This window comes from Oncorhynchus tshawytscha, linkage group LG15, assembly GCF_018296145.1.
Source record: "Oncorhynchus tshawytscha isolate Ot180627B linkage group LG15, Otsh_v2.0, whole genome shotgun sequence".
NCBI classification, from domain to species: domain Eukaryota; kingdom Metazoa; phylum Chordata; class Actinopteri; order Salmoniformes; family Salmonidae; genus Oncorhynchus; species Oncorhynchus tshawytscha.
Window position 1 is genome coordinate 21876403 of NC_056443.1, and position 70181 is coordinate 21946583.

The following is a 70181-nucleotide window of genomic DNA, read 5'->3' on the forward strand; positions in this document are numbered from 1 at the left end:
AATAGGGTGTTAAAGTTATTATGCATGAAACAACAAATTCATGGACTGTTGAAGCCAACCCAAATCAAATAGAAGAAAAATACTTCCCTTTAAAAGGAGACCAATGTTAATCCCATTTTTCTGTCAGTGAAAAATAATTTTGTAGGAGTTGAAATATATGTGTACAAGCTGCAAACAATGACAAATCAACCAATATGGCCATGTTTGGGTATAAACCCATAGTGTAAATGCGAGTCGGAAGCAGAGTGTTTTGCCCGGGGTGTTGAGTGCGTGTGTGTGTCCTTGTGCTTGTATTTGTTTTGATGGAGGCCAGAGCAATTGTGTCGTTATAAAAAAGGGAGAAAAAAAACGATGAAAGATAAACAACATTTAAGAAAACAGAGAAAAAGATGTAGCCTGGGTTTAAGATACTTCCAGGCATTGTGAGAGGAACGGAAGAGGGGGGCGGTTGAGGAAAAGTGAGAACATTACGAAACAGGTTCGCCAATGAGCGGAAGCCATTCAGTCTGTCCAGTTGGCAAGGCTCTGCTAGCTAATGGAGACTTCCCCTTGTTCACCCAATCTGTCAGTGTCCACTACTATGCCCATGTAAATGATAGGAGCTTTATCAAAACTTTAATTTGGAAGGTTGTGGTTATTGTAGTGTGTTATGGTTGTCGTTCTGATACTGTATGTACAGGACTAGAGACCGGTTGGGTGAAACATCACCTCCCGTACAGTAACATTGTGGTTATATAATCAAGGGCAAAGGTCAATAATCTTACCAAATAAAACAAGACATAGTTAAAGAGTACAATTTAAAGAACACTCTAAAATACTTAGCTTTTTTGATTATGCACATTTTTCAGAATGCATTTGACAATGAATTCTTTCATGTTTGACTATATTTCCTATTTTGTTTCTGGTTCTGAAGCACAAAAAATGCAATTCCGGGAAAGCTCTTGATTGGGCTGTCGCTTTGTTGCTTGGGGAACTACTTTACTACATACCTTAAAAGGTGTTGACAACAAGAGCCTGAAACAATACCACAGATTCATATAAACTGTTTCTTCCTGTGCTTGCCGAGCATTCTGGACATATAAGGGCAAGCTGTAACCACTATCCTGATAGAGAAGGTTAGGGGGGGGGGTGTAGGAATTTTGTCTCCCTTAGATGGTGGTAGGAATTAGAAAAAAATAACAGAAAACCGGTGCAATGATATGCAAAAGAGCAAAACATATTGAAATAGAGCTTCATTTGAAGCACTGTCTGGGGACATAGGCGAGTGGGCGAGACAGAGAGCGAGCGAGATACAGTGCCTTCGGAAAGTATTCAGACCCCTTGACTTTTTCCACATGTTTTTTTACCTTACAGCCTTATTCTAAAATGTATTAAATAGTTTTTCCCCCTCATCTATCTACGCACAATTCCTTTGACCCCATGGCTTGTTTTTTGCTCTGAAATGCACTTTCAACTGCGGGACATTATATAGACAGATGTGTGCCTTTCCAAATCATGTCCAATCAATTAAATGTACTATAGGTGGACACTAATCAAGTTGTAGAAACATCTCAAAGATGATCAATGGAAGCATGATGCACCTGAGCTCAATTTCGAGTCTGATAGCAAAGGGTCTGAATATTTATGTAAATAAGGTATTTCTGTTTTTGCTTTGCTTATAGGATATTGTGTGTAGATTGATGAGGAAAAACATATACTTAATAAATTTCTATCTATCTATCTATCTATCTATCTATCTATCTATCTATCTATCTATCTATCTATCTATCTATCTATCTATCTATCTGTCTGTCTGTCTGTCTGTCTGTCTGTCTGTCTGTCTGTCTGTCTGTCTGTCTGTCTGTCTGTCTGTCTGTCTGTCTGCTGTCTGTCTGTCTGTCTGTTTTTGCAAAGGCTTCTTTGTAACATGAAGAATATTGTTTGTCAATTGCAAATTCCTAGAAGCCTATCAGGTGCAGATGTAAGGCTAAGAATTTAATTCAGATTCTAAGAATCTGAATTGACTCATGTTTTTTTTAAGTCGTTTTTTTTAGTAAGAGGGGGATGTCTTAAAGCAGGATCAGCTAACAAAATGGGCATTTCCAAATCTGTCTGACATGGGCTATGCATTGGGTTATAACTGATCAAAGACTGTGCCTGTGCCATGCAGTCTCTGCCATTACAGCGTCTGTAACAGCATGAGCAGTGCAGTTGAGGTAATCTCCATTTTGAAGTAGTACATTTTCATCTTCACAACTGGCTGATCCCTCTGTAATGTACAACATGCAGCACGTCATACCCCATCCTCCTACTTCAGGCATGTGCTCATGGTCCACCACGTTTTTTTATTTACATTTTTTATTCATAATAAATTAATACATTCATGGTTCACCACGAAGTTCACGTCGCACATTTGAAAGGCTATGATGACGTAGCAAGCTGAAGGCCTGTGATAAAAGCAGGATCCATGAGAAAGTAGGTTACTAGACGAAAAAAATAAGTAGCTAACTGTAAAGAGCTACTTTTATTCTACGCCGAATAACTCAAAGTTTAATTTCGCGTGCTTGTGTTCAAGTGTAGGCTATCCTTCATGTGCAGCCCAAACAAACAACTTAACAAACATGTCATTACGGTAATTGTTGTAATTTACCTGCATTACCTCGCAAGTAGACAGACGTCAGTGTAACTGACCAATTTGATATCCCTAGCTAGGCGACATTGACGCTGCAGCAACCAAAATTGGATTAAAACTGAAAAAGTGAATCATTTTCTAGACATAATTAGTTAGCCTACTAACTAGCGTACACATGTTATTTGCCTCAGCGTAATTTGACAAAGCAATAGTTTCTACATTTGATCGTGTATAAAGTTGCGCTGCAAGTAGGCTATAAGATGTAACATTGTTTGTTTGTACGTGATCTAGCCTCATTGTCGCTTCACTGAAATATCTTTCGTTTGTACATGAGTATGAAGACGAGGAGACCGAATGCTTTGGGATTTTTAAGAGGTAGGACATCTTAATTCCAGCCTATTCGCCGTAGCCTACAATACCTACGTCCCAATCGCAGTAGTCGTGTTATTGTTTTAATTGCTGAAGTTTTGGTAGGCTGGAATTGCAACAATGTAAAGTTGCTATGGCTGCGACAATGTATCAACTCTAGCTCGCTCCAGCTCTCCAATTCAATTTACGTTTGACAGATAGCTCAAATCAAAAGTGTGGTTATCATGATTAGGCAACTGATATCAAGTTGGTTAGTGGTCTTGTGATCCACCGTAAGACTAAAACAAATGGATTTTAATCACAGAATGATAACGCCGCTGTGATAAATTATCCGGCCCAGCAATCCTCGGATTTGAGTGTGTGCTCAGCCGGATTTAGGTTTAAATCAGATCGGTGGGAGGAGGGACAGCTACTCCATAACATATAGACCATGACTCGAGCCATTAACGTGTAGTTAACATAATGCAAACTACGTTATACATTTTGATAGTTTATAAATATGAGGTGTAAGGTAGATTAATTATCACCATAGGTGCTGTCATGTTCAAAGTTTGGAGAAGAATGTATTGCATCCTAATAAGATTGTAGGCCTAATTACAGTCCCATCCTTACAGCTGTACCCTACCAGTCTGGTTTTATTTTTTCACTGCCTTGTGTAATGTGTATTTTGTTATGAACCAGGTCCAGGTGCCTAACCAGAGACATCATTGCACAACATTTCCTCTCTTGTTTTTGTTGTTACAACTTAATTTGGGATCATTTAGAGTTCAGTGTAAACGTCAGAGACAATAAATATTGTAGTGGATACAGACCCATGGGTAATAGTGGGACAAGCCATAGGTCTTGCACCTGTGGGGTTTGTGTGCGTTTTTGAGTTTGTGTTTTGGCGCACTCTGGAACAGAGTCGTATACTACATCGCTAAAACAATGTTTGCCAGCTACCTTTGATAAACAACCAGAAATTACTATAGATGTTCTGCTTCATTAAAAAAGTAAAATGGACCCCCCCAGGTGCAAATTTTGGCTTTTGCCCTAGCACTACACAGCTGATTCAAATAACCGACTCATCAAGCTGATTATTTGAATCAGCTGTATATTGCTAGGGTTAAAAGAAAAACGTGAACATTTCAAGTTTCTTTCCAAAGAATGCAGTGTTTTCTGAATATTTAGGCAAGTTAGCTGGCTAACTCATTGATCCTGCTTTGTAGTATACCCCTCTGGTGCCTGTGTTGGCTGGAATTCCCTTATGGTTGGGAATGCACTATCAAACTTTATTTGTCATATGTATAACGTTAACGTGAAATGCCTACTTATACAATCCCTTAACCAACAGTGCAGTTCAAGGAGAGTTAAGAAAATATTTACCAATTAAACTAAAGTAACATAATAACCAGTACTGAGTCAGTGTGTGGGGGTACAGGTTAGTTGAGGTAATCTGTACATGTAGGTAGGGGTGAAGTGACTATGCATACATAATAAACAGCGTGTATCAGCAGTGTACAAAACCAATGGGGGGGGGTCAATGTAATAGTCTGGTGGCCATTTGATTAATTGTTCAGCAGTCTTATGGCTTGGGGGTAGAAGCTGTTAAGGATCCCCTTTCGGTCCTAGACTTGGCGCTCTGGTACCGCTTGCTGTGCGCTAGCAGAGAAAACAGTCCGACTTGGGTGACTGGAGTCTCTGACAATTTTATGGGCTTTCCTTTGACACTGGCTATTATATAGGTCCTGGATGGCAGGAAGCTTGGCCACAGTGATGAACTGGGCCGTATGCACGACCCTCTGTAGCACTTTAGGGTCAGATGCCGAGCAGTTGCCATAGTTGCTTCTCAACTATAAGCCTATTGTTAAACCACGTATGTGAGTTGACATAGGAAATCCAGGTTGAAGCATCTCTGGGTTTACAGTGCTTACCTGTGACCTAAATATGCCAACAGAAAGTATGTTGGTGTGGCAGTTTAAAAAAATCTAATTGCCAAAATAGGACTTGCAGCTGTTTTCGTTTTAATATAAGAACCTGATTAATACCAACATGTAAGTGTTTTGTTATAGTTTTAAATAGTAACAGTTTAATCACGACAACCTTTTTTTAAGAACCCTGACATGTCTGGTCCTACCTGGCCGCCTCCAAAGACTCTGGATAGCCCAGTGAGACCGGTCCCTCGAATGTCCCAATCTGGACCAGCCGTGTACAGACAGCTGCCCATGAAGGTCTCCTCGGACACCCGGCCCAAGTATGTGGTCCATGACCAGAACAGAGGAGGAGGCGGAATGGCCACTAGGTACTTGGCTACAAGATCCACAGGTAAGAACATGGTGGTGGGCCTTACATTACACTGGGCTTGTCTTGTGTGAAACCTTGCTATTATGAATTTGTGCTGGACTATTGTGAAAATCAGAAGTCCGTTATTCTGTAGCTCAAGCCTTGGAGTAGAGCGTTGGTCCTGACACACTACTGAGTACATCAACACCTTTGGTGATTAGCACTTGACGTAAATAAACATCTTGATGTAAATAAATGTTTGTTGTGATTAATGTAAGTGTGTACCCTGTGGTTATTAAGTCTTGTTTGTAAATGTAAAGTGCACTGTTTTGTATGTGTTCTACAGCTGGGCCCATGCAGCACCACCACCAAGAGGACCCAGGGTTTCACCCTAAATCTAATGACCACTACTACCAACCACCTCCCCAAAGGCTCAAAGAAGACCAATCCTTGAACCCTCACATGGACCGCTACCAGCTGATGGTAGGTTGTAATTGCATCTGTAGCCTGGAATTCCCACTGATTATTGGTCCATTTCACCATGGTGTTTAGTGTACTTTCTAGGCAAAGATTTGTAGTAGTGTAATTTTGTTATGAAGCCAGAAATTGCTCTGTAATATTAAAATAAAAATGTATCGGGACAAAGGACAAACACGTGCACATTTCTACATTTGCTCTACCTATTCATCTCCTTCTGTTGTGACATTTTATAAAGGCGCCCATCTTTATTATGTGATCCTGCTCAATTTTCTAAAGCACCACTCCAACATCGATGCAGAGATTGACTCGCTCACCTGCATGCTGGCCGATCTGGACAGCCATCCACAAAACAGCGCACAGGTAGGCTACCTGACTGACTACATGGGACTGTTAGGAATGCTTTAAATATATATATATATATATATTTATGGTCCCGTTCCATTCTTTCGCAGCTGTACGACAACGTGCCTTACGACAAACACATCTCAGGGGACTGCTACAAACCCTCAGCCCAGCCAGGAGAACCCTCTCAGGGCAGGCAGTCCATGGGATTCTCCCCTCACCCCCAGTCCCAGTACCCTCCTGCACCCCCATACCCCAGTGATCCCCACCAGGGTCTCCAGTACTTCCCTCAGCCAGACTACACCGACGCCCAGGTATCCAAACGCTACCCCCAGCCTGTCCCTGCCCCCTACACTACCGCCTCCACTCCTACTGGCCCGAGGTTCAGTGTCCAGGTCAAAACAGCCCAGCCTGTCACCAACTCCCAGACTGGTAGGCAAGCCGAACAGGCTTACACCCCTCCCCCACACCGCCAGCACGCGTTGTGGCCCCCATCCCAGAATCAGACTGGCCCCCTGGGCTGGTACCCTCCACAACCCGATTCCCAAGCCCAGGAGCTGCACTCTGAGAAGGGTTACAAGGGGAGTGATGCAGGGTCTGGAGGGAGAGCTACCCAGTGCCCCATGTCCAATAGAGGCCCAGAGACTCACCAATCAGGGTCAGGCTCGGCACCAAGCTCCGCCAATCAGCCCAGTAAGGTGAGTGTCTGTGGAGTTCAAACATCTATGACTGTTTGTGGTGTCTTTTTTTTTTTTAAGGTAAACTATGGTCCTTTTTCAATATGTATCTTCAGTCTCTTGGTTTCACTGACCTAAATGGGAAAGTAAAGTCTCTATGTTGATCTTTATGGAAAAAGTTCATATTTGTCAAGCAGGGGACAGCAGTTCTGAGGCCAGAGGAGGAGTTGGACCAGCTCACTAAGGAGTTGGTGTATGACATGAATCATCCCCCTACAGAAGAATACTTTGGTACGTTCCACTTTCTAATAAAATTGTATGTCCTATGTTTTGACTGGACTGTTATTACATCTTAATTTTTCCTTGGGTGACACAGTTCCTTTCAATGCCACAATATGTCCCTCCCATTTTCCGCATCTCTTCTCCCCTTTCAATACAACCAGGTCGCTGTGCACGTTGCGGTGACAACGTCCTTGGCGACGGCAGTGGCTGTATTGCCATGGAGCAGGTGTTCCACGTGGAGTGTTTCACTTGCATCACCTGCCACACTCGTCTCCGGGGGCAACCGTTCTACGCCCTGGACAAGCAGAGCTACTGCGAGAGCTGTTACATTGTGAGTGGCTGTCACTGACTGTCCCCTTTGTATTGAGAAGGCTCTTCTCGCTCTCTTTTGTTCTAAGTTTCTTTTTAGCAGTATTCTCTCAATTCATCAGTTGATCTCGCCTTCTCTTTCACTCTTTCTCGGCGTTTATCTCCATAACTATCGGCTTCTCTCTCACACACACACACACACACACACACACACTATTCTGTCTGAACCTGTGCTGCCCCTCTCCCTCCCTCCTCAGAGTACCCTAGAGCGCTGCTCCAAGTGCTCCAAGCCCATCCTGGACCGTATCCTACGGGCCATGGGCAAGGCCTACCACCCGCGCTGCTTCAACTGTGTTGTGTGTGGCTGCTGCCTGGACGGTGTGCCCTTCACCGTGGACGCCACCTACCAGATCCACTGTATAGACGACTTCCACAGGTTAGAAACACGGACGCAAATTACGCTTTGAGTTGAAGTTTTAGGCATGCGTCTATTGGACAGATTATTATATCTGATTGTTAGTTTTCCACCCTCTGAACTCTGTTAGTGTTGACGCTGAAACTTCCAGCCTCCTGTCCCACACAGGAAGTTTGCCCCACGCTGCTCAGTGTGTGGCCAGGCCATCATGCCCGAGCCTGGCCAAGAGGAGACGGTCAGGATAGTGGCGCTGGACCGCAGCTTCCACGTCAACTGCTATGTGTGTGAGGTGAGTGGTCACTGTGTGTGTGCGTGTTAGTTATACATCTCATTCTAGTTGAGTGATGTTTACAGTTTGGCAGGCCATCACGTCAAAAGTTCACAGCCCAATCAGTTGAACCCAATCCAGTGTTCCTGCATTGACCCTGTGTGTGTGTTCTCTGTCCCCTCCAGGAGTGTGGTCTGCTCCTGTCGTCTGAGGGTGAGGGGCGAGGCTGTTACCCCTTGGACGGTCACATCCTGTGTAAGGGCTGCAGCGCCCGGCGCATCCAGGACCTCTCTGCTAAAATATCCACTGACTGCTAACCAACTATGGAAAATCACATCTTACCTTTTAACCTATGACCCCCTCAACCCTTTCATTACTTTCACCTGCTTTACGTAGAAGTTGCCGTAAGGACCAGATCTGGAATCAGTTCTACCCTTCTTTGACTCGTAATCTTAACCACAAGGGGGAAATGTTAACCTGACTTGAGATCAGTGTCGAAGGGCATCTTCATCCCCCTTCACTTTAATCCTCTCAGCCTTTCTTTATACTTCAGATGCCCAAAGCTGAGGAATCAGTAGTAGTTGGCCTACTATTGAACCTCAATCTGACAGTCTCCAATATGAAGTCATTATTTAATTTCCCTTGACCAGGTTTATTTGTACAGGTTCAAGACAGGGTATTGAAACATGGATTGACAATAAGTTCGATCCCCTTCCGTATCCTCTGCTTTACACTATCACCTATCCTCTACATTCTCTACCCCTACTCCCTTTCCACCACACCCTATCCCCTACCCCTCAGTCCCATAGCAGTACTGTATAGAGCCCCTGACCTGCAGGCAGCAGGGGCTGCACTACCCCAAACACTTGACTCCACCATTGCTCATCTCACACACTATCCTGCATGTTGCACACTATAGCTGTGTTTGAATACTCATACTAACCATACTATTTGTGACGTGAATTGTCTATATACTATGCTTATTGGTCATAGTATGTATATAGTTAGTATGCCAAACGTTCCTGTATGTGGTATCTTGCACCAAAATAAGAAGTAATCCAGTAACCGAAAGGTTGCTGGATTGAATCCCCGAGCTGACAATGTAAAAATCTGTCTTTCTGCCCCTGAACAAGGCAGGTAACCCATTTTTTCCCCTGTAGGCGGTCATTGTAAATAAGAATTTGTTCTTATCTGACTTGCCTAGTTAAATAAAAAGTCATTACAGCAGTATATTCAGGCGGTATGTTAGCTAGGCTACTTATACATTCGTTGCCTACTTATACATCAAACTTGCCAGTATCTTATCTATAGGCTATCTAACTACCCAACGTTTATTGACTTGATTATTCCCGTCATTCTTAGTTTAGCTAAATGGTATAGTCGTTGGACATTCGGACGCTTTCTTAAATTCTCTCGTCTGAGTGTACCAGAGCGCAGAATAATTAATTTACTAGCGCTCAACACCTGTTGAATATGGCCGGTGTCAGTAAACGTCGGCAAAAAAAAAAACGTACTTAAATTGTTGCCAGCAGCACAGTTAGTCACTAACGCTCTGGATAACATGAACACTGCATAATCAGATCTGCTAGTGCGAGTAAATGGTCAGTGATTTCATTTGTCTGGAAGTAGCCAACGTTAGCTTGGGGTCAGAACGCTGAAATAAACTTTACTCCTCATCCCGAGCGTCCAGTGTGCGCTCAGAGAGCGGAATGCTCTGAATTTACAAGCGCAGTCTGGCACTCCAGATTGAGTTTAAGAACACACCCGAAGTCGTAAAACGTCTTATCTAGTAATTTATGCAAACTAGCTAGTAAGAGGTTGTATATTAACATTCACAACTTCCGGTAGACAGGCGAAGCGCTAGTACCCTCAACTGTAAGGATCCCATTTCGTTCACAGTATACTGAAATGAACTAATCGTTTGTAGTACTCATTAAGTATGTACTATACAGTATGTTAGTATGGGTATTTCCAACATAGATCATGTCTCACACACACAATCCTGCATATGTTGCACACTTTCACACACACTCCTACCAGACACAGGTGGGACATGAAAGGAGCTCTATGGAAAATAATGATTGATATATATTGACGATGTGGTGGATGATAAGTATGAACATTAGGTGATATTGAGGAAGAGTAGGATAATGATGAGAAATACAATGTCTTCCTTGCTGTGGGGTAACTGACAAGTCCAGATAATGGAACATATATTTTTTATACCACTAAAGTCAATAACAGTGCTGAACTTCCTCATAAAGTGCACACATGTGAAGTATTTCTGTGACTGAGTTTATATTGCAGGTGGTTTTGGTTGTGGAGTGAATGTGTTTGGAGACCAAGTGGGTGGAGTTAGTGTGTTGTGCAGTGAATAAGAGTTTTTAGAAAGTAGACAAAGAAAGATTGGTTAGAGAGAACATGATCATTAATTTAACCTTTATTTAACTAGGCAAGTCAGTTAAGAACAAATTCTTATCTTCAATGACGGCCTAGGAACAGTGGGTTCGGGGATTTGAACTTGCAACCTTCCGGTTACTAGCCCAACGCTCTAACCACTAGGCTACCCTGCTGCCCATTAAAGTCGATGCTTTGATCTCATTGGATGTTAATAACGTATTTTTTTATTTTAAATGCAACTTTTTAAAATTAGGCCAATCAGTTCAGAACTAATTCTTATTTCCAATGACTGCCTACCCCAGGCGAACCGGACAACGCTGGGCCAATTGTGAGCCGCCCTATGGGACTCCCAATCATGGCCGGATGTGATACAGACTGGAATCAAACCAGGGACTGTAGTGATGCCTCATGCAGTGCCTTAGGCCGCTGCGCCACTCGGGAGCCCTTATGCACTGTAGCCCGTCATGTAATGGTATTTGGCACCACATGTCAGAACATAACATCAATATTGTATTCCCCAGGACAGCGTTTTGTATAATGATAATGGTGCTGCATTTCAGAGAATGTTACTTGTATACCAGTCCAAACCCCCTCTTTTAAAATGTGAATGTGCTTTTCAAATGTTTTTCCTTTTTTAATATTTGGGTTGATTTGATATGTTACAATGAAGATGAATAAGGTGCAATGAAGTATGCTTGCCATTGTCTTAGTTTTTCTCAGTTGCTTTGGTGCATTTTTCACATCATCCCTAACATGTGCAAAATAATAAGTGCAATTTTCAGAACAATTTGTACAAACTGCAATATACAATAGATGTTTCTAAAGCTAGTCAGTCACTAAAAATACTTAGTGCATCTCAAAAGTAAATATTCATGCCAATGATCATGAGAATGATCATCAGAATGTTGTCATTGAGTCATTGTTCACGAACAAGGTCGTCAAAATGTTTAGGCATATTGTCAATGTAACTGTACTTTGACAGTATTACCTGATGTAAACTTAGGCTATAGTTTGGATGACAGTTACTGTATTGAAAATGCACAAGGCTGCACTTCTATAGCATATCAATTTCAACAGTACTATTTACATATTACTGTATGTGGATTATTGATTGAAAGAGACTGGACAACCCAATGGGCACAAAGGAAAAACTAAATTAGAAAGAAACACAGGAAACCACCCCTAAGGCACATCTTTGCCTGCAGCACAGTTGTGCTGTCTCTACACATCCAGACGTTCCTGTCTGTCGGCCCACATATTCTCATTCACATCACACCGGATATTTTCCCTTCCAATGCAACGTGGAAAGAATCTTTTGGAATGCCTTATAGATCCTCTGCAGGCGTCTACTGTGATGTCCTCACATGCTGCATCCATTGCAGCCAGCAGAGTCATCTGTGTGTGTGGCTGACGATCGTACACCTTCCACCTCCATGCTGAAAAGAACTCCTCAATTGGGAGGAATTCCTCAAAGGTGGGAGGAATTCTATGAGCATCCTCGGGTGGGTCACAAACCATTGCCTTATGATGTTTGATCGATGGAAACTCACATTATCACAAATGACCACATACTTTGACAAATCCTATCTAAACAGACCCCTCATCATCAGGGATGAGAGCCCTGTAGAGAGTCTTTAAAAAGTTGAGTAGATGCTGGGTGTTGCATGGCCCTATAAGGGATATGGGTTAGGACACCATGCTCCGAAATAGCAGCACACATGGTGATATTTCCTCCCCGTTGGCCTGTCAAATCCACAGTAGCTCTGTGACGGATGATATTCCGACCCCGCCTTCTGCATTTGGTCAGGTTGAAGCCAGCCTCATCCACGTATACAAAGTTGTGAGAGGGTTCACTTGATTCCAACTCCATTATACACTATATCCCAGAACACACAGTTGAATTTGTTTTGGTAAGGAAGAGTGACAAAATGTACATATATTGCATGTTCCTTCGACAGCAATGAAATGTGTGCAGTTTATGCTTACTGTACTATGTATCACTATAAAAATGTTGCTGTAAAGTAGTTACATAGATATGTTTTACCTGTACGTACTGGTACCGTTGCTCCTTAACTCTGTCCTCATTCCTTTGGAATGTTACACGGTACAGCTGTTTCATACTCATCTGGTTTCTATGCAGCACCCTGTCGATGGTTGAGATGCTCACCGTATGGATGTTTTCAAAGACATCGGTGTCTTCTATAATGGTCCTTTGTATTTCCCTGAGTCTCATGGCATTGTTTGCTAGGACCATGGTGAAAATAGCCTCCTTCTGTTGAGGTGTGAAAAGGCGTCCTCTGCCACTGGTTTGAGGTAATCTTGCAGTCCTATGTGTGGGAAAATGCAGTGATGCATCGCACACTTTCACATAGACAAAAACTATGCGAACACACATTATACTGTAAAACATACAGGTGGGTGCATGTAAGGTGCAGTATGTATCTGTATAGAGTATATTTCTGTATGCTGTGAAATACAAGTGGACTACTGTAATATGAAGCATTGTAGGAAGTACAGAGTATACTGCTCATATACAGTAACAGTGCACTGTACATTGGTGGACAAACCTGTTCTCTCTTCGAAACGTTTGAACTATTGAGGACACTGTTGATCTCCCAATATTTGGCTGCACCCTTCGACCCGACACAGCCATTGTAAGGCTATGATTGACAACATGGTGTACAATAGTTGCCCTTATGTCATCAGATATGCGCCTATGTCCTCTTCTGCCTCTTCCTCTGTTTTGCCTTCCACCACGCATCCTTGCTCCTCTTCTTCCTCCTCTTGGCTGTCGACCCTGTTCATTTCCTGGTCCATCCATTATTGGAAAATTGCAACTGTGTTGTGGTCTGTCTATATATGCTTGCCAATTGATTCTTCATGAGATGCAGCTTTGAGCAATTTAGACAACTGGTTGATAGTTCAACCAACAATCACTTTACATTCCTTCATGAGTGAGGGTCAATTTCACCTGCACGATTCATCAATTCAAGTTTTTGTACAAAAGGTCTACTAGAAATGTGTAAAACTATGCTTGACAGTTTATGACAAATAGTTCAACAATTTTGCATGTAATGGCTTATGGAAGGAACTAATGCCTAGATGTTTTGAGGGGTAAGACTATTCAACAGAGAACCATCTACTATATTTTGATCAACATGACATGAGCAATTGATAATGTGGAAAAAAGCTGACACTTGTACATTATATATTACAATGTGTTCAAAGGAATAAGAAATTGTTTTAATGATGTGCACAAGTGACGAGATGATTTGGAATTTGTACAAGTAGTATCAAGAATTGCACTTTTTTGATCTAAGAAATGCACCAAACAGACTGAGAAACTGTAAAAACCTCTTAAGGCTCCAACCCTTTTTTTTCTTCCAATTTTCACCTAAAATGACATACCCAAATCTAACTGCCTGTAGCAAGGATATGCATATTCTTGCTACAACTTCAAAGTAAACACTTTGAAGTTGGTGGAATTGTGAAATTAATGCAGGAGAATATAACACATTAGATATGGTAAAAGATTATTTTAATAAACATGCAAGTCTTTATATATATTTTTGGTTCCATCTTTGAAATGCAAGAGAAAGCCCAAAAAGTATTATTCCAGTTTAGGCAACATTTAGATTTTGGCTACGAGATAGCAGGAATGTGTGTGCAAAGTTTTAGACTGATCCAATGAACCATTGCATTTCTGTATTTAAAAATAAAATACAAATTCAGGTCTGCCCAAATGTGCCTATTTGGTTTATTGATACATTTTCAGGTTCATAACTGTGCACTCTCCTCAAACAATAGCATGGTAGTCTTTCACTAATAGCAACTGTAAATTGGACAGTGCAGCTAGATTAACATGAAGTTAAGCTTTCTGCCTATATCAGATATGTCTATGTCCTGGGAAATGTTTTTGTTACTTACAACCTCATGCTAATCACATTAGCGCACGTTATCTCAACTGTCCTGTGGGGTGGGGGGGTCACCGATCCCGTGGAGGTTAATGAGAAACTGGGTTCTACATACTGGCCACTTGGGCTGAGAACAACCTCTTGTGTTCATTATGGGTTTTTGTTTAAGTTTAGCCTTAGGACTTTGATTTGTGTCCAATCCCTGCCCTCATAGCACCATCGACCATGTTTAAGTAACTCTGCGACATTGGAATTATTCACACATTGTGTTGATGTAATTTGTCCTTAAGATTCTCCGTCCCGTTGTCTTCATTTTGTAACGTAAAAACTGGTAGTATGATTTTACGGTTTTGAAGCTTCTCTTCCAACTACAGGACCCTTAAAATACCAATTGTTTCCTTTGTCCAGAATCATGTTTTGTTTCAGTATTTGATTCTTCTCAGAGTATAGGTCAATGAGCACAATGATATGAAGGTCCCTGTTTTGAGCCCTGTGAGTTGAATTTCCACTTTATTTATTTCAACTCCTGTTGTACTGCTATTGTCACCAAGTCTATGTTTATCTGTGATATTGAGATTAACGGTGTGTAATTGTTTTATGTTCCACAGCATCGTACAGATAAGTGCAGAATAATCTTATTTGTCCTTGAGCGGAATAGACTGAGCAGGTGTTTGTACAATTTGACTCGAGTTTGAAGTAGGTGTGTGTAAATGATTAGCTTTCTTCTCGAATGCCGATTGTAGTATGTGATCAATTCAATAAACCATCCTTTTTTTCCAGCATACTACGCCATGTGTACAGTTGAAGTCGGAAGTTTACATACACTTATGTTGAAGTCATTCATGCTAGTTTTTCAAACACTCCACAAATTTCTTGTTAATTAACAAACTATAGTTTTGGCAAGTCGGTTAGGACATCTACTTTGTACATGACACAAGTAATTTTTCCAACCATTGTTTACAGACAGATTATTTCACTTATAATTCACTGTATCACAATCCCAGTGGGTCAGAAGTTTACAAACACTAAGTTGACTGCCTTCAAACAGCTTGGAAAATTCCAGAAAATGATATCATGGCTTTAGAAGCTTCTAATAAGCTAATTGACAATATTTCAATCAATTGGAGGTGTATCTGTGGATGTATTTCAAGGCCTGCCTTCAAACTCAGTGCCTCTTTGCTTGACATGATGGGGAAATCAAAAGAAATCAGCCAAGACTTCAGAAAAACAACTGTAGACTTCCACAGGTCTGGTTCATCCTTGGGAGCAATTTCCAAAAGCCTGAGAATGTACCACATTCATCTGTACAAACAACAGCATGCAAGTATAAACACCATGGTACCACGCTGCCGTCATACCGCTCAGGAAGGAGACGCGTTCTGTCTCCTAGAGATGAACGTACGTTGGTGTGAAAAGTGCAAATCAATCCCAGAACAACAGCAAAGGACCTTGTGAAGATGCTGGAGGAAACTGGTACAAAAGTATATCCACAGTAAAACGAGTCCTGTATCAACATAACCTGAAAGGCTGCTCTGCAAGGAAGAAGCCATTGCTCCAAAACCACCATAGAAAAGCCAGACTACGCTTTGCAACTGCACATGGGGACAAAGATTGTACTTTTTGGAGAAATGTCCTCTGGTCTGATGAAACAAAGTTAGAACTGTTTGGCCATAATGACCATCTTTATGTTTGGAGGAAAAAGGGGGAGGCTTGCAAACCTAAGAACACCATCCCAACCGTGAAGCACGGGGGTGGCAGCATCATGTTGTGGGGGTGCTTTGCTGCAGGAGGGACTGGTACACTTCACAAAGTAGATGGCATCATGAGGATGGAAAATTATGTGGATATGTTGAAGCAACATCTCAAGACATCAGTCAGGAAGTTAAAGCTTGTCGCAAATGTGTCTTCCAAATGGTCAATGACCCCAAGCATACTTCCAAAGTTGTGGCAAAATGGATTAAGGACAGCAAAGTCAAGGTATTGGAGTGGCCATCACAAAGCCCTGACCTCAATCCTATAGAGAATTTGTGGGCAGAACTGAAAAAGTGTGTGTGAGCAAGGAGGCCTACAAACCTCACTCAGTTACACCAGCTCTGTCAGGAGGAATGAGCCGAAATGCACCCAACTTATTGTGGGAAGCTTGTGGAAGGCTACTTGAAATGTTTGACCCAAGTTAAACAATTTAAAGGCAATGCTACCAAATACTAATTGATTGTACTGTATGTAAACTTATGACCCACTGGGAATGTGATGAAAGATATAAAAGTTGAAATAAATCATTCTCTCTACTATTTTTCTGCATGTTTCACATTCTTAAAATAAAGTGGTGATCCTAACTGACCTAAGAAAGGGAATTTTTACTTAGATTAAATGTCAGGAGTTCTGAAAAACTGAATTTAAATGTATTTGGCCAAGGTGTATGTAAACATCCGATTTCAACTATATGTCTTTTGATAGACTGCTGTACTAGACCCCAACCTTAAACCTGTTCAGTATTATTTCACATGACAACCTATGAGAAAGCGACATACTTAGAACATTACAATACGTTTTTGATTTTTGATGTCAATCATACACCAACATTCCAGACCTTAATCAATGCAAAAAATTAAGTAGCTATCATTTTTACAGTACATGTGTGACATTGTAAGAAATAGGTCTTTAAATGATCCAACAGGAAGAAGAGGGGCTGCTTGGTGATGGTGAGGAGCCGGGCTAACATGATGTGAAGGTCTTCCAATAGAAGTTCCGGGCATCCTGCCTTGCGTTCCCGTTGGTTGAGGGGTAGCTGGCGCACCACCTCCGACCTCACCCCGAGTGCCTCCTCCAGGTCCGGAAGTACATCGTACTACCCCGCGGCTGTGGTCATCAGGTCCAACATCTTCAGCAGGAGGTTGTGGGAGAGGTCCTGTAGAGTACAGTACAATACCACAAAATACAACTACAGAAACCACTACCTGACTGGCACCATGGATATGGCCATGTATATTTGATCTTCTTTGTTGCTAGACTCCATAACATGATGGTTTTCTTGGGACCACTTATTCTGTCAGTTACTCAAGGACCAAAACATTATCAGAAGCTTCATGAAATCATTTAACAAGTACAAGTTATGGTCATTTAATCTGACCAGTCCTCTTGAAATGGTATCACTTTTGAGTTGACAATATTACAGAATATCTTTCAAGAATGAATAAAAACACTATGCACAGTTACCCTGTTTATACCTGGTTCAAACATGCGTCCTTTTTTGTTGTGGGACAAGCCATAGATCTCGCACCTGTGGTATCGTGCACGTGTTTTGTTCTTTGAGTGTGTGTGTTGGTGCACTCTGTGGAACATAGTGGTATACTACATAGCTGGATCAATGAGTTAGCCAGCCAAATGTAATGAACATCCAGAAATAACTTGATTTTCTGGTTCATTAAGGGAGTTAAACTTTGATGTGTTTTTTTCTGTTGCTGAGTCAATTAGACCAGGGTTTCCCAAACATGGTCATGCCCCGCCCCCAGGTGAATGTTTTGGCTTTTGCCCTAGCACTACACAGCTGATTCATATAACCAACTCATCAAGCTTTGATTATTTGAATCAGCTGTGTATTGCTAGGGCAAAAAGAAAAACATGCACCCAGGGCAGCCCTGAATCAGGCCACGCACATTTCAAGTTTCTTTCCGAAGAATACAGTTCTTTCTGAATAATTATTCAAGGTAGCTGGCTAACTCCTTGATCCTGCTTTGTGGTATACCCCTCTTGTGTCTTTGTCTGCTGGAATTCCCTCATGGTTGGTAATGGTACTCTCTTGCTGCTTCTCAACTATAAGACTATTGTTAATCTGCGTATGTGAGTTGACACAGGACATCCAGGTTGAAGCATCATTGGGTTTCCAGTGCTTACCTGTAACCTAAATAAGACAGTGCACCAGTTTTAAAAAATATATTTTTTACTGTTTTTTTTTTTTATGAGAAACTTATTAATACCAACATATTTTAAAACTATAAAACACTTGCACAACAGTTTAATCACGACAACCTATTTTTCTTTCAGAACCCTGACATGTCTGGTCCTACCTGGCCGCCTCCGGATAGCCCGGAGAGACCCGTCCCCCAGATGTCCGACTCTGGACCAGCCGTGTACAGACAGCAGCCCAAGAAGATCTCCTCGGACATCCGGCCCAAGTATGTGGTCCATGACCAGAACAGAGGAGGCGGAATGGCCACTAGGTACATGGCTTCTGGACCCACAGGTAAGAACATGGTGATGGGCCTTACATTACACTGGATTGTCTTGTGAAACCTTGCTATAATGAACTTGTGATGAACTATTTTGAAAATCAGAAGTCCGTTATTCTGTAGCTCAAGCCTTGGAGTAGAACGTTGGACCTGACACACTACTGAGTACACCAACACCTTTGGTGATTAGCACTTGACGTAAATAAACATCTTGATGTAAATAAATGTTTGTCATGTGATTAATGTAAGTGTACCCTGTGGTTATTAAGTCCTGTTTGTAAATGTAAAGTGCACTGTTTTGTATGTGTTCTACAGCTGGGCCCATGCAGCACCACCACCAAGAGGACCCAGGGTTTCACCCTAAATCTATTGACCACTACTACCAACCACCTCCCCACCGGCTCAAAGAAGACCAATCCTTGAACCCTCACATGGACCGCTACCAGCTGATGGTAGGTTGTAATTGCTTCTGTAGCCTGGAATTCCCACTGAATATTGGTCCATTTCACCATAGTGTTTAGTGTTGTTTCCAGGCAAAGATTTGTAGTCATTTAATTTAGTTAAAAAGTCAGAAATTACTCAATATCCAATATTCAAATAAAAATGTATTTGGACAATGGACAAATGCCTTTGGCCATTCTTTTTTGTATACCTATCCATCTCCTTCTATTGACATTTTATTAAGGAATCCATCTTTATTATGTGATCCTGCTCAATTTTTTTAAAAAGCACCTTGCACCTCCTGAGAAGCTGATTGGACACCACTCCAACATTGAGGGAGAGATTGACTCGCTCACCTGCATACTGGCTGATCTGGACAGCTATTCACTAAGCAGCACACAGGTAGGCTACATGACTACATGGGACTGTGAGGAATAAAGGATACCTTGTTAGACTTAATACAGAAGCATAAGACTGTTTACACTTTCGGACAGCTATGAAAACAGTATCACTGGTTCCTCTGGATATTTAGGCCTCGGTTGTTAGTTACATATATTTTTTTAATCTAGTACTTACAATGTATTTATGGTCCCTTTCCATTCTTTTGCAGCTGTACGACAACGTGCCTTACAAAAAATCCTCAGCCCAGCCAGGAGCTCCATCTCAGGGATGGCCGTCTATGGGTTTCCCTCCTCAGTCCACGGACCATCCTGCACCCCCGAACCCCAGTGATCCCCACCAGGGTCTCCAGTACTTCCCCCAGCCAGACGACACTGACGCCCAGGTCTCTAAAACCTACCCCCAGCATGTCCCTGCCTCCTACACTACCGCCTCCACCCCTACTGGCTCGAGGTTCAGTGTCCAGGTCAAAACAGCCCAGCCTATTACCTACTCCCAGACTGGTAGGCAAACTGAGCAGGGTTACACCCCTCCCCCACACCGCCAGCACATGTTGCGGAACTCGCCCCAGAATCTTGCTTCCCAAGCCCAGGCGCAGGACTCCGACAGGAGCTTCAAGGGGAGTGTCGCAGGGTCTGGCGTGAAAGCCTCCCAGAGTCCCACTCCCAAAAGAGTCCCAGAGACTCATCAATCAGGGTCAGGCTCGGCACCAAGCTCCGCCTATCAGCCCAGTAAGGTGAGTGTCTGTGGAGTTCAAACATCTACTACTGTTTGTGGTGTCTCTAAGATAAACTATGGTCCTTTTTGAATACTTGTATCTCCAGTCTTTTGGTTTCACTGATCTAAATGGGAAAGTGAAATCTAAATGCTGAACGTTATTTTTTTTTTATTTCCTGGGAAATGTTCATCTATTTGTTCAGCACAGGACAGCAGCTCTGAGACAAGAGGAGTTGGATGGGCTCACAAAGAAGTTGGTGTATGACATGAATCATCCCCCTACAGAGGAATACCTTGGTACGCTCCTCTTTCTAATAAAATTGTATGTCCTTTATCAATAACAGTCCAGTCAACACATCTTAATTTCCCCTTGGGCGACACAGTTCATTTCAATTCCACAATATGTCCCTCCCATTTTCCTCATCTCTTCTCCCCTTTCAATACTACCAGGTAGCTGTGCACGTTGGGGTGACGTAGTCCTTGGCGGCTGTATCGCCATGGAGCAGGTGTTCCACGTGGAGCGTTTCACTTGCGTCACCTGCCACGCCACTTTCCGGGGGCAACCGTTCTACGACCTGGACAAGCAGAGCTACTGCAAGAGCTGTTACATTGTGAGTGGCTGTCACTGACTGTCCCCTTTGTATTGAGAAGTCTCTTCTCCCTCTTGTTCTACATTTTTTTTTTTTTTGCAGTAGTCTCTCAATTCATCAGTTGCTCTTTTTTGTTCTTTCTCCGCATCTATTGGATTCTCTCACACACACACACACTATTCTGTCTGAACCTGTGCTAACCCTCTCCCCCTCAGAGTATCCTAGAGCGCTGCTTTCTGTGCTCCAAGCCCATCCTGGACCGTATCCTGCGGTCCATGGGCAATGCATACCACCCGCGCTGCTTCAACTGCGTGGTGTGTGGCTGCTGCCTGGACGGCGTGCCCTTCACCGTGGACGCTACCTCCCAGATCCACTGCCTTGACGACTTCCACAGGTCAGAAACACGGATAGGAAACACTTACTCGCCGCCAGATACTGACTGTACTTATTTTTTTTTACCCAATTTCATGATATCCAATTGGCAGTTTTGTCCCATCGCTGCAACTCGAAATCACAACCCCGCTAAGCCGCACAGCTTCTTGACACACTGCTCACGTAACCCTGAAGCAAGCCGCACCAATGTGTCGGATGAAACGCTGTAGAACTGGCGAGGGTGTCGGCGTGTATGCTCCCGGCCTGCCACATCCTTATCCCATCGCTAGAGCAAAACCCTCCCCTAACCCTGGGTTGGACGCTGGGCCAATTGTGCGCCTCCTCACGGATCTCGAACCTGAGGCTGTAGTGACATCTCAAGCAGTGCCTTAGACTGCTTCACCACTCAATCAACTCATGTCTAAAACCTGAACTCAAAGCATAATTCAAAGTTTAATTGATCAAGTCTCCCATTGATCAAATCATTTCTGAATTACCCTTTACGAGTTTAAGTCTAGACATGCGTCTATTGGACAGATTATTATATCTGATTGTTAGTTTCCCACCCTCTGAGCTCTAATGTTAGCGTTGACGCTGGTACTTCCTGCTTCCTGTCCCACACAGGAAGTTTGCCCCTCGCTGCTCAGTGTGTGGCCAGGTCATCATCGCCGAGCCGGGCCAGGAGGAGACGGTCATTATAGTGGCGCTGGGCCGCAACTTCCACGTCAAGTGCTATGTGTGTGAGGTGAGAGGTCACTGTGTTCGTAAAACTGTCACTCAAGTTGAATGATATTTACAGTTTGGCAGGCCATGTTAAATGTTCACAGCCCCCTCAATTGAACCTAATCCAGTGTTCCTGGATTGACCCTGTGTGATATCTGTCTCCTCCAGGAGTGTGGTCTGCTCCTGTCCTCTGAGGGTGAGGAGCGAGGATGTTACCCCCTGGACGGTCACATCCTGTGTAAGGGCTGCAGCGCCCAGCACATCCAGAACCCCTCCGCCAAAATCTCCACTGACCGCTAACCAACTATGGAAAATCACCTCTTACCTTTAATCGATGACCCGTCAACCGTTCCATTACTTTCACCTGCTCTGGGGTAAAAGTTGCCCTAAGGAACAGATCTGGGATCAGTTCTACCCTCTCTGATACATAACCTTAACCACAAGGAGGAAATGTTAACCTGACTTGAAATCAGTCTCGAGGGGCAACTTCATCCTCATAGTTGTTCGTTATTCTTCAGATGCCCAAAGCTTAGGAATTAGTAATGGGCCTACTATTGAACCTCAACCTGACAGTCTTCAATGTCAAGTAAAATTAAATGATGACTTCATAAGGTTTATAGGTACAGGGTATTGAAACGTGGATAGATTTAAGTTCAACCCATTTTCTTTATCTTCTGCTTTACACTATCCTCTACCCCTACTCCCTTTCCACTCCACCTCCTTCCCCTCAGTCCCATACCAGTACTGTATAGAGCCCCTGACCTGCAGGCAGCAGGGGCTGCTCCACTGCTTCTCACACACACGATCCTGCGTGTTTCACACACACTCTCACACACACGATCCTGCGTGTTGCGCGCTCTCACACACACGATCCTGCGTGTTGCGCGCTCACACACACACACGATCCTGCGTGTTGCGCGCACTCACACACACACACGATCCTGCGTGTTGCGCGCACTCACACACACACGATCCTGCGTGTTGCGCGCACTCACACACACACACGATCCTGCGTGTTGCGCGCACTCGCACACACACGATCCTGCGTGTTGCGCGCACTCACACACACACGATCCTGCGTGTTGCGCGCACTCACACACACGATCCTGCCCAACAAAGGTGGGACATTGAAGGAGCTCTATGTAAAATTATTGATAGATAAGTAGGAAAATGAGGTGATATTGACGAATACAAAGTCTTCCTGGCTATGAGGTAACTGACCAGTCCAGATAATGGAACACAATATGGCAACCAAGTGGGTGTAGTCAGTGTGGTGCAGTGAGTAGAGTTTTTAGAAAGTAGACTGAAGGAAAGATTGGAAAAAGAACCAGTTGAGTCAAGTCAATGCTTTGATCTCATTGGATGTTTACACAGTATGTAGGTTGTCTTATATCTTGCACCACATGTCAGAACAGAACATCAATATTTTATTCCACAGGACAGTGATTTGTATAATGATAATTGGTACTGCATTTTAGGGAATGTTATGCTAGTCCAAACCCCCTCTTTTAAAATGTGAATGTGCTTTTTAGATATTTTTCCTTGTTTAACATTTGGGTTGATTTGATACTTTACAATGATTAGTAAGGCACAATGAAGTATTTTTTTTGCCATTGTCTTACTGAGAAACCGGGTTCTCCATACTGGCCACGTGGGCTGAGAACGTCCTCGTGTGTTCACTTTGGGTTTTTGTTTAAGCTTAGCCTTAGGAGTTTGATTTATGGTTTGCACAATTTGATTTGAGTTTGAAGTGTGTGAATGATTAGCTATTTTTCATACAATAAACCATCCTTTTTTTCAGCAAACTACATCATGTGTATGTCTTTTGATAGATCGCTGTACCTATTCAGTTTTATTACACAGGACAACCTGTCACAAACCTACCAGATGAGCTAAATTACTTCTATGATTGCTTCGAGGCAAGTAACACTGAAACATGCATGAGAGCACCAGCTGTTCCGGACAATTTTGATCACGTTCTCCGTAGCTGATGTAAGACTTTTAAACAAGTCAATATTCACAAGGCTACAGTGTCAGACGGCTTACCAGGATGTGTGCTCCGAGCATGCGCTAACCAACTGGCAAGTGTCCTCACTGACATTCCAAACGGTCTAGGTCTGTGTAATACCAACATGTTTCAAGTAGACCATCATATACCCTGTTCCCAAGAACACTAAGATAACCTGCCTAAATGACTACTGACTGTAGCGCTCACATCTGTAGCCGTGAAATGTTTTGAAAGGCTGGTCATGGCTCACATCAACACCATAATCCCAGATACCCTAGACCCACTCCTAATTTACATACCGCACCAACAGATTCACAGATTATGCAATCTCTATTGCACTCAACACTGCCCTTTCACACGAGAACAAAAGGAACAGCTGTGTGAGAATGCTGTTCATTGATTACAACTCAGCGTTCAACACCATAGTGCCCTCATAGCTCAACACCAAGATAATGACCCTGGGACTAAATACCTCCCTCTGCAACTGGATCCTGAACTTTCTGACGGGCTACCCCAAGGTGGTAAGGGTAGGGAACACCCCATCCGCCACGCTGGTCCACAACACTAGGGGCCCTCAGGTGTGCCTGCTCAGTCCCGTCCTGTATTCCCTGTTCACTCATGACTGCATGGCCAGACACGTTTCCAAATCCGAGTGTGCCAATGACCGTGATCACCGACATTGATGAGACAGCCTATAAGGAGGATGTCAGAGACCTGACCGTGTGGTGCAAGGACAACAACCTCTCCCTCAATGTGATCAAAACAAAGGAGATGATTGTGGACTACAGGAAAAGGAGGACCGAGCACGTCCCCATTCTCATCGACAGGCTTTAGTGGAACAGGTTGAGAGCTTCACGTTCCTTGGTATCCACATCACCAATGAACTGTCATGGTCCAAACACAGTCTTGAAGAGGGCACGACAAATCCTATTCCCCCTCGAGCCTGAAAAGATTTGGCATCGGTCCTCAGATCCTCAATGTTCAACAGCTGCATCATCGATAGCATCCTGTCTGGTTGTACGGCAACTGCTCAGCCTCCGACTAAGGCACTACAGCGGGTAGTGCGTACGGCCTAGTACATCACTGGGGCCAAGCTTCCTGCCATCCAGGACCTCTATAACAGGTGGTGTCAGACGAATTCCCTAAAAATTGTCAGAATCCAGCCACCCTAGTCATAGACTGTTCTCTCTGCTACTGCACGGCAAGCGGTACCAGAGCGCCAAGTCGATGTCCAGAAGGCTTCTTAACAGCTTCTATCCCCAAGCTATAAGACTCCTGAACAGCTAATCAAAGGGCTACCCAGACTCCTCTTTTACGCTGCTGCTACTCTCTGTTTATAATCTATGCATAGTCACTTTAACTCTACATGTACAAATTACCTTAACTTACCAGTGCCCCCGCACATTGACTCTATGCCGGTACTACCTGTTTACAGCCTTGCTTGTTATTTAATGCTGCTGTTGAATTATTTGTTAATTTTATTTAACTTTTTTTCTTAAAGCATTGTTGGTTATGCATTTCACTTCAAGGTCTACACTTGCATTTGGCACGTGACAAATTGATGATTGAATGATTTGAAAAGCAGGACAATAAGTTTATTTGATTTGACGTCAAGCATACACCAACAATCTAGACCTTAAACAACTCAACAAATTAAGTAGCTGTCATTTACAGTACCTGTGTGACACTAAGAAATAGGTCTTTGAGTGATCCAACAGGAAGAAGAGGGGCTGCTTGGTGATGGTGAGGAGGTGGGCTAACATGATGTGAAGGTCTTCCAGTAAGTTCCGGCATCCTGCCTTGCGTTCCCGTTGGTTGAGGGGTAGCTGGCGCACCACCTCCGACCTCACCCCGAGTGCCTCCATGTCTGGTAGAACCTCGTTCTCCCCCGCGGCTGTGGTCATCAGGTTCAACATCTTCAGCAGGAGGATGTGGGAGAGGTCCTGTAGGGAACGAGTAGAAAACAATAGAATGTAAATTAAACTACAGAAACAACTACCTGACTGGTAACATGGCAATTACCTTGGATATTTGAACTTCTTTGTTGCTAGACTCCAAAACATGTTTTTCATGGGACCCTTAATTCTGTCAGTTACTCAAGGACCAAAACATTAGAAGCTTCATCAAATCATTTAACAAGTAGAAGTGATGGTCTTTTAATCTGACCAGTCCTCTTGAAATTGTAGAACTTTTGAGGAAAAAGCCCATCCAGCCAACCAACTACCTACCTCATCTTTGTTTTCTGCTCTATCGCACCCCAGTATTTCTACTTGCACATCCTCATCTGCACATATATCACTCCAGTGTAAATTGCTAAATTGTAATTACTTTGCCACTTTTGGCCTATTTATTGCCTTACCTCCTTACTTCATTTGCACACACTGTATACAGATTTTTCTATTGTGTTTATTCCATGTGAAACTCTGGGTTGTCTTTGTCTCACTGCTTTGCTTTATCTTGGCCAGGTCGCAGTTGTAAATGAGAACTTGTTCTCAACTGGCCTACCTGGTTAAATAAAGGTGAAGATATATATATTACAGAATATCTTTCAAGAATGAATAAAAACGCTATACACATTAGCCCTGTTTATACCTGGTTCTAACATGCATCCTTTGTCCTTGTGGGACAAGCCATAGGTCTCACATATCAGGAATTTGTGCGTGTGTTTTATTTTTTGAGTGTGTGTGTTGGCGCACTCTATGTAACAGAGTGGTAAACTACATAGCTGGATCAATGAGTTAGCCAGCTAACTTTGATAATCAACTGGAAATAACTATTTATTTTCTGGTTCATTCAAATTAAGGAACTTAAACTTAGAGATGTTGTTTCGGTTATTGAGTCAATTAGACCAGGGTTTCCCAAACACGGTCATGCCCTGCCCCCAGGTGACTGTTTTGGCAGCACTACACAGCTGATTCAAATAACCAACTCATCAAGCTTTGATTATTTGTATCAGATGTGTATTTCTAGGGCAAAAATAACAAAAACCATTATGTATGTTGGTGTGGCAGTGACAAGTCTTCTTGCCAAAGTTGGACAGTGCAGTTGGACATTTTTTTTATAAGAACCTGATTAATACCAACATGTAATTGTTTTGTTATAGTTTTAAAGTATAACAGTTTAATCACGACAACCTTTTTTTAAGAACCCTGACATGTCTGGTCCTACCTGGCCGCCTCCGAAGGCTCCGGATAGCCCGGAGAGACCCGTCCCCCTGATATCCGACTCCGGACCAGCCGTGTACAGACAGCAGCCCAAGAAGGTCTCCTCGGACACCCGGCCCAAGTATGTGGTCCATGTCCAGAACAGAGGAGGAGGAGGAATGGCCACTAGGTACATGGCTACTAGTCCCACAGGTAAGAACATGGTGGTGGGCCTTACATTACACTGGGCTTGTCTTGTGTGAAACCTTGCTATAATGAGAACTTGTGATGGACTATTGTGAAAAGAAGTCAGTTATTCTGTAGCTCAAGCCTTGGAGTAGAGCGTTGGACCTGACACACTACTGAGTACATCAACAGCTTTGGTGATTAGTACTTGATGCAAATAAATGTTTGTCATGTGATTAATGTAAGTGTACCCTGTGGTTATTAAGTCTTGTTTGTAAATGTAAAGTGCACTGTTTTGTATGTGTTCTACAGCTGGGCCCATGCAGCACCACCACCAAGAGGACCCAGGGTTTCACCCTAAATCTATTGACCACTACTACCAACCACCTCCCCACCGGCTCAAAGAAGACCAATCCTTGAACCCTCACATGGACCGCTACCAGCTGATGGTAGGTTGTAATTGCTTCTGTGTCCTGGATTTCCCACTGACTATTGGTCCATTTCACCATAGTGTTTAGTGTTGTTTCCAGGCATAGATTTGTAGTAATGTAATTTTGTAATGAAGCCAGAAATCGCTCATCCTTTATTCAAATGTATTGGGACAAACACATTTTCAGATTTCTACATTTTCTGTCTATCCATCTCTTGCTGTTGTGACATTTTATAAAGTCACCCATCTTCATGTGACCCTGCAAAAAAAAATTCAGCACCAGGGACCTCCTGAGAAGCCGATTGGACACCATTCCATCATCGATGCAGAGATTGACTCGCTCACCTGCATGCTGGATGATCTGGACAGCTACTCACAAAACAGCACACAGGTAAGCTACCTGACTGATGACTTGGAACTGTGATGAATGCTTTAAAAAAAATATATATTAATGGTCCCTTTCTTTCGCAGCTGTACGACAACGTGCCTTACAACAAACACATCACAGGGGACCACTACAAACCCTCAGCCCAGCCAGGAGCACCCTCTCAGGGCAGGTTGTTCAAGGGTCTCCCACCTCACCCCCAACACCAGTACCGTCCTACACCCCCATTCCCCAGAGATCCCCTGTACTTCACCCAGCCAGACTACGCCGATGCCCAGGTCTCCAAACCTTACCCCCAGCCTGTCCCTTCCTCCTACACTACAGCCTCCACCACTACTCGCCCGAGGATTCGCGTCCAGGACAAAACAGCCCAGCCTGTAACCTACTCCCAGACTGGTAGGCAAGCTGAGCAGGGTTACACCCCTCCCCCACACCACCAGCACGCTTTGTGGCCCTCGCCCCAGAATCAGACTGTCCCTCATGGCTGGTACCCTTCCAACCCTGCTTCCCAAGCCCAGGAGCTGCACTCTGAGAGGCGTTACAAGGGGAGTGCCGCAGGGTCTGGAGGGAGAGCTACCCAGTGCCCCTCGTCCAATAGAGGCACAGAGACTAAAAAATCAGGGTCATGTTCGGCACCACGCTCCGCCTGTCAGCCCAGTAAGGTGAGTGTCTGGAGTTCAAACGTCAACTGTTTGTGGTGCCTCTAAGATAAACTATGATCCTTTTTGAGTACTTGTATCTCCAGTCTCTTGCTTTCACTGATCTAAATGGGAAAGTGAAATTCTCTATGCTGATTTTTCTGGAAAATGTGCATTTATTTGTCCAGCAGGGGACAGCAGCTTTGAGACCAGAGGAGGAGTTGGACCAGCTCACTAAGAAGTTTGTGTATGACATGAATCATCCCCCTGCCAAAGAATACTTTGGTACGTTCTGCTTTCTTTCTAATAAAATTGTGTCCTTTGTAAATAACAGTCCAGTCAACACATCTGAATGTCGCCTTGGGCGACACAGTTCATTTCAATACCACAATATGTCCCTCCCATTTGCATCATGTCTTCTCCCCTTTCCCTCCATACTACCAGGTCGCTGTGCACGTTGCGGTGACAACGTCCTTGGCGACGTTAGCGGCTGTATCGCCATGGAGCAGGTGTTCCACGTGGAGTGTTTCACTTGCGTCACCTGCCACGCCTGTCTCATGTGGAAACCGTTCTATGCCTTGGACAAGCATAGCTACTGCGAGAGCTGTTACATTGTAAGTGGCTGTCACTGACTGTCCTCTTTATGTATTGGGAAGTCTCTTCTCCCTCTTTTTGTTCTACTGCTAAAAAGAAATGTAGTCTCTCAATTCATCAGTTTATCTCTTTTGCTCTTTTTCACCGTCATCTCCATTGATTGGATTCTCTCTAGCGCACACTATTCTGTCTGAACCTGTGCTGCCCCTCTCCCTCCCCCCTCAGAGTACCCTAGAGCGCTGCTCCAAGTGCTCCAAACCCATCCGGGACTATATCCTGCGGTTCATGGGCAAGGCCTACCACCCGCGCTGCTTCAACTGCGTGGTCTGTGGCTGCTGCCTGGACGGCGTGCCCTTCACCCTGGACGCCACCGCTCAGATCCACTGCCTAGACGACTTCCACAGGTCAGCAACACAGATTGAACACACTTCCTCGTTGCCAGATACTGACTGTATTTTTATTTTTTCACCCCCAATTTCATGAAATCCGATTGGTAGTTAGTCTTGTCCCATCGCTGCAACTCCCATACAGATATATTTTTAGACTTTATTACTGGAGCCAGCTAATTATCTACTAGCTATTTAGTCATTGTTAGCTACTGCTAGCGGTCTTTACCTTTTTTAGCTCCACCTGCCGCTTCATCCTGGATAGCGCGGATAATACCTGCCAGTCTGCACAGCGCGATATCAGCCCTGAGCATATCGAACTGCTTTTTTACCCTCACTACATCACTGGATTCCTGCTGCAAGCTCTGGACCATTACACCACATCATCGCAGGTAGCTAGCTGTTACCGATTTGTTATTGTGGCTAACGCCCTTGTCCAGAAGCTGCACGAGCTAGGCCCATCTCCCGGCTAGCAAACGAAGTACACCAACTAAAATACCTCTCTTGCCAATTGGCCTGGACCCTTTATTGACACGGAGCCCCGCCGATCCATCACGGCTGGTCTGCTGAAGTAATTCGGCCGATGTGCCTCTGCGTTGTGGATGTTGAAGACCCATCTGCTATCCCCGGCCCGCTAGCTTCCTCTAAACCTTGTCTCCCGCTCGCCTAGCGTAGTAACGACTACCGAAGCTCTGTTTCGTCTATTGCTGCTCATTGGACCCTATGATCACTCGGCTACACAATTGATGCCTGCTGGACTGTTCATTAACACAGTACTTCATTTTGTTTAACAGCCTAGAACTCAGGCCCTGTGTGTAGCTAACCTTCATCGCCATTTACCCTTTGTCTTACCTGTTGTTTTTTGCTCTCCTGTGATTGCTTTATGCCTCATGTCAATATGCCTTTATCTTCTTAGGGCTATGCTCGATTTCCCCCAGAATGACATGCCCAAAGTAAACTGCCTGTTGCTCAGACCCTAAAGCCAGGATATGCATATAATTGGTACCATTGGAAAGAAAACACTTTGACGTTTGTATAAAATAATGTAGGAGTATTTGTTTTTTGAGACCATGGTCTTACAAAGGCAAGTATAAAGGTATACTCAATTCTAGCTCCCAGTATGCAATTCCTAAGGCTAACATAGGGTGTCAGCAGTCGATGTTCAAGGATTCAGACTTGTAACTTCCAAAATGAATAAGAAATATCAGTTGTACTACAGGGACAGTCTTGGAAATTTGTGTTCGGCCATGCCATGAAGACCAGACGCACCTGCGAAAATCGGTTTGGACATACTACTTTCCGTAAGAAATATTATAGTTTACATTTTAAGGTATCTGAGGAGTAAATAAATGTATTTTGACCTGTTGAAACAAAGTTTAGGGGTAGATTTTCAGATTTCTTTCTCTGCAGTTGAATGAGTGAGTTACTCAAATCGATGGCGCCAGCTAAACTGACTTTTTGGGATATAAAGAAGGATTTTATCTAACAAAAGGAAACTACATGTTATATCTGGGACCCTTTGGATGACAAATCAGGAAGATTTTCAAAAAGTGAATATGTAATCACTATTTGTGAATTTAAGAAACCTATGCCGGTGGAAAAATATTTAGATGTGGGGCGCCGTACTCAAGCAATGGCATGCTTTCGCTGTAATAGCTACTGTAAATCGGACAGTGCATTTAGATTACCAAGAATTTAAGCTTTCAACCAATATAAGACACTTGTATGTACAGTGGGGCAAAAAAGAATTTTGTTTGCAAGTTCTCCCACTTAAAAAGATGAGGCCTGTAATTTTCATCATAGGTACACTTCAACTATGAATTTTTTTAAAAAGAAGTTACAGGTCTGTGAGAGCCAGAAATCTTGCTTGTTTGTAGGTGACCAAATACTTATTTTCTGCCATAATTTGCAAATAAATTCATTAAATCCTACAATGTGATTTTTCTGGATTTTTTGGGGGGGTCTGTCATAGTTGAAGTGTACCTATGATTTAAAATGACAGGCCTCATCTTTTTAAGTGGGAGAACTTGCACAATTGGTGGCTGACTAAACACTTTTTTGCCCCACTGTACCTAAATGTTTAATATCCGTAATTCTGATTATCTTTTGAATTGCACGCCCTTCAGTTTCACCGGAAGTTTTCCTGCTAGCGGGATGCCTAGCCCTTTACTGCGGAGCCCCTGTTCCCTCTCAACATGTCAGATAGCCCTTTTGTCCCACCCCCCCACACATGTGGAGACTGCACCTAGCTTAACTGGCGCCTGCAACCTCATCTTCACTCAAAGCCTAGGTTTACCTCCACTGTACTCGCACCCTACCATAACCTTGCATGTACACTATGCCCTGACTCTATCCTACCACACCCAGAAATCTGCTCCTTTTAATTCTGTTCCCAAAGCACTAGACGACCAGTTCAAATAGCCTTTAGCCGTACCCTTCTCCTGTTCCTCTGGTAAAGTAGAGGTTAACCCAGGCCCTGCTTGTCCCCAGGTGCTCATATGTTGACTTCTGTAACCTTAAAAACCATGGGGTAATTTGGGTTAATTCATGTTTTTCATCAAAGACTCCTCCCTAAGTTTGCTTTATTCACTGCTTTAGCACACTCCTCTAACCCTGATGTCCTAGCCTTGTCTGAATCCTGGCATAGGAAGGCCACAAACTTCTGAAATTTCCATCCCCAATTATCGTCAAGATAGAACTACTAAAGGGGGCGGAATTGCGGAGTTCTGCCATTCTCTCCAGGTCTATGCCCAAACAGCTTCTACTTTAACTTTTTTTTATTTTACCTTTTTAGCTAGTCAAGTCAGTTAAGAACAAATTCTTATTTTAAATGACAGCCTAGGAACAGTGGGTTAACTGCCTTGTTCAGGGGCAGAAGGAGAGATTTGAACCTTGTCAGCTCGGGGATTCGATCTTGCAACTTTTTGGATACTAGTCCAACGCTCTAACCACTAGTTTACGCTGCCGCGCCACCTCTCCAGAAATAAGTCCCACACTGTTGCCGCTTGTTATAGACCCCCCCTCAGCTCTAAGCTGTGCTTGGGCACCATATGTGAAACGATTGCCCCCCCCCATCCATCGTCAGAGTACGTACTGTTAGGTGACCTAAACTGGGATATGCTGAACACCCTGTCTGTCCTGCAATCTAAGCCAGATGCCCTCAATCTCTCTAAAATTATCAAGGAACCTACCAGATACAACCGTAAACATGGGCACCCTCATAGATATCATCATGACCAACTTGGCCTCTAAATACAGCTCTGCTGTTTTCAACCAGGATCTCAGCGATCACTGCCTCACTGTTATGGGTCCGTGGTCAAATGACCAACTATCATCACTGTCAAACACTTCAGCGAGTAGGCCTTTCTAATCGACCTGGCCCGGGTATCCTGGAAGGATTTTGACCTCATCCCATCAGTAGTGGATGCCTGGTTGTTCTTTAGAAATGCTTTCCTTACCATCTTAAATAAGCATGCCCCTTTCAAAAATTGTAGAACTAAGAACAGATATAGCCCTTGGTTCACTCCAGACCTGACTGCCCTTGACCAGCACAAACATCCTGTGGCGTACTGCACTAGCATCGAATAGTCCCTGCGATATGCTACTTTTCAGGGAAGTCAGGAACCAATATATACAGTCAGATAGGAAAGCAAAGGCTTGTTTTTCAAACATGCATCCTGTAGCACTAATTCCCCCAAATATTGGGACACCAGTCTATGGCGAATAAGAGCATCTCCCACCTGCCCACTTCACTGAGGCTAGGAAACACTGTCACCACCGATAAATCCACGATAATCAATCATTTCAATAAGCATATCTCTATGGCTGGCCATGCTTTCCACCTTGCTACCCCGACCAACAGCTCTGCAGCACCCCCTGCTTCTCCTTCACAAAAATCCATACAGCTGATGTTCTGAAGACTTAAAAAATCTGAACCCCTACAAATCAGCTGGGCTAGACAATCTGGACCCTCTTTTCCTAAAATTATCCGCTGCCATTGTTGCAACCCCTATTACTAGTCTGTTCAACATCTCTGGTATCGTCTGGGATTCCTAAAGATTGGAAAGTGGCCACGGTCATCCCCCTCTTCAATGGGGGTAGACACTAGACCCAAACTGCTACAGACCTATATCCATCCTGCCCTACCTTTCTGTAGTCTTCGGAAGCCAAGTGAACAAACAGATCACCGACCATTTCGAATCCCAATGGACATTCTCTGCTATGCAATCCGGTATGCGAGCTGGTCATGGGTGCACCTCAGCCACGCTCAAGGTACTAAACAATATCATAACCACCATTGATAAAAGACAGTACTGTGCAGCCGTCTTCATCGACCTGGCTAAGGCTTTCGACTCTGTCAATCACAGCATTCTTATCGGCAGACTCAACAGTCTTGGTTTCTCTAATGACTGCCTCGCCTGGTTTACCAACTACTCAGAGTTCAGTGTGTCAAATCGGAGGGCCTGTTGTCCGTACCTCTGGCAGTCTCTATGGGGGTGCCACAGGGTTCAATTCTCGGGCCGGCTCTTCTCAGTGTATGATGTCACTCTTGCTGCTGGTGATTCTTAGATCCACCTCTACGCAGACGACACCATTCTGTATACATCTGGCCCTTCTTTGGACACTGTGTAAACAAACCTCCAAATGAGCTTCAACGCCATACAAAACTCCTTCCGTGGCCTCCAACTGCTCTTTAATGCTAGTCAATCTTAATGCTAGTAAAACTAAGTGCATGCTCTTCAACCGATAGCTACTCGCCCGACTAGCATCACTACTCTGGACGGTTCTGAATATGTGGACAGCTATAAATACCTAGGTGTCGGGCTAGACTGTAAACTCTCCTTCCAGACTCATATTAATCATCTCCAATCTAGAATTGACTTCCTATATTCCTTCACTCATGCTGCCAAACATACTCTCGCAAAACTGACTATCCTACCGATCCTTGACTTCGGAAACGTCATTTACAAAAGTCTCCAACAACCTACTCAGCAAATTGGATGCAGTCTCAGTGTCATCCGTTTTGTCACCAAAGCCCCATATACACTGCTCAAAAAATAAAGTGAACACTAAAATAACACAACCTAGATCTGAATGAAATATTCTTATTAATTACATTTTCTTTACATAGTTGAATGTGCTGACAACAAAATCACACAAATTATCAATGGAAATCAAATTGATCATCCCATGGAGGTCTGGATTTGGAGTCGCACTCAAAATTAAAGTTGAAAACCACACTACAGGCTGATCCAACTTTGATGTAATGTCCTTAAAACAAGTCAAAATGAGGCTCAGAAGTGTGTGTGGCCTCCATGTGCCTGTATGACCTCCCTACAACGCCTGGGCATGCTCCTGATGAGGTGGCAGATGGTCTCCTGAGGGATCTCCTCCTGGACTAAAGCATCCACCAACTCCTGGACAGTCTGTGGTGCAACGTGGCGTTGGTGGATGGGGCGAGACATGATGTCCCAGATGTGCTCAATTGGATTCAGGTCTGGGGAACGGGCGGGCCAGTCCATAGCATTAATGCCTTCCTCTTGCAGGAACTGCTGACACATTCCAGCCACATGAGGTCTAGCAAGGGGTCTGAGGATCTCATCTCGGTACCTAATGGCAGTCGGGCTACCTCTGGCGAGCACATGGAGGGCTTGTTCGGCCCCCCAAAGAAATGCCACCCCACACCATGACTGACCCACCGCCAAACCGGTCATGCTGGGGGACGTTGCAGGTAGCAGAACGTTCTCCACGGTGTCTCCAGACTGTCACGTCTGTCACATGCTCAGTATGAACCTGCTTTCATCTGTGAAGAGCACAGGGCGCCAGTGGCAAATTTGCCAATCTTGGTGGTCTCTGGCAAATGCCAAACGTCCTGCACGGTGTTGGGCTGTAAGCACAACCCCCACCTGTGGACGTCGGGCCCTCATATCACCCTCATGGAGTCTGTTTCTGACCGTTTGAGCAGACACATGCACATTTTTGGCCTACTGGAGGTAATTTTGCAGGGCTCCGGCAGTGCTCCTCCTGCTCCTCCTTGCACAAAGGCGGAGGTAGCGGTCCTGCTGCTGGGTTGTTGCCTTCCTACGGCCTCCATGTCTCCTGATGTACTGGCCTGTCTCCTGGTAGCGCCTCCATGCTCTGGACACTACATTGACAGACACAGCAAACCTTCTTGCCACAGCTCGCATTGATGTGCCATCCTGGATGAGCTGCACTACCTGAGCCACTTGTGTGGGTTGTAGACTCCGTCTCATGCTACCACTAGAGTGAAAGCACCACCAGCATTCAAGTGACCAAAACATCAGCCAGGAAGCATAGGAACTGAGAAGTGGTCTGTGGTAACCACCTGCAGAACTACTCCTTTATTGGGGGTGTCTTGCTAATTGCCTATAATTTCCACCTGTTGTCTATTCCATTTGCACAACCGCATGTGAAATTTGTCAATCAGTGTTTCTTCCTAAGTGGACAGTTTGATTTCACAGAAGTGTGATTGACTTGGAGTTAAATTGTGTTAAAGTGTTCCCTTTTATTTTTTTGAGCAGTGTACTAGCCACCACTGCGATCTGTATGCTTTCATGGCTGACCCTTGCTTCATATTCGTTGCCAAATCCACTGGCTCCAGGTCATCTATAAGTCTTGGCTAGGTAAAGCCCAGCCTCATCTCAGCTCACTGGTCACCATACCAACACCCACCTGTAGCACACGCTCCAGCAGGATTATTGCACTGGTTATCCCTTAAGCCAACACTTCCTTTGGCTACCTTTCCATCCAGTTCTCTGCTGCTAATGACTGGAATGAATTGTCAAAAATCACTGAAGCTGGAGACTTATCTCCCTCACTAACTTCAAGCGTCAGCTGTCGGAGCAGCTTACCGTTCGCTGCAGCTTTACACAGCCCATATGTAAATGGCCCATCCAACTACCTACCTCATCCCCATATTTGTTTTTGTTTTTCTGCTCGCACACCCTCATCTGCACATCAATCACTCCAGTGTAAATTGAAATTACTTCGCCACTATGGGCTATTTATTGGCTTAGCTCCTTACTTCATTTGCGCACACATTATACAGATTTTTCTATTGCGTTATTGACTGTACGTTTATTTACCCCCATGTGCAATTCCGTTGCTTTTGCCTCATTCCTTTTATCTTGTTCAGGTCGCAGTTGTAAATGAGAACATGTTCTCAACTGGCCTACCTGGTTAAATAAAAAAACCCGGACGACACTGGGCCAATTGTGTGCCGCGTCACGGGTTTCGTCTGTAGTGACGTCTAAAGCTGTGCCTTAGAACTCTGCGCTACTCCGAAGGCCACTGACTATACTTCAGGCATGCAATCAACTAGAACACTAGCACAACAATCAGATATAATCATCTGTCCAGTAGACCCATGTCTAAAACTTAGAAACTTGTGAAGTGTAATTCAGAGTTTAACTGATCAATGGGAGACTTGATCAATTCAATTTTGAATTACGCTTTTGAGTTTACAAGTTCTAGACATGAGTCTATTGGACAGATTATTATATCTGATTGTTGTTTTCCACACTCTGAGCTCTGTTAGTGTTGACGCTGGTGTTTCCTGTCCCACACAGGAAGTTTGGCCCTTGCTGCTCAGTGTGTGGCCAGGCCATCATGCCTGAGCCGGGCCAGGATGCGGCGGTCTGTATTGTGGCACTGGACCGCAGCTTCCACGTCAACTGCTATGGGTGTGAGGTGAGCGGTCGTGTGTGTGTGTGTGTTAAACAGGTCACTCAAGTTGAATGATGTGATAGCCTGCCAAACTGTAAACATCAAATGTACACAGCTCCCCCAGTTGAACCAAATCCAGTGTTCCTGGATTGAATGTGTTTTCTCTGTCCCCTCCAGGAGTGTGGTCTGCGCCTGTCGTCTGAGGGTGAGGGGCGAGGCTGTTACCCCTTGGACGGTCACATCCTGTGTAAGGACTGCAGCTCCCGGCGCATCCAGGGCCTCTCTGCCAATATCTCCACTGACTGCTAACCAACTATAGGAAGTCACCTTCTACCTTTAACCTATGACCCCCTCAACCCTTCCATTACTTTCACCTGCTCTGGGGTAGACGTTAGAGATCTGGAATCAGTCCTACTCCTCTGATACATAACCTTAACCACAAGGGGAATGTAAACCTGACTGTGTCTAAGGGCATCTTCATCCCCCTTCAATTTCATCCTCTCAGCCTTTCTTTATTCTTCAGATGCCCAAAGCTGAAGAATCAGTAGTAGTTGGCCTATTGAACATCAATATGACAGTCTTCAATATGAAGTCATTATTTAATTTCCCTTGACCAGGTTTGTTGGAACAGGATTACAGGTTATTGAAACATGGATTGACAAAGTTTGACCCCTATGCCTTATCCTCTCCATCATACGATCACATTCTCTATTCCTACTCCCGTCCCACTACACCCTATTCCCTACCCCTTAGTCCAATACCAGTACTGGATAGAGCCCCTAATATGCACCCCCCCACTCCATCCCAAACACTTGACGGCACCACTGCTCAACTCACACACAATCCTTCATGTTGCACACTGTCTCACGCACACTATCCTTCATGTTGCACACTCTCACATACACACTATCATGCCAGACACAGGTGGGACATGGAAGGAGCTCTATGGAAAATAATGATTGATTGATATTGACTATGTGGAGGAATACTATACGTACTATAAGTAGGAAAATGAGGTGATATTGAGGAAGAGGAGGATAATGGCGACGAATACAATATCTTCCTGGCTGTGGGGTAACTGACCAGTCCAGATAATGGACCATTATATTTTGTATACCACTAAAGTCAATAACAGTGCTGACCTGCCTCAAAGTGCACATATGCAAGGTATTTCTGACTGAGTTCATATTGCAGATGGTTTTGGTTGTGGCGAATGTGTTTGGAGACCAAGTAGGTGTAGTCAGTGTGTTGTGCAGTCAAGCGTTTTTAGAAAGTAGATGGAAAAAGAGATCACTAAAGTCGATGCTTTATTATTGGATGTTAATACGATATGTAGGCTGTCATATTATGATATCTTGCACTGTATGTCAGAACTTTAACATTCATATTTTATTCTACTGGACAGCAATTTGTGTACTGCATTTTAGATAATGTTACTTGTATACCAGTCCAAACACCCTCTCTTTTAAAATGTTCATATGTTTTTCCTTTTTTTAACATTTGGGTTGATTTGATACGTTACAATGAAGATGAATAAGGTGCAATGAAATGTTTGCCCTTAAATCACTGAGAAACTGCGATCTCCATGCTGGCCACGTGGGCTGAGAACATCCTAATATGGTTTTTTGTTTAAGCTTAGCCTTAGGAGTTAGATTTGTTGGCAATGTTTAAGTAACTCTGACGAGTTATTCCCAAATTGTAATTTGTCAATTTAGTTTGTCATTTTGTCTTGTAATTTAATAACTGCTAGTATGGTTTGATGGGTTTGAAGCTTCTCTTCCAACTACAAGACCCTTAAAATATCTATTGTTTTTTTTGGTCCAGAATCATGTTTTGTTTCAGTATTTGATTCTTCTAAGAGTGTAGGTCAATGAGCACAATGATACGAAGGCCCTTGTTTTGAGCCCTTATAAGTTGCATTTTTCACTTATTTATTTATTTCAACTCCTGTTGTGCTGCTATTGTCACAAAGTTGATGTTTATCTGTGATTATGAGGGTAAGGGTCATCACTTTGTTTTCACTGTGTAATTTTGTTCCACAGCATCCTATTGATAAGTACTGCAGAATAATCATTTGTCCATGAGAGGAATAGACTGAGCAGGTGGTTTGTACAATTTGACTCAAGTTATAAGTAGGTGTGTGTGAATGATTAGCTTCTTTTTCCCCTTTTAATACCGATTTGTAGTATGATCAAAGACAATAAACCATCCTATTTTTCCAGCAAACTACATCATGTGTATGTCTTTCTTGATAGACCGCTGTACTAGACCCCAACCTATGGAAAGGCACCATACTTAAATTAATGTTCTAAGTTTATTTGATTTGAGGTCAAGCATAACCAACATTCTAGACCTTTAAACAATGCAACAAATTAAGTAGCTGTCATTTACAGTACCTGTGTGACAATGTAAAAAATGGGTCTTTAAATGATCCAAGGAGAAGCGGGGCTGCCTGGTGCTGGCACGGTAACATGATGTGAAAGTCATTCAAAAGAAGTTCCAGGGGGGGACAGGGACATATGTTCACAATGCAGACATACTGGATGGATGAGACTCATTTTACCACCATGTGTCGTTGGAACGGCTACAATGTGGGCACGATCAGAATGTGGAGAAGATCTGGACTCATGTAAGAACTAGGTATAAATGAGGCTATTGACACAAGTTAGTCAGCCACTCACCTTGTCCTTGGTTGTGTCTCTCTCTAGTGCATTTAGAACATTCTGTGTGGAGCGACACTGACCCTCGCTAGCAACACTGAAGCAGAGCCACCAGTAACACCTGTAGCTGAGAACACAGCATCTACCCTGTCCGTATGTTTGGCTATTGATTCAAATGTATATCGATTGTATCCTTCAATGCTATATTCAGCAGCAATAATCTTAGACTGGATGTCCAACAATAACCAGCCTAGAGTGGAGAACAAAACAAATGGCTGGATCTGAGAGAAGGAAGGTTGTTTGGTCCACATACAAAACACAGCCCCGTTGAAGTTGTACGTAACATTGGCGCCACCAATATATAGATTTCTTCATCCTTGGATCACCCTCCCTTGGACGAATACAGGGATGTGATTGGTTCCCTGTACAGTGCACTACTTTTGACAAGGGCCCTGTCTGAAATGGCACCCTATTGGGAATAGTAAAGGCACCCCATCTGAGACTAATTCACAGTGTAGTGTTGATCAAGTGTAAGGTGTTAAACAGAGGAGTTTGAAGGTTGACGTCCTTCTCAGCCAGTCGCAGTGGTGGTGTGTGTCAGTTGAGATCTGCCCCACCAGCTCAAATGCGTGTATCTGGAATGATGTGTGGTTCTGACGCTCAGCACAGAGCTGCTAATTATATGAAGAGACTCAAATGTTGATTGGAAGGTCTGCCTACTGTCCGCTCAACCCTCCCTTAATCTCTAGCTTCTCCTTCCCACCCCCCCATCATGTTCGCAGAAGAAGTAAGCATTCATCTCGCCAGGTGCATATTCAAACAAATAAATGTGGAAGTCGTTACCTTGTTTCCACACATATGCTTTCTGTTTCATAGTTGTAACTTAAACACTCCACAAATAAAATTGAACACTTTTTTGATTTACATTTGTATTTTTGGGGGGTTTTACATCTAGCCTACATAAACTAATGAAAATGCTATTTTGTTATTTGACATATATATTTTTTCAATATTCTAATGTTATCTAAGAACTTCACAAACACAGCCAAGTTATTATTTTTACGATAGCATATAGTGTATGGCATTTATTAATTACGTTGTTAAATTGTGGATCAATCCACCAGAGAGGAGAAGCGTAGTCAAATCAAATCAAATGTATTTATATAGCCCTTCTTACATCAGCTGATATCTCAAAGTGCTGTACAGAAACCCATTCTAAAACCCCAAACAGCAAGAAATGCATGTGTAGAAGCACGGTGGCTAGGAAAAACTCCCTAGAAAGGCCAAAACCTTGGAAGAAACCTAGAGAGGATCCAGGCTATGAGGGGTAGCCAGTCCTCTTCTGGCTGTGCCAGGTGGAGATTATAACAGAACATGGCCAAGATGTTCAAATGTTCATAAATTACCAGCATGGTCAAATAATAATAATCACAGTAGTTGTGAAGGGTGCAGCAAGTCAGCACCTCAGGAGTAAATGTCAGTTGGCTTTTCATAGCTGATCATTAAGAGTATCTCTACCGCTCCTGCTCTCTAGAGAGTTGAAAACAGCAGGTCTGGGACAGGTAGCACGTCCGGTGAACAAGTCAGGGTTCCATAGCCGCAGGCAGAACAGTTGAAACTGGAGCAGCAGCATGGCCAGGTGGACTGGGGACAGTAAGGAGTCATCATGCCAGGTAGTCCTGAGGCATGGTCCTAGGGCTCAGGTCCTCCTAGAGAGATAAAGAAAGAGAAAGAGAGAATTAGAGAGAGCATACTTAAATTCACACAGGATACCAGATAAGATAGGATAAGTACTCCAGATATAACAAACAGACCCTAGCCCCCCAACACATAAACTACTGCAGCATAAATACTGGAGGCTGAGACAGGAGGGGTCAGGAGACAATGTGGCCCCATCCGATGATACCCCCGGACAGGATCAAACAGGAAGAATATAACCCCACCCACTTTGCCAAAGCACAGCCCCCACACCACTAGAGGGATATCTTCAACCACCAACTTACCATCCTGAGACAAGGCCGAGTATAGCCCACAAAGATCTCCGCCACGGCACAACCCAAGGGGGGGCGCCAACCCAGACAGGAAGATCACGTCAGTGACTCAACCCACTCAAGTGACGCACCCCTCCTAGGGACGGCATGAAAGAGCACCAGTAAGCCATTGACTCAGCCCATGTAATAGGGTTAGAGGTAGAGAATCCCAGTGAAGAGAGGGGATCCAGCCAGGCAAAGACAGCAAGGGCGGTCTGTTGCTCCAGAGCCTTTCTGTTCACCTTCACACTCCTGGGCCAGACTATACTCAATCATATGACCCACTGAAGAGATGAGTCTTCAGTAAAGACTTAAAGGTTGTGACCGAGTCTGCGTCTCTCACATAGGTATTCAGACCATTCCATAAAAATAAGGCTCTATAGGAGAAAGCCCTGCCTCCAGCTGCTTGCTTAGAAATTTAGGGACAATTAGGAGGCCTGCGTCTTGTGACCGTAGCATACGTGTAGGTATTACGGCAGGACCAAATCGGAAAGATAGGTAGGAGCAAGCCCATGTAATGCTTTGCAGGTTAGCAGTAAAACCTTGAAATCAGCCCTTGCCTTAACAGGAAGCCAGTGTAGGGAGGCTAGAACTGGAGTAATATGATCAAATATTTTGGTTCTAGTCAGGATTCTAGCAGCCGTATTTAGCACTAACTGAACTTTATTTGAGTGCTTTATCCGGGTAGCCAGAAAGTAGAACATTGCAGTCGTCTAACCTAGTAACAAAAACATGAATTAATTTTTCTGCATCAGTTTTGGACAGAAAGTTTCTGACTTTTGCAATGTTACGTAGATGGAAAAAAGCTGTCCTTGAAACAGTCTTGATATGTTCATCAAAAGAGAGATCAGGGTCCAGAGTATCGCCGAGGTCCTTTACAGTTTTATTTGAGACGACTGTACAACCATCAAGATTAATTGTCAGATTCAACAGAAGATCTCTTTGTTTCTTGGGACCTAGAACAAGCATCTCTGTTTTGTCCGAGTTTAAAAGTAGAAATTTCGCAGCCATCCAATTCCTTATGTCTGAAACACAGGCTTCTAGCGAGGGGAATCTTGGGGCTTCACCATGTTTCATTGAAATGTACAGCTATGTGTCATCCGCATAGCAGTGAAAGTTAACATTATGTTTTCGAATGACATCCCCAAGAGGTTAAATATATAGTGAAAACAATAGTGGTCCTAAAATGGAACCTTGAAGAACACCGAAATTTACAGTTGATTTGTCAGATGACAAACCATTCACAGAGACAAACTGACATCTAATGAGGTCTGTGGTTGCCATGGCACCGTGAGGTCATCTAGGCAGAGAGCTGTTGTACATTTTCGAATATAATATAATATAATTTTTTGGATAGCTAGCTAGCTAATGTTAGCTGGCTAGCATCGTTTTGATTTGATTATGCCAACTGTCCAGAGGTTGAGGATGGAGAGAAGCCTGAAGGCAGAGGTGTAAAGAGATGACAGTTGACTATTATCGTATGGAATCATGTAATAAGTTATAAGGCTACTCCTGAATTACTATTGTGTGGTGTGGTTCCTGGCACCTTGTGGGTGCTGCATTTTGGTAGTAGGGAAGAGTAGCTAGCTAGCTAGTCCAGTGGCTAGTACAGAACTGTGACTTCATCTGACTGAGTCCTACTACGAAGCCACTGTCATGTCTACTCCGGCTCCTTCCCTCTGGCGGGTGACATCACCGGAATACTAACGACCGGTCCTGGGATTCATCATTATGCACACCTGGCACTCATCATGATTCACACCTGGACTTAATTACCTCTACTTTATAGGTCTCTACCTTTCTTAATTCCTCTTTTGTTATTATCCCGGTGTTCATGTATTCCCGGCACTGTTATGCTGGCTCGGTATTTGGCTGTTGTTTTAGTAAATGTTTCACCTGCGCCTGCTTCTCGACTCATAGCGGCTTCATTACAGCCACAGATGGCGTGGATGGCGAGACACCATGATGACAACGTTCTGCCTGCTGCCAGCCTGCTCTCAAGCCATTGGCACAGTGTAATTGGGGGCTAGGGGACACCTATACAAAAACTAATGTAGATCACTTTGAATAAGTGTCTGCTAAATGACATTGTATTGTAACACTTTCTTCATATTGACTGAAAGTGTACTTGGAATGTGTTACATGTGTACGTTAGGTATCCTGTAAGTGTATTACAAGTATTATTCTAGTATTATTTAAGTATACTTCATGCATATCGCAAGTGTACTTAGTATGCTTTAAGTATAGTGTAAGTATATTTGTACCTAAGAAGTGCAAAATGCCACTGGTTCACAGTTACATTAAAGTTGCCACTCCAGCCACAAGTGCTTTGTGAAAGGCCTGTTGTAACAATGGCTGAGAGGAAGCCTTGTTTAGTGAAGGTAACCTTAGTGGCTTACTCATTCATTTCAATAGCCAATGTGGTTCATAAGTAAGAAGTGTACTTTTAAGGACAATATAGAAAAGACAATGGGTGTGAAAATGTTTACCAATTACATTTCAGAGAGCCTTTAAAGGAGCCATTGGGTTGACTTGTCACCAACAGATTTGGAAAATGTGGCACTTTCCTGTCATGCCAAATAGTGCAAACTTCCAAATAGTGTTTGTGTCACAATGGACTAAAACATGGTCACACAGGTTTCATTTTGGTAGTCTTACAAATCTTCATGGTATCATAAGTATACACCTCACACATATATGGTTATTGGCTCAAATTTTATAAGACCCCTGTACCATGTCAGATATTTAGTTGAACTGTATTTAAGTGTCTGTTTACGTCCCAATATTGCATGTTATTTACAGCACAGAAAATTAAAACATAACCTTGTTTTTTTAGTTGTAAATGAAGAGGACTTTTCAATGATGCTCTGTTGGTCAATATTCCCCTTCGATGACTCCCTATCATCTTGTCAAGCAGATATCTTACACCAATATGTTAGTAATTGCTCTCATCCATATCATGGCCCAGGCTTCCATTAAGTAAGTAAGTCTTGTAGTAGACAGAACAGTCCATAGTGGCAGGAGCCTATCTTCTTGTTTCTGTTGCATGAAGCCACTTGATGTACAAGTACACCCATTGGCCAGGACGCTAGTCTGACACAGGCTCTTACCACCAATCTATCTCCTTCATGCTGAGTGCCAAACAGAGGCATCGGGTTACATTTATAGAGTCTTTGGTAGGACTCAGGGGATCGAACTCCCAACTTTTAATGACAAGGCCATTGTGTTGGTTCAAGGTGTCTTGTATGTGTCAAATTTCAAACTGTAAAACATTTTTATCCATTTCTATAAGTTATTTGAAAGCATTTTAGGAGATGAAGCACCCCCCTATCCACATCGATGGGACAGCAGTGGAGAAGGTGGAAAGTTCCTCTGTGTACACATCATGGACAAACTGAAATGGTCCACCCACACAGACAGTGTGGTGAACAGCGCCTCTTCAACCTCAGGAGGCTGAAGACGTGGTTTGTCACCCAAAACCCTCACAAACTTTTACAGATGCACAATTGAAAGCATCCTGTCGGGCTGCATCACCGCCTGGTACGGCAATTGCACCGCCCATAACCGCAGGGCTCTCCAGAGGGTGGTGCGGTCTGCACAACACATCACCGGGGGCAAACTACCTGCCCTCCAGGACACCTACAGCACCCGATGTCACAGGAAGGCCAAAAAGATCAACAAGGACAACAACCCCCCGAGCCACTGCCTGTTCACCCCGCTACCATCCAGGAGGCGAGGTCAGTACAGGTCCATCAAAGTTGGGACCGAGAGACTGAAAACAACTTCTATCTCAAGGCCATCAGACTGGTTAACAGACATCACTAACACAGTGAGGCTGCTGCCTACATACATACTTGAAATCATTGGCTGCTTTAATAAATGGATCACTAGTCACTTTAATAATGCCACTTTAATAATGTTTACATATCTTGCATCACTCTCATATCTATATACTGTATTTTATACCATCTATTGCATCTTGCCTTTGCCGCTCTGTCATTGTTCATCCATGTATTTATCTGTACATATTCTTATTCCTTTCCTTTACTTCGATTTGTGTGTATTAGGTAGTTATTGTGGAATTGTTAGATATTTCTACACTGTCGGAACTAGAAGCACAGACACTTCGCTACACTTTCAATAACATCTGCTAACCATGTGTATGTGACCAGTAACATTTGATTTCATTTATATGGCCAAATTGACATTCTGTGTGTGTGCATAATGCTTTTAAATGCATTTTTGCCACAGTCCTTTCTAGTGACCTGTCATGCGTGGCTTGTGAGAGTAGTAGAGGGAAACAGAAGACATGGGTGTTCAGGGATGGGGCCATAATAGCAAATGATAGCTCCAACCGTACAATAGTTAGAGCCATAGAGAACTGGACCTGCTCAGTTTGACACAACTGCATTTAGCGGCTATCGGAGTTTACTCGTGTAACACGGTTCTATGAACTAAGTGGCGCAAGTTGATTGAGAGTGAATAATATGCCCACTGCACCTATGAATTCAGTGTAATGTATAGAACAGACACGATTCCCTTTTCTATCTCACAGACACTCATATTTGATCTACACAATACCTTTCTATCTGAACATTCTGTAACATAACATCCTCCTGAACAGGCCCTAGTCTCCACCCGTATGACTGTGTTACTGTAACTGAGATGGTTTGGTGACTGACCACGCTTGTGTGATGCGTAACCTTGCCTGAGACCTGAAGGGTTGTTTTGTAGTCGATGCCTGTAGGTTTTGGCTTGGCAGGCAAGGGAAGTGTTAATAATCAGGTTATACTCAGTTAACAATGACTACAAAAAAACAAACAATGACTACTGTAAGATCTCCAGTGTCTGTTGCGCCTTCTTCACCACACTGTCTGTGTGGGTGGACCATTTCAGTTTGTCGTTGATGTGTACGCCAAGGAACTTAAAACTGCCCACTTTCTCCACTTCTGTCCCTTCGATGTGGATAGAGGGGATTCCCTATGGATAGGGGATGCCCTGTCATCATGGTCTGTTATGATTTCCTACAATCGCAATGAATATGATCATGTCTCTACTCTTGCCTACTCTAAAAATAGCCTATCACCTTTGGACAGCAATTTAGAAATACAATTCTCCAAAAGAATGGACAAAATATTTGGATAATTTAGAAATAATATCAAGAAAATAAATTATATCTATCTTTTGGATGTCTGTAATAAACTTTTACATGGAAATGTTATTTTTCAGTCTGTAGGACTCCACTATGTCTGACAGTACAATCACATACTGTTTTTCTAATTGAGGCCGGAACATGAACAACACCCATATCCTGTAGGTAGGCAGGGTCGCCATGGTGTAAGGACTTGTGTCTTGCCATCTGGTAGTCCTTGTTTCCTAAAGGGAAATTGTTGGATTTACAAACTCCTGGCCACTAGGTAGCATACCCTATTTTAAATGAATAAATTGATCTCTCCTTTCTTCTCACCATTCCTGTAGTCTTAGTCATCCATTTGCTGTCGTCTAGTGAACATATTTCCTTGTTGTCCTCCTGCTATGTTTTATCTACCGTGTAGTCCTTGTTTGCTGCCATCTAGTGTTCTCCTGCTCTCAATTTTTGACCACTGCTATTGTCTTTTCCCAAAATAATTGTTTATTTATTTATTTTTTATTCCTCCTTTATTTAACCAGGTAGGCCAGTTGAGAACAAGTTCTCATTTACAACTGCTATCTGGACAAGATAAAGCAATGCAGTGCGACAAAAACAACAGAGTTTCACATGGGATAAACAAATGTACAGTCAATAACACAATATAGAAATCTAGGCAATAGATAGGCCGTAGAGGCTAAATAATTACAATTTAGCATTAACACTGGAGTGATACATGTGCAGATGATGATGTGCAAGTAGCCTAGTGGTTAGAGCATTTGACTTGTAACCGAAAGGTTGCAAAATCAAATCCCTGAGCTGACAAGGTAAAACTCTGTCATTCTGCCCCTGAACAAGGCAGTTAACCCACTGTTCCTAGGCCATCATTGAAAATAAGAATTTGTTCTTAACTGACTTGCCTAGTTAAATAAAGGTAAAGTCAAAATAAATAAATTAAAGTAGAGATACTGGGGTGCAAAATAGCAAAAGGATAAATTATATGGGGATGAGGTAGTTGAGTGTGCTATTTACGGATGGGCTGTGTACAAGTACAGTGATCGGTAAGCTGCTCTGACAGCTGATGCTTAAAGTTAGAGAGGAAGATAAAAGACTCCAGCTTCAGTGATTTTCGTACTTCGTTCCAGTCATTGGCAGCAGAGAACTGGATGGAAAGGCGGCCAAAGGAAGTGTTGGCTTTGGTAATGACCAGTGAAATATTGCTGCTGGAGCACGGGTGGGTGTTGCTATGGTGACCAGTGAGCTGAGATAAGACGAGGCTTTACCTAGCAAAGACTTTTATAGATGACCTGGAGCCAGTGGATTTGGCGATGAATATGTAGTGAGGGCCAGCCAACGAGAGCATACAGGTCGCGGTGGTGGGTAGTATATGGGGATTTGGTGACAAAACGGATGGCACTGTGATGGACTACATCCAGTTTGCTGAGTAGAGTGTTGGAGGCTATTTTGTAAACGACATCGCCGAAGTCAAGGATCGGTAGGATAGTCAGTTTTACGAGGGTATGTTTAGCAGCATGCAGGTTGTGTTTTGGAGGACTCATGGCTTTCGACCTTTGTCTCCCCCGAGCCCGTACGGGAGTTGTAGCGATGAGACAAGATAGTAACTACTAACAATTTGATACCACGAAATTGGGGAGATAAGGGGGTAAAAAATTACAAATCTGATTGATGCGTACAGAGGTCAATAATCCAGGGCAGTGTCAGAAAGGTAGAGAACGGCAGGCAACCTCTGGGTCAGGGCAGACAGAATGGTCAAAACCGGGAGGACTAGAAAACAGTAACTATAGCAACTCGAAAATGGGAAAACACAAGGGTGGGACTTCACGGGACAAGACAAACTGGCAACAGACTAACAGAAAATGCAGGTATAAATACACGCTCATCCAGAGGCGGCGCTCCTAGTAAAACTTAAATCAGTTTTACCTAAATTCTATCAGCATGTTAAATGTGCAACCAGTGGGAAAAAACTCAAGACCAATCTTTACATAACACACAGAGATGTGTACAAAGCTCTCCCTAACCCTCCATTTGGCAAATCTGACCATAATTCTGTCCTCCTGATTCCTGCTTACAAGCAAAATTTAAATCAGGAGCACCAGTGTCTCAGTCTATAAAAAAGTGGTCTGATGAAGCAGATGCTAATCTACAGGACTGTTTTGCTATCACAGACTGGAATATGTTCCGGGATTCTTCCGATGGCATTGAGGAATACACCACATCAGTCACTGGCTTTATCAATAAGTGCATCTAGGACGTCGTACCCGCAGTGACTGTATGTACATACCCCAACCAGAAGCCATGGATTACATGCAACATTCGCATTGGGCTAAAGGGTAGAGCTGCCGCTTTCAAAGATCCCGGGAAGCTTATAAGATATTCTGCAATGCCCTCCAACGAACCATCAAACAGGCATAGCGTCAATACAGGACTAAGATCAAATTGTACTTCACGGGCTCTGACTCTCGTCGGATGTGGTAGGACTTGCAAACTATTACAGTCTACAAAGGGAAGCACAGCCGAGAGCTGCCCAGTGACATGAGCCTACCAGACAAGCTAAAAACTTCTATGCTCGCTTCGAGGCAAATAACACTGAAATAACACTGCATGAGAGCATCAGCTGTTCGGGACAACTATGTGATCACGCTCTCCGCAGCTGATGTGAGTGAGACCTTTAAACAGGTCAACATTCACAAGGCTGCAGGGCAAGATGGATTACCAGGACGTGTACTCCGAGCATGAGGTGACAACCTGGCAAGTGCGTTCACTGACATTTTCAACCTCTCCCTGTCTGAGTCTGTAATATAAACATGTTTCAAGCAGCCCCAACATAGTCCCTGTGCCTGTAGCACGTCTGTAACCGTGAAATTCTTTGAAAGGCTGGTCATGGCTCACATCAACACCATTATCCCAGAAACCCTAGACCCACTCCAATTTGCATACCGCACCAACAGATCCACAGATGATGCAATCTCTATTGCAATCAACACTGCCCTTTCACACCTGGACATAAGGAACACCTATGTGAGAATGCTATTCATTGACTACAGCTCAGCGTTCAACACCATAGTGCCCTCAAACTCAACACCAAGATAAGGACCCTGGGACTAAACACCTCCCTCTGCAACTGGATCCTGAACTTCCTGACGGGCCGCCCCCAGGTGGTAAGGGTAGGGAACACCACATCCACCACGCTGATCCTCAACATCGGTGCCCCTCAGGGCTGAGTGCTCAGTCCCCTCCTGTACTCCATGTTCACGCATGACTGCACGGCCAGGTATGACTCCAACACCATCATTATGTTTGCCGATGACACAGTGTTAGGCCTGATCACCGACAATGATGAGACAGCCTATAGGGAGGAGGTCAGAGACCTGACCGTGTGGTGCAAGGACAACACCCTCTCCCTCAATGTGATCAAGACAAAGGTGATGATTGTGGACTACAGGAAAAGGAGGACTGAGGACGCCCCCATTCTCATCGACGGGGCTGTAGTGAAGCAGGTTGAGAGCTTCAAGTTCCTTGGCGTCCACATCACCAACAAACTAACATGGTCCAAGCACACCAAGACAGTTGTGAAGAGGGCACGACAATACCTATTCCCCCTCAGAAGACTGAAAAGATTTGGCATGGGTCCTCAGATCCTCAAAAGGTTTTACAGCTGCACCATCGAGAGCATTCTGACAGGTTGCACCGCTGCCTGGTGTGGCAACTTCTCGGCCTCCGACCGCAAGGCACTACAGGGTAGTGCGTACGGCCCAGTACATCACCGGGGCCAAGCTTCCTGCCATCCAGGACATCTATACCAGGCGGTGTCATAGGAATGCCCTAAAAATTGTCAAAGACTCCAGCAACCCTAGTCATAGACTGTTCTGTCTGCTACCACACTGCAAGTGGTACCGGAGCGCCAAGTCTAGTTTCTAAACAGCGTCTATCCCCTAAGCCATAAGACTCCTGAACAGCTAACGAAAGTGCTACCAAGACTATTTGCATTGCCCCCACACCCCTCTTCTACGCTGCTGCTACTCTGTTATTATCTATGCATAGTCACATTAATAAATCTACCTACATGTACTTATTACCTCAATTACCTCGACACCGGTGCCCCCACACATTGACTATGTACCAGTAACCCCTGTATATAGCCCCGATATTGTAATTTACTGCTGCTCTTTAATTATTTGTTTTTCTTATCTCTTACCTTTTTTTATAGCTATTTTCTTTTAAATTAAGGGCTTGTAAGTAAGCATTTCACTACTACACCTGTTGTATTCGGCGCATGTGACAAATACAATTTGATTTGATTTGACAAGATTGCTGTTGTTTATTATAGACTATATTACTTGATCTTGTTCCTCTATCTCCAAAAGGAAACAATGTGAACAGCAGCTGACAGTGTCAAAATAACCATTGTTAGGCTACATTTGCTCATGAATTATAGGAAAACCATATGCACCTTTAAAATGTTTAGCCTGCTGCTACCAACGGCAGGATTGTCAGACTGAAAGACTTAACATGTCACAATGCCTTCATATACGATACGCTACAACTTCATTTGGGATCATTTAGAGTTGATCGCAAACGTCAGAGACAATAACTATTGTTGTGGATACAGACCCATGGGTAATAGTGGGACAAGCCATAAGTCTCACACCTGTGGGATTTTGTTTTTTGAGTGTGTGTGTGTGTGTTGGTGCACTCTGTGGAACAGAGTGGTATACTACATAGCTGGATCAATGAGTTAGCCAGCTAACTTTGATAAACAACCAGAAATAACTATAGATTTTCTGGTTCATTAAGAAAATTAAAATTAGATATGTTTTTTTTTCGGTTGTTAAGTCAAATAGACCACGGTTTCCCAAACTCAGTCATGGCCCCCTCCCCAGGTGCATGTTTTGGCTTTTGCCCTAGCACAACACAGCTGATTCAAATAACTGACTCATCAAGCTTTGATTATTTGAATCAGCTGTGTATTGCTAGGGCAAAAAGAAAAAAGTGCACCCAGGGGGCCTCAGGACAGAGTTTGGGAAGCCCTGAATCAGGCCATACCTTTTTAAAGTTTCTTTCTGACTATTTGGGCAAGTTAGTTGGCAAACTCATTGATCATGCTTTCTAGTATACCCCTATTTTGTCTCTGTCTGCTGGAATTCCCTTATGGTTGGGAATGGAGCCGTCTTCCTGCTTCTCAAATATAAGTCTATTCTTAACCTGCGAATGTGTGTTGACATAAGAAATCCAGGTGGAAGCATCTCTGGGTTCCAGTGCTTACCTGTAACAAATAAGCAAACAGCAAGTTGGTGTGGCAGTGACAAATCTTCTTGCCAAAATAGGACAGTCCAGCTGTTTTCTTTTTATTATAAGAACCTTATTAATACCCGCATGTAAGTGTTTTTGTTATAGTTTTAAATTGTTTAATCACGACAACCTTTTTTTCAGAACCCTGACATGTCTGGTCCTACCTGGCCGCCTCCGAAGACTCCGGATAGCCCGGAGAGACCCGTCCCCCAGATGTCCGACTCTGGACCAGCCGTGAACAGACAGCCGCCCAAGAAGGTCTCCTCGGACACCCGGCCCAAGTATGTGGTCCATGACCAGAACAGAGGAGGAGGCGGAATGGCCACTAGGTACTTGGCTACAAGATCCACAGGTAAGAACATGGTGGTGGGCCTTACATTACACTGGGCTTGTCTTGTGTGAAACCTTGCTATTATGAACTTGTGATGGACTATTGTGAAAATCAGAAGTCCGTTATTCTGTAGCTCAAGCCTTGGAGTAGAGCGTTGGTCCTGACACACTACTGAGTACATCAACGCCTTTGGTGATTAGTACTTGACGTAAATAAATGTTTGTCATGTGATTAATGTAAGTGTACCCTGTGGTTATTAAGTCCTGTTTGTAAATGTAAAGTGCACTGTTTTGTATGTGTTCTACAGCTGGGCCCATGCAGCACCACCACCAAGAGGACCCAGGGTTTCACCCTAAATCTAATGACCACTACTACCAACCACCTCCCCAAAGGCTCAAAGAAGACCAATCCTTGAACCCTCACATGGACCGCTACCAGCTGATGGTAGGTTGTAATTGCTTCTGTATCCTGAAATTCCCACTGATTATTGGTCCATTTCACCATAGTGTTTATTTTAGTTTCTAGGCAAAGATTTGTAGTAATGTACAATTGTTATGAAGCCAGATATTGCTCATAATGTCCAATACTAAAATGTATTGGGACACATTTTCACATTTATACATTTTCTACCTATCCATCTTTTTCTGTTGTGACATTTTATAAAGGCACACATCTTTATTATGTGATCCTGTTACATTTTTTAAAGCACCGGGGACCTCCTAAGAAGCTGATTGGACACCACTCCAGCAGTGATGCAGAGATTGACTCGCTCACATGCATGCTGGCCGATCTGGACAGCCATCCACAAAACAGCGCACAGGTAGGCTACCTGACTGACTACATGGGACTGTGAGGAATAAAGGATTCTTCTGAATCTTAATACAGAAACCTTTGATGTTTATTGTTTTCATATGTGTCTGAAAGTGTTCCTGGCTCCTGTGGATATTTAGGCCTCGGTCATTAGTTGCATTGTAAGGAATGCATAATAAATTATATATTTATGGTCCCTTTCCATTCTTTCGTAGCTTAATGACAGCATCTCAGGGGATCGCTACAAAGCCTCAGCCCAGCCAGGAGCATTCCCTCAGGGCAGGCCGTCCATGGGTTTCCCCCCTCACCCCCAACCCCAGTACCGTCGTACACCCCCCTACCCCAGTGATCCCCAACAGGGTCTCCAGTACTTCCCCCAGCCACACTACACCGATGCCCAGGTCTCCAAACGGTACCCCCAGCCTGTCCCCGCCTCCTACACTACCGCCCTTACTGGCCCGAGGTTCAGTGTCCAGGTCAAAACAGCCCAGCCTGTCACCTACTCCCAGACTGGTAGGCAAGCCGAGCATGCTTACACCCCTCCCTCACCCCGCCAGCACGCGTTGCGTTCCCCACCCAAGAATCAGACTGGCCCCCAGGGCTGGTACCCTCCCCACCCTGCATCCCAAGTCCAGGAGCTGCACTCTGAGAGGGGTTACAAGGGGAGTGTCGCAGGGTCTGGAGGGAGAGTCACCCAGTGGCCCATGTCCAATAGAGGCCCAGAGACTCATCAATCAGGGTCAGGCTCGGCACCAAGCTCCGCCTATCAGCCCAGTAAGGTGAGTGTCTGGAGTTTTTTTTTTTCTTCTTTCCTTTAGGGGCGGATAAGCTTAATTTTGCAGCAAGATGCTTCCATCAATGTAAACGTCTACTGTTTTTGGAGCCTCAAGGTAAACTATGGTCCTTTTTGAATACTTGTATCTTCAGTCTCTTGGTTTCACTGATCTAAATGGGAAAGTAAAATCTCTATGCTGACTTTTCTGGAAAATGTTAATATATTTGTCCAGCAGGGGACAGCAGCTCCGAGGCCAGAGGAGGAGTTGGTCCAGCTCACTAAGAAGTTTGTGTATGACATGAATCATCCCCTTACAGAGGAAGACTTTGGTATGTTCCGATTTCATTCTAATAAAATTGTATGTCTTTTGTGTTGACTGGACTGTTATTTACATCATAATATCCCCTTTTTGTGACAGTTAATTTCAATGCCACAATATGTCCCTCCCATTTGCCTCATGTCTTCTCCCCTTTCCATCCATACTACCAGGTCGCTGTGCACGTTGCGGCAACAACGTCCTTGGTGATGGCAGCGGCTGTATCGCCATGGAGCAGGTGTTCCACCTGGAGTGTATAACTTGCATCACCTGCCACACTCTTCTCCGGGGGAAAACGTTCTACGCCCTAGGCAAGCAGAGCTACTGCGAGAGCTGTTATATTGTGAGTGGCTGTCATTGACTGTTCTCTTTCTGTATTGAGAAGGCTCTTCTCCCTCTTTTGTTCTACATTTATTTTTAAGGAGTATTCTCTCAATTCATCAGTCGATCTCCATCTTTTTTATCTTTCTCGCCATCTATATCCGTAGCTATTGGATTCTCACTCCCACTATTCTTTCTGAACCTGTGCTAACCCTCTCCCTCCCCCCTCAGAGTGTCCTAGAGCGCTGCTTTATGTGCTCCAAGCCCATCCTGGACCGTGTCCTGCGGTCCATGGGCAAGGCCTACCATGCGCGCTGCTTCAACTGCGTGGCGTGTGGCTGCTCCCTGGATGGTGTGCCCTTCACCGTGGACGCCACCTACCAGATCCACTGCATGGACGACTTCTACAGGTCAGCAACACGGATAGACCACACTTACTCAGCGCCAGATACTGACTTTACTTTTTTTTCTTTTTTTTACCCTCAATTTCACAATATCCAATTGGTAGTTAGTCTTGTCATATTGCTGCAACTCCTAAACGGTCTCGGGCGAGCCGTGGGTCATCCGGAACATGACCCCGCCAAGCCGCACGACTTCTTGACACACTGCTCATGTATCCCGGAAGCCCACTGCACCAATATGTCGGAGGAAACACCGTAGAACTGCCGACGGTGTCAGTGTGCATGCTCCCAGCCTGCCGCTGGAGTCGTTAGAGCGCAATGGGATAAGGACATCCGTGCCAGCCAAACCCTCCCCTAACCCGGATGACGCTGGGCCAATTGTGCTCCACCTCTCTGGTCTCGAACCCTAGTTTTAGTGACGCCTCAAGCAGTGCCTAAGACTGCTGCTCCACTCAGGAGACCACTGACTGTACATTAGGAATGTAATCAAATGGAACACTAGCACAACAATCCGATATAATAATCTGTCCAATAGACCCATGTCTAAAACTTAAACTCGTAAAGTGTAATTCAGAGATTACTTGATCAATTAATCTCTGAATTACACTTTGAGATTTCAAGTTTTACACATGTCTATTGGACAGATTATTATATCTGATTATTGTTAGTTTTCCACCCTCTAAGCTCTGTTATTGTTGACGCTGGTGCTTCCTGTCCCACGCAGGAAGTTTGCCCCTCGCTGCTCAGTGTGTCGCCATGTTATCGTACCTGAGCCGGGCCAGGATGCGGCGGTCAGTATAGTGGCGCTGGGCCGCAGCTTCCACGTCAACTGCTATGGGTGTGAGGTGAGTGGTCACTGTGTTACTAGAATAGGTCACTCAAGTTGAATGATGTTCACAGTTTGCCAGGCCATCACATCAAATGTACACAGCCCCCTCAGTTGATCCTAATCCAGTGTTCCTGGTTTGACCCTGTGTGATATGTCTCCTCCAGGAGTGTGGTCTGCCCCTGTCCTTTGAGGGTGAGGAGCGAGTCTGTTACCTCCTGGATGGTCACATCCTATGTCAGGGCTGCAGCGCCCGGCACATCCAGATCCCCTCACCAAAAAATCTCCACTGACTGATAACCAACTAGGAAGTCACCTCTGACTTTTAACCAATGACTCTTCCATTACTTTAATCTGCACTGCGGTAGAAGTTGCCCTAAGTAATAGATCTGGAATCAGTTATACTCATATTCATAACTTTAAACACAAGGGGGAAATGTTAATCTGACTTGAGATCAGTGTTGAAGGGCAACTTCATCCCCCTTCACTTTTATCCTCTCATAGCCTTTCTTTATACTTCAGATGCCCAAAGCTGAGGAATCAGTAGTAGTTGGCCTACTATTGAACCTCAATCTGACAGTCTTCAATATGAAGTCATTATTTAATTTCCCTTGACCAGGTTTATTTGTACAGTTTCAAGACAGGGTATTGAAACCTGGATTGACAAATAGTTAGACCCCTTTCCTTATCCTCTGCTTTACACTATCACCTGTATATATATTCTCTACCCCTACTCCCTTTCCACCACACCCTATCCCCTACCCCTCAGTCCCATAGCAGGACTGTATAGAGCCCCTGACCTGCAGGCAGCAGGGGCTGCACTACCCCAAACCCTTGGTTGCATCACTGCTCATCTCTCACGCACTATCCTGCATGTTGCACATGGTCTCTCACGCACGATCCTACATGTTGCACACTGTCTCTCACGCACGATCCTACATGTTGCACACTCTCTCACGCACGATCCTGCATGTTGCACACTGTCTCTCACGCACTATCCTACATGTTGCACACTGTCTCTCTCACGCTATCCTGCCAGACCCGGGTGGGACATGGAAGGAGCTCCATGGAAAATAAAGATTGATAGATATTCACGATGTGGAGGATCATAAGTAGGAAAATGAGGTGATATTGAGGAAGAGGATAATGAGGAATACAATGTCTTCCTGGCTGTTGGGTAACAGTCCAGATAATGGAACATATATTTTGTATACCACTAAAGTTAATAACTGTGCGTATCTGCCTCATAAGCAAAGTGCACATATGCAAGGTATTTCTGTGACCTGAGTTTATATTGCAGGTGGTTTTGGTTGTGGAGTGAATGTGTTTGGAGACCAAGTGGGTGTAGTCAGTGTTGTGCAGTGAATAAGAGTTTTTAGAAAATAGATGGTAAGAAAGATTGGTTAGAGAACGAGATCACTGAAGTTAATGCTTTGATGTTAATAGTTTTGATTTTAAATGCAACCTTTTCAATTTTACTAGGTAACTCTGTTAACCACACTAATTTAGAATGACGGCCTACCCCAGCCGAACCCGGATGACGCTGGGCCAATTGTGCCCTGCCCTATGAGACTCCCAATCACGGCCGGATGTGATACAGCCTGAAAACGAACCAGGGACTGTAGTGACGCCTCTTGCACTGATAGGGAGTGCATTAGACCGCTGCACCACTCGAGAGCCCTTATGCAGGCTTTCATATAATGATATCTGGCACCACATGTCATAACATAATATTTTATTCCACAGTACAGTTATTTGCATAATGATAATTGGTACTGCATTTCAAACCCCCTCTTTTAAAATGTGAATGCGCTTTTTAGATATTTTTCCTTGTTTAACATTTGGGTTGATTTGATACTTTACAATGATTAGTAAGGCACAATGAAGTATGCTTGCCATTGTCTTACTGAGAAACTGGGTTCTCCATACTGGCCACGTGGGCTGAGAATATCCTCTTGTGTTCATTATGGGTTTTTGTTTAAGCTTAGCCTTAGGAGTATGATTTGTGCTGCTAATCCCTGTCAAAGCACTATCGGCCATGTTTGAGTAACTCTGACATTTGAATTATTCACACATTGTGTTGAAGGTGTCTTAGATTCTTCATCCCGCTGTCATCTGTTTTTAATGTAAAAACTGCTAGTATGATTTGATGGTTTTGAAGCTTCTCTTCTGACTACAAGACCCTTTAAAATATCAATTATATTGTTTTCTTTGTCCAGAATCATGTTTTGTTTCAGTATTTGATTCTTCTAAGAGTAGGTCAATGAGCACAATGATACGAAGGCCCTTGTTTTGAGCCCTTAAGTTGCATTTTTCACTTATTTATTTCAACTCCTGTTGTGCTGCTATTGTCACAAAGTTGATGTTTATCTGTGATTATGAGGGTAAGGGTCATCACTTTGTTTTCACTATGTAATTTTGTTCCACAGCATCCTATTGATAAGTACTGCAGAATAATCATTTGTCCATGAGAGGAATAGACTGAGCAGGTGGTTTTGTACAATTTGACTCAAGTTAGAAGTAGGTGTGTGTGAATGATTAGCTTTTTATCCCCCTTTAATGCCAATTGATTATACTACATAGACAATAAACCATCTTTTTTCAAACTACACCATGTGTATGTCTTTTGATACACCACTGTATTAGTCCCCAACCAATTCAGTATTATTACACATGACAACCTATGGAAAGGCACCATACTTAGTTTAATGTTCTCTGAAGTTTATTTGATTTTGAGGTCAAGCATAACCAACATTCTAGGTCTTAAACAATGCAACAAAATAAGTAGTTGTCATTTACAGTACCTGTGTGACATTGTAAGAAATAGGTCTTTAAATGATCCAACTGGAAGAAGAGTGGCTGCTTGGTGATGGTGAGGAGGCGGGCTAACATGATGTGAAGGTCTTCCAATAGAAGTTCCGGGCATCCTGCCTTGCATTCCCGTTGGTTGAGGGGTAGCTGGCGCACCACCTCCGACCTCACCCCGAGTGCCTCCATGTCTGGTAGTACTTCGTTCTCCCCTGCTGCTGTGGTCATCAGGTCCAACATCTTCAGCAGGAGGATGTGGGAGAGGTCCTGTAGAGTAGAAAACAATAGAATAAAATACAACTACAGAAACCACCATGGCACCATGGATGTGGCCATGTATATTTGATCATCTTTGTTGCTAGACTCCATAACATGATGGTCTTCTTGGGACCACTTATTCTGTCAGTTATTCAAGGACCAAAACATTAGAAGCTTCATGAAATCATTTAACAAGTACAAGTTATGGTCTTTTAATCTGACCAGTCCTCTTGACATTGTATCACTTTTGAGTTGACAATATTACAGAAAATCTTTCAAGAATGAATAAAAACAATATACACACTTTCCCTGTTTATACCTGGTTCTAACATGCATCCTTTGTCCTTGTGGGACAAGCCATACATCTCGCACTGGGATTGTGTGTGTTTTTTGAGTGTGTGTGTTGGTTCACTCTGTGGAACATAGTGGTATACTACATAGCTGGATCAATGAGCTAGCTAACTTTGATAAACAACCAGAAATTTCTGGTTCATTAAGGAAGTTAAACTTAGATATGTTGTTTCGGTTATTGAGTCAATTGACCAGGGTTTCCCAAACACGGTCATGCCCCGCCCCCAGGTGAATGTTTTGGCTTTTGCCCAAGCACTACACAGCTGATTCCAATAACTGACTCATCAAGCTTTGATTATTTGTATCAGCTGTGTAATGCTAGGGTATAAATAAAAACTTGCACCCAGGGAAGCTCTGAATCAGCACATTACCCATTTCAAGGTTCTTTCCAAAGAATAACCATTCTTTCTGACTATTTAGGCAAGTTAGCTGCTTAACTCATTGAACCTGCTTTGTGGTTTACTCTTTTTGTCTCTGTCTGCTGGAATTCCCTGATGGTTGGGAGTGTCGCCGTCTTCCTGCTTCTCATCTATAAGCCTATTGTTTAACTGCGTATGTGAGTTGACATAAGAAATCCAGGTTGAAGCATCTTTGGATTTCCAGTGCTTACCTGTGACCTAAATATGCAATCAGCAAGTATGTTGGTGTGGCAGTGACAGGAAATCTTCTTGACAAAATATTAGTGCCTCTTTTTAAAAATGTATTATGAGAATCTTATTAATACCAACATGTAAGTATTTTGTTATAGTGTAACTATTTTAATCACAACAATTTTTTTTTTTCAGAACCCTGACATGTCTGGTCCTAACTGGCTGCCTCCGAAGACTCCGGGTAGCCCGGAGAGACCCGTCCCCCAGATGTCCGACTCTGGACCAGCCGTGAACAGACAGCCGCCCAAGAAGGTCTCCTCGGACACCCGGCCCAAGTATGTGGTCTATGACCAGAACGGAGGAGGAGGAATGGCCACTAGGTACTTGGCTACTAGTCCCACAGGTAAGAACATGGTGGTGGGCCTTACATTACACTGGGCTTGTCTTGTGTGAAACCTTGCTATAATGAGAACTTGTGATGGACTATTGTGAAAATCAGAAGTCAGTTATTCTGTAGCTCAAGCCTTGGAGTAGAACGTTGGACCTGACACACTACTGAGTACATCAACGCCTTTGGTGATTAGCACTTGACGTAAATAAATGTTTGTCATGTGATTAATGTAAGTGTACCCTGTGGTTATTAAGTCTTGTTTGTAAATGTAAAGTGCACTGTTTTGTATGTGTTCTACAGCTGGGCCCATGCAGCACCACCACCAAGAGGACCCAGGGTTTCACCCTAAATCTAATGACCACTACTACCAACCACCTCCCCAAGGGCTTGAAGAAGACCAATCCTTGAACCTTCACATGGAACGCTACCAGCTGATGGTAGGTTGTAATTGCTTCTGTAGCATGGAATTCTCACTGTCTTGGTCCAGTTCTATGGTGTTTAGTGTTTCCAGGCAAAGATTTGTAGTAATGTAATTTTGTTATGAAGCCTGAGATTGCTCAGAATATTCAAATAAAAACGCATTACTACACTTCCTCTACCTATCCATCTCTTTTTCCAGCACTGGGTAACTCCTGAGAAGCTGATTAGACACCACTCCAGCAGTGATGCGGAGATTGACTCACTCGCCTGCATGCTGGCTGATCAGGACAGCCATGCACTAAACGGCACACAGGTAGGCTACCTGACTGACTACATTGGACTGTGGAATAAACTATTCCTCAAACATGTGACTTTGTGTATTTTCATATTCATATTTATATATTTATGCCTTGGTTAGTTATATTGTAAGGAATGCATAAAATGATTACCCATTATTTCGCAGCTGTACCACAATGTGCCTTACAACAAATACATCTTGGGGGACCACTACAGACCCTCAGCCCAGACAAGAGCCCCATCTCAGGGAGAGCCGTTTATGTGTTTCCCACCTCAGTCCACGGACCATTCTACACCCCCGAACCCCAGTGATCCCCACCAGGGTCTCCAGTACTTCCCCCAGCCAGATGACAATGACACCCAGGTCTCCAAATCCTACCCCCAGCCTGTCCCTGCCTCCTACAATACCGCCTCCACCCATACTGGCCCAAGGTTCAGTCTTCAGGTCAAAACAGCCCAAACTGTCACCTACTTCCAGACTGGTAGGCAAGCTGGGCAGGCTTACACTCCTCCCCCACACCGCCAGCATGCATTGTGGTCCCTGCCCAGGAATCAGACTGGCCCCCATGGCTGGTTCCCTCCCCACCCTGCATCCCAAGTCCAGGAGCTGCACTCTGAGAGGGGTTACAAGGGGAGTGCTGCAGGTTTTGGAGGGAGTGCTACCCAGTGCCCCACATCCAATGGAGTCACAGAAACTCACCAGTCAGGCTCGGCACCAAGCTACGCCTATCAGCCCAGCAAGGTGAGTGTCTGGAGTTCAGACATCTAATGTTTATGGTGTCTTTTTTTTAAGGTAAACTATGGTCCTTTTTTGAATACTTGTATCTCCAGTCTCTTGGTTTCACAGATCTAAATGGGAAAGTGAAATCTCATATTTTTCTGGAAAATATTCATATTTGTCCAGCAGGGGACAGCAGCTCTGAGGCCAGAGGAAGAGTTGGGCCAGCCCACTAAGAAGTTTGTGTATGACATGAATCATCCCCCGACAGAGGAAGACTTTGGTATGTTCCGATTTCATTCTAATAAAATTGTATGTCTTTTGTGTTGACTGGACTGTTATTTACATCATAATTTCCGCTTGGGCGACTCAGTTGAATTCCACAATATGTCCCACCCATTTGTCTCCTCGCTTCTCCCCTTTCCCTCCATACTTCCAGGTTGCTGTGCACGTTGCGGCGACAAAGTCCTTGACGACGGCAGCGACTGTATCACCATGGAGCAGGTGTTTCATGTGGATTGTTTCACCTGTGTCACCTGCCAGGCTCATCTCCGGGGGCAACCGTTCTACGCTATTGACAAGCAGAGCCACTGCAGGAGCTGTTACATTGTGAGTGGCTGTCACTGACTGTCCTCTTTTTGTATTGATGTTTTTCTCCCCCTCTTTTGTTCTACATTTCCTTTTAGTAGTGTTCTCTCAATTCATCAGTTGATCTCCATATCTGTATCTATTGGATTTTCATTCACACTATTCTGTCTGAACCTGTGCTGCCCCTCTCCCTCCCCCCTCAGAGTGTCCTAGAGCGCTGCTGCATGTGCTCCAAGCCCATCCTGGACCGTGTCCTGTGGTCCATGGGCAATGCCTACCACCCGCGCTGCTTCAACTGTGTTGTGTGTGGTTGCTGCCTGGACGGCGTGCCCTTCACCGTGGACGCCACCTCCCAGATCCACTGTATAGACGACTTCCACAGGTCAGAAACACGGATAGACCATACTGACTATTTTTATTTTTTTACCCCTATTTCCATGATATCCAATTGGCAGTTAGTCTTGTCCCATCACTGCAACTCCCGTACTGTCTCGGGATAGGCGAGAGCCGTGCGTCCTCCGAAACACGACCCTTCCAAGCCGCGCTGCATCTTGACACGCTGCTCGCTTAACCTGGAAGCACGCCGCACCAATGTGTCGGTGGAAACACTGTAGAACTGGTGACCGTATCAGCGTGCATGCTCCCGGCCTTCCACAGGAGTCGTTAGAGCACTATGGGATAAAGACATCCGTGCCAGCCAAACCCTCCGCTAACCCGGATGATGCTGGGCCAATTGTGTGCCGCCTCACAGATCTCGAACCCTGGTCTTCAGTGACGCGTAAAGCAGTGCCTTATACTGCTGCGCCACAGATTTACTTTAGGCAGGCAATCAACTGAAACACTAGCACAACAATCAGATATCTGTCCAATACTCATGACTAAAACTTAATTGCACTTTACGAGTTTAAGTTTTAGACAGTCTGTCCAATAGACTCATATCTGTTTATTGTTAGTGTTGACACTGGTGCTTCCTGTCCTACACAGGAAGTTTGCCCCTCGCTGCTCAGTGTGTGGCCAGGCCATCATTCCTGGACCGGGCCAGGATGAGACGGTCAGTATAGTGGCACTGGACCGTAACTTCCACGTCAACTGCTATGTGTGTGAGGTGAGTGGTCACTGTTAGTTAAACAGGTCACTCAAGTTGAATGATGTTGGCAGGCTATCACATCAAATGTACAGACTCCCTCAGTTGCACCTAATCCAGTCTTCCTGGATTGACCCTGTGGATTTTCTTTGTCTCCTCCAGGAGTGTGGCCTGCTCCTGTCCTCTGAGGGTGAGGAGCGATGCTGTTACCCCCTGGACGGTCACATCTTGTGTAAGGGCTGCAGCGCCCAGCACACCCTGAACCCCTCAGCCAAAATTTCAACTGACTGCTAACCAACTAGGAAGTCACCTCTGACCTTTAACCGATGACCCCGTCAACCCTTCCATTTCACCTGCTCTGGGGTAAAAGTTGGCCTAAAAAACAGATCTGGAATGAACCTTAAAAACAAGGGGGAGATGTTAAACTGACTTGAGATCAGTGTCAAAGGACAACTTCATCACCCTTCACTTATCAGCTCATGGCCTCTCTTTGGGCATCTGAAGTGCAGCCCTCAGCTTTATATCTCCCCCCCCGTTCAAACCTTTGACTGCACCACTGCTCATCTCACACACTATCCTGCATGTTGCACATTGTCTCACACACACTTTCTTGCATGTTGCACACCCTCACACACACCATCCTGCCAGACACTGATGGGATTGACATTGTGGAGATATTGATGTTGTGGAGGATAAGTAAGAAAATGAGGTGATATTGAGGATGGAGAGGAATACTCTCTTCCTGGCTGTGGGGTAACTGACCAGTCCAGGTATTGGAACATATATTTTGTATACCACAAGTCAATAACAGTGCTGAACTGCCTCATAAGGAAAGTGCACATATGCAAAGTATTTCCGTGACTGAATTTATATTACAGGTGTTTTTGGTTGTGGAGTGAATGTGTCTGGAGACCTTTCATGGCAGAGCTAGTGGGTGTAGTCGGTGTGCGTTGTGCAGTGAATTGAGTTTTTAGAAAGATTTGATTAGAGCGAACAAGATCACTGACGTCATCGCTTTGATCTCATTGGATGTCACTACAGAATTTAATCTGTCAATATAATTAAATCTTGAACCACATGTCAGAACATAACAAATATTTTATTCCGCAGGACAGTGATTTGTAAACAAAACTGGTACTGCATTTCAGAATGTTACTTGTCTACCAGTCCAAACCCTCTTTTAATATGTGAAAGTGCTTTTTAGATTTTTCCTTTAACACTTGGGTTGATTTTATACTTTAATATGAAGATGAATGCGGCGTAGTGAAGTGTGTTCGTCTTACTGAGAAAGGGGAAACTCTATGCTTAGCCTTAGGAGTTTGCTTTGTTGGCCGTGTTCAAGTAACTCTGCGACGTAGTTATTCACACATTGTGTTGTAATTTCTCGATTCTCCATCCCGCTGTCTTTGTTAATGTAAAAACTACTAGTATGTTTTGAAGCTTCTCTTCTGACTACAAGACCCTTAAAATCAATTATATTGTTTTCTTTGTCCAGAATCATGTGTTTCAGTATTTGATTCTTCTCAGCGTATAGGTCAATGAACACAATATGGTCCCTGTGTTGAACAGCATTTTTCAATTATTTATTAACTGCTATTTTCACTAAGATGTGTATGTGATTATGAGGGTAAATGTCATCACTTTGTAACGGTTTAATTTTATGTTCCACTGCAGAATAATGATATTTGTCTGAGCGGAATGGACTGAGCAGGTTTGTTCAATTTGACTTGCATATGAAGTAGGTGTGAATGTTTAGCTTTATTTTTTTTCTTTAATGCCGATTTGTAGTATGATGAAAGACAATAAACTGTATTTTATTAAACTACACCATGTGTGTCTTTTGCTAAACCACTGTTAGTCCCCAACCATTTCAGTGTTATTACACATGGCAACATACTTAGTAGAACATTAAACTAAGTTCATTTGAGTACAAGCATAACCAATCTAGGTCTTCAACAATGCAACCAATTAAGTAGCTGTCATTTACAGTACCTGTGACATTAAGAAATAGGTCTTTAACCTCAAGGCTCAGACCCCTTTGACACCCCCCATCCACTAGATGGCAGCAGTGCGTGTGCAGAGTTTAAGTCTGATCCAATGACCCATTGCATTTCTGTTCAAAATGTATCAAGACTTCCCAAATGTGAATTTTAACTTGTCATGTTTAAAACTGTGCACAAACAGTGTTTTATTCTGTCACTAATAGCTACTACAAATTGGACAGTGCAGTTAGATTAACAAGAATGTAATCTTTTGGCCAATATCATATCTATGTACTGGGAAATGTTCTTGTTACTTACAACTTCAGGCTAATGCGATTAGCATGATGTTAGTTCAACCGTCCTGCAGGGGACCCACCAATCCTAAAGAAGTTTAAATTAAATGATCTAACATGGCGAGGGGCTGCTTGGTGATGTTGAGGCGCGTTAACATGTGGACTTCCAAAGTTATCTGATCGTGACCAGATCTTCCTGAACACCTTCAAAGGAAGTTGGCACCCATCGTATCTGGATATGTTACAAGTGTAGATGGATTTTGACAATGAAACCATTGAGTTTTGGCATCAATTTGACTTTAAAATAATTATTGCTTTGAAAAAGCCAAATAATTTTAATGCAGGGAGGGACGGGGACATACTGGATGGATGAGACTCATTTTACCACCATGTGTCGTTGGAACGGCTACAATGTGGGCACTATCAGAATGTGGAGAAGATCTGGACAAAGGACTCATGTAAGAACTAGGTATAAATGAGGCTATTGACACAAGTTAGTCAGCCACTCACCTTGTCCTTGGTTGTGTCTCTCTCTAGTGCATTTAGAACATTCTCTGTGTGGAGCGACACTGACCCTCGCTAGCAACACTGAAGCAGAGCCACCAGTAACACCTGTAGCTGAGAACACAGCATCTACCCTGTCCGTATGTTTGGCTATTGATTCAAATGTATATCGATTGTATCCTTCAATGCTATATTCAGCAGCAATAATCTTAGACTGGATGTCCAACAATAACCAGCCTAGAGTGGAGAACAAAACAAATGGCTGGATCTGAGAGAAGGAAGGTTGTTTGGTCCACATACAAAACACAGCCCCGTTGAAGTTGTACGTAACATTGGCGCCACCAATATATAGATTTCTTCATCCTTGGATCACCCTCCCTTGGACCAATACAGGGATGTGATTGGTTCCCTGTACAGTGCACTACTTTTGACCAGGGCCCTGTCTGAAATGGCACCCTATTGGGAATAGTAAAGGCACCCCATCTGAGACTCATTCACAGTCTAGTGTTGGTCCAGTGTAAGGTGCTACCAGAGGAGGATGGAGTTTGACGTCCTTCTCAGCCAGGTGTTGATGTCCTTCTCAGCCAGGTGTTGACGTCCTTCTCAGCCAGGTGTTGTGACGTCCTTCTCAGCCAGTCCCAGTGGTGGTGTGTGTCAGTTGAGATCAGCCCCACCAGCCCAGGTGCGTGTATCTGGAATGGTGTGTGGTTCAGATGCCCCACACAGAGCTGCTAATTATATGAAGTGACTCAAATGTTGATTGGAAGGTCTGCCTACTGTCCACTCAAGCCTCAATAACATAAACTAATGAAAATGCTATTTTGTTATTTGACAAATATATTTTTTCAATATTCTAATGTTATCTAAGACCTTCATAAACACAGCCAAGTTATTATTTTTCCGATAGCATATAGTGTACGGCATTTATTAATTGCGTTGTTAAATTGTGGATCAATCCACCAGAGAGGAGGAGCGTAATGAGTTCTGTGGTTGCCGTGGCACCGTGAGGTCGTATAGCATTTTCCCTTACAAAAGTTTTGTGTAACTAATTAGCTATTTATTTTGCTTGTTATTATAGTCGGAATAATTTGAATCGAGCACGTTTTCAAGACAGAAGTTAGCTGGCTAGCAATGTTTTGATTTGATTATGCCAACTGTCCGGAGGTTGAGGATGGAGAGAAGCCTGAAGGCAGAGGTGTAAAGAGATGACAGATGACTATTACCGTATGGAATCATGGAATAAGTTATAAAGCTACTCCTGAATTACTATAGTGTCGTGTGGTTTCTGGCACCTTGTGGGTGCTGCATTTTGGTAGTAGGGAAGAGTAGCTAGCTAGTTAGTCCAGTGACTGAGTCCTACTACGAAGCCACTGTCACGTCAACTCTAGCTCCTCGCCTCCGGCTGGCGACGTCGCTGGAATACTAACCACCGGTCCTGGGATTCATCATTGCGCGCACCTGGCACTCATCATCATAATTCACACCTGGACCTGATTACCTCCCCTTTATAGGTCCCTCCCTTTGTTCTTTCCTCAGTTGGTATTATCCCTGTGTTCATGTATTCCACTTCTGTTATGTTGGCTTGCTACGTGGTTGTTGTTTTATTAAACGTTTCACCTACACCTGCTTCTCGACTCACAGCGGCTTCATTACAGCCACAGATGGATGGCGTGGATGGTGAGACACTATGATGAGTGTTCTGCCTGCTGGCTGCCTGCTCTCAAGCCATTAACAAAGTGTAATTGGGGGCTATTCTTTGGGTGTTGAAGTCAGTCGATTTTGATAAAACAACATTTTATGCAACGTCAGAGCTCCAGTACGAGCACACTAGTCGCCACTCAACTCCGCTCAAGTTTAATTGGCTAGGAGACACCTATACATAAATGTAAATTGCTTTAGCGTCTGCTAAATTACATATATTGTGTTACACTTTCTTCATATTGACTGAAAGTATACTTGGAATGTGTTACAAGTATACTTTAGGTATACTGTAAGTGTATTACAAGTATACATGTAATACATACTTAGTATGCTTTTAGTATATTTTATGTATATTTGTACCTAAGTTTATACAAAGTGTACACAACTGAAGTGCAAAATGCCACTGGTGCACAGTTACATTAAAATTGCCACTCCAGCCACAAGTGCTTTGTGAAAGGCCTGTTCTTATTCCATTCCTTTACTTCGATTTGCGTGTATTAGGTAGTTGTTGTGGAATTGTGGAATGTCAGTGCTAGATCTCCAGTGTCACTTTGACCTCAAAGTGTAAAATAGTGATGCACCCTCCAGGGTCGGGTCAAATGAAATCACATTTTATTTGTCACATACACATGCTTAGCAAATGTTGTGAGTGTAGCGAAATGCTTGTGCTTCTGGTTCTGACAGTGCAGTAATATGTAACAAGTAATCTAACAGTTCCCCAACAACTACCTAAAACACACAAAAGGGGTGAATGGGAATATGTACAGATAAATATATGGATGGCCGAGTGGCATGGGCAAGGTGCAATAGATGGTATAAAATACAGTATATACATACAATATGAGTACTGTCAGATATGTAAACATGATTAAAATGGCATTATTTAAAGTGGCATTGTTTAATGTGACTAGTGATCCATTTGTTAACGGGGCCAGTGATTGGGTCTCCAAGTAGGCAGCAGTCTCTCTGAGTTAGTGATTGCTGTTTAGCAGTCTGATGTCCTTGAGATAGAAACTGTTATTCAATCTCTCGTCCCAGCTTTGATGCACCTGTACTGACCTCGCCTTCTGGATGGTAGCGGGGTAAACAGGCAGTGACTCGGGTCGTTGTTGTCTTTTAGCTTTTTTGCCTTCCTAGGACATCGGGTGCTATAGGTGTCATGGAGGGCAGGTAGTTTGCCACCGGTGATGTGTTGTGCAGACCGGTGATATGTTATGCAGACCGCACCACCCTCTGGAGAACCTTGCGGTTGAGGGAGGAGCAGTTGCCATACCAGGCTGTGATACAGCCCAACAGGAGGCTCTCGATTGTGCATCTGTAAAAGTTAGTCAGGGTTTTGGGTGACAAGCAAAATTTCTTCAGCCTCCTGATGTTGAAGAGGCATTGTTGCGCCTTCTTCACCACACTGTCTGTGTGGGTGGACTATTTCAGTTTGTCGTTGATGTGTACGTTGAATAAATAAAAAATATCCACTTTCTCCACTTCTGTCCCTTCGATGTGGATAGAGGGGATGCCCTGTCATCATGGTATGCTAGTTATGATTTCCTACAATCGCAATGAATATGATAATGTCTCTACAATTGCGTACTCTAAAAATAGCCTATCACCTTTGGACAGCAATTTAGAAATACAATTCTCCAACAGAATGAACAAGACAATATTTGGAAGAATATTAAGAAATAATATCAATAAAATAAATGATATCTATCTTTTGGATGTCTGTGACAAACTTTTACATGGAAATGTTATTTTTCAGTCTGTAGGACTCCACTATTTCTGACAGTACAATCACATACTGTTTTTCTAATTGAGGCCGAAACACGATCAACACCCATATCCTGTAGGTAGGCAGGGTCACCATGGTGTAAGGACTTGTGTCTAGCCATCTGTTAGTCTTTGTTTCCCAAAGGGAAAATGTTTGGACTTACAAACTACTGGCCACTAGGTACCCTACCATATTTTAAATGAATTCATTGATTTCTCACCAGTCCTGTAGAGTCTTAGTGGTCCCTTTGCAGTCGTCTAGTGAACA

At 43.7% G+C, this 70181-nt stretch overlaps 5 protein-coding genes across 13 annotated transcripts; all 5 read left to right on the forward strand.

Annotated features, from left to right (window-relative positions):
- Nucleotides 1-2902: 2902 nt before the first annotated feature.
- LOC112232761 (thyroid receptor-interacting protein 6) lies at nt 2903-11119 on the forward strand. 3 transcript variants are annotated; one of them, XM_024399982.2, is made up of 10 exons: nt 2903-2986; nt 5074-5284; nt 5589-5725; nt 5999-6082; nt 6175-6762; nt 6936-7032; nt 7185-7354; nt 7590-7768; nt 7916-8036; nt 8201-11119. In XM_024399982.2, the coding sequence occupies exons 2-10, from the start codon at nt 5083-5085 to the stop codon at nt 8330-8332; spliced, it is 1710 nt and encodes a 569-aa protein (XP_024255750.2). In that variant the 5' UTR covers nt 2903-2986; nt 5074-5082; the 3' UTR covers nt 8333-11119. The 3 variants fall into 3 exon arrangements, with proteins under 3 accessions (XP_024255750.2, XP_024255751.2, XP_042154245.1); XM_024399983.2 differs by having other exon boundaries at nt 7878-8036; nt 8201-8336; XM_042298311.1 differs by lacking the exon at nt 8201-11119 and having other exon boundaries at nt 7853-7982.
- A 6822-nt stretch (nt 11120-17941) lies between these two features.
- Nucleotides 17942-23608, forward strand: LOC112232759 (thyroid receptor-interacting protein 6-like). Its single transcript, XM_024399978.2, has 10 exons — nt 17942-18036; nt 18374-18572; nt 18874-19010; nt 19288-19401; nt 19610-20134; nt 20319-20412; nt 20566-20726; nt 20921-21099; nt 21702-21822; nt 21969-23608. The coding sequence occupies exons 2-10, from the start codon at nt 18383-18385 to the stop codon at nt 22098-22100; spliced, it is 1653 nt and encodes a 550-aa protein (XP_024255746.1). The 5' UTR covers nt 17942-18036; nt 18374-18382; the 3' UTR covers nt 22101-23608.
- Nucleotides 17960-39485, forward strand: LOC112232756 (thyroid receptor-interacting protein 6-like). 3 transcript variants are annotated; one of them, XM_024399972.2, is made up of 10 exons: nt 17960-18110; nt 26954-27164; nt 27450-27586; nt 27845-27958; nt 28039-28614; nt 28779-28875; nt 29035-29204; nt 29410-29588; nt 37160-37280; nt 37434-39485. In XM_024399972.2, the coding sequence occupies exons 1-10, from the start codon at nt 18108-18110 to the stop codon at nt 37563-37565; spliced, it is 1740 nt and encodes a 579-aa protein (XP_024255740.1). In that variant the 5' UTR covers nt 17960-18107; the 3' UTR covers nt 37566-39485. The 3 variants fall into 3 exon arrangements, with proteins under 3 accessions (XP_024255740.1, XP_024255741.1, XP_024255742.1); XM_024399973.2 differs by having other exon boundaries at nt 28782-28875; XM_024399974.1 differs by lacking the exons at nt 17960-18110; nt 26954-27164 and having other exon boundaries at nt 27497-27586; nt 27807-27958.
- A 12592-nt stretch (nt 39486-52077) lies between these two features.
- Nucleotides 52078-57747, forward strand: LOC112232758 (thyroid receptor-interacting protein 6-like). Of its 3 annotated transcripts, none has more exons than XM_024399976.2 (10): nt 52078-52171; nt 52526-52736; nt 53023-53159; nt 53422-53535; nt 53741-54304; nt 54533-54629; nt 54790-54959; nt 55169-55347; nt 56063-56183; nt 56332-57747. In XM_024399976.2, exons 2-10 carry the CDS (start codon nt 52535-52537, stop codon nt 56455-56457), a joined length of 1710 nt encoding a protein of 569 aa, XP_024255744.1. In that variant the 5' UTR covers nt 52078-52171; nt 52526-52534; the 3' UTR covers nt 56458-57747. The 3 variants fall into 3 exon arrangements, with proteins under 3 accessions (XP_024255744.1, XP_024255743.1, XP_024255745.1); XM_024399975.2 differs by having other exon boundaries at nt 52078-52167; XM_024399977.2 differs by having other exon boundaries at nt 52078-52167; nt 54536-54629.
- Nucleotides 57748-59905: 2158 nt separating this feature from the next.
- LOC112233830 (thyroid receptor-interacting protein 6-like) lies at nt 59906-65494 on the forward strand. Of its 3 annotated transcripts, none has more exons than XM_024401705.2 (10): nt 59906-60001; nt 60367-60574; nt 60863-60999; nt 61182-61295; nt 61446-62021; nt 62184-62280; nt 62437-62606; nt 62789-62967; nt 63570-63690; nt 63832-65494. In XM_024401705.2, exons 2-10 carry the CDS (start codon nt 60376-60378, stop codon nt 63961-63963), a joined length of 1725 nt encoding a protein of 574 aa, XP_024257473.2. In that variant the 5' UTR covers nt 59906-60001; nt 60367-60375; the 3' UTR covers nt 63964-65494. The 3 variants fall into 3 exon arrangements, with proteins under 3 accessions (XP_024257473.2, XP_024257472.2, XP_024257474.2); XM_024401704.2 differs by having other exon boundaries at nt 59927-60137; XM_024401706.2 differs by having other exon boundaries at nt 59927-60137; nt 62187-62280.
- Nucleotides 65495-70181: the final 4687 nt, after the last annotated feature.

What these genes read in the sequence shown, in the direction of transcription:
- LOC112232761 (XM_024399982.2), top strand. Translation starts at nt 5,083, where the DNA reads ATGTCTGGTCCTACCTGGCCGCCTCCAAAGACTCTGGATAGCCCAGTG. An exon ending in TGGACCGCTACCAGCTGATG is followed by an intron (nt 5,726 to 5,998) that starts GTAGGTTGTAAT and finishes AATTTTCTAAAG; the next exon opens with CACCACTCCAACATCGATGC. An exon ending in TGTATAGACGACTTCCACAG is followed by an intron (nt 7,769 to 7,915) that starts GTTAGAAACACG and finishes TGTCCCACACAG; the next exon opens with GAAGTTTGCCCCACGCTGCT.
- LOC112232756 (XM_024399972.2), top strand. An exon ending in CCGCCTGTCAGCCCAGTAAG is followed by an intron (nt 28,615 to 28,778) that starts GTGAGTGTCTGG and finishes TTATTTGTCCAG; the next exon opens with CAGGGGACAGCAGCTTTGAG. An exon ending in CCCTGCCAAAGAATACTTTG is followed by an intron (nt 28,876 to 29,034) that starts GTACGTTCTGCT and finishes CCATACTACCAG; the next exon opens with GTCGCTGTGCACGTTGCGGT.
- LOC112232759 (XM_024399978.2), top strand. Translation starts at nt 18,383, where the DNA reads ATGTCTGGTCCTACCTGGCCGCCTCCGGATAGCCCGGAGAGACCCGTC. An exon ending in CCCTACAGAGGAATACCTTG is followed by an intron (nt 20,413 to 20,565) that starts GTACGCTCCTCT and finishes CAATACTACCAG; the next exon opens with GTAGCTGTGCACGTTGGGGT. An exon ending in TGCCTTGACGACTTCCACAG is followed by an intron (nt 21,100 to 21,701) that starts GTCAGAAACACG and finishes TGTCCCACACAG; the next exon opens with GAAGTTTGCCCCTCGCTGCT.
- LOC112232758 (XM_024399976.2), top strand. Translation starts at nt 52,535, where the DNA reads ATGTCTGGTCCTACCTGGCCGCCTCCGAAGACTCCGGATAGCCCGGAG. An exon ending in TGGACCGCTACCAGCTGATG is followed by an intron (nt 53,160 to 53,421) that starts GTAGGTTGTAAT and finishes CATTTTTTAAAG; the next exon opens with CACCGGGGACCTCCTAAGAA. An exon ending in ATCCACAAAACAGCGCACAG is followed by an intron (nt 53,536 to 53,740) that starts GTAGGCTACCTG and finishes ATTCTTTCGTAG; the next exon opens with CTTAATGACAGCATCTCAGG.
- LOC112233830 (XM_024401705.2), top strand. Translation starts at nt 60,376, where the DNA reads ATGTCTGGTCCTAACTGGCTGCCTCCGAAGACTCCGGGTAGCCCGGAG. An exon ending in TGGAACGCTACCAGCTGATG is followed by an intron (nt 61,000 to 61,181) that starts GTAGGTTGTAAT and finishes CTCTTTTTCCAG; the next exon opens with CACTGGGTAACTCCTGAGAA. An exon ending in TGTATAGACGACTTCCACAG is followed by an intron (nt 62,968 to 63,569) that starts GTCAGAAACACG and finishes TGTCCTACACAG; the next exon opens with GAAGTTTGCCCCTCGCTGCT.